This window comes from Toxorhynchites rutilus, chromosome 3 (genome assembly GCF_029784135.1).
Source record: "Toxorhynchites rutilus septentrionalis strain SRP chromosome 3, ASM2978413v1, whole genome shotgun sequence".
NCBI classification, from domain to species: Eukaryota; Metazoa; Arthropoda; class Insecta; order Diptera; family Culicidae; genus Toxorhynchites; species Toxorhynchites rutilus.
Genome location: NC_073746.1, coordinates 51,518,962 through 51,579,909, shown reverse-complemented (window position 1 = coordinate 51,579,909; position 60,948 = coordinate 51,518,962). Strand labels below are relative to the sequence as shown.

At 37.7% G+C, this 60,948-nt stretch overlaps 1 protein-coding gene across 1 annotated transcript; it reads left to right on the top strand.

Annotated features, from left to right (window-relative positions):
• The first annotated feature begins 666 nt into the window (after positions 1-666).
• Positions 667-55,573, top strand: LOC129776918 (arrestin domain-containing protein 3-like). Its single transcript, XM_055782860.1, has 9 exons — positions 667-1,097; positions 21,207-21,492; positions 25,210-25,280; positions 26,134-26,325; positions 32,895-32,990; positions 33,101-33,171; positions 47,220-47,520; positions 54,748-54,862; positions 55,011-55,573. Exons 2-9 carry the CDS (start codon positions 21,381-21,383, stop codon positions 55,244-55,246), a joined length of 1,194 nt encoding a protein of 397 aa, XP_055638835.1. The 5' UTR covers positions 667-1,097; positions 21,207-21,380; the 3' UTR covers positions 55,247-55,573.
• The last annotated feature ends 5,375 nt before the right edge of the window (positions 55,574-60,948 follow it).

The following is a 60,948-nucleotide window of genomic DNA, read 5'->3' as shown; positions in this document are numbered from 1 at the left end:
TTATTGTTGAATGTTTACGAAATATAGTAGCATGTCACTGGTGGATTAGGAAGTACTTCAATCCAACCAATTGCCGCCAAAAATCGCCCAATACACATTCTGTCGAGCATTGAAGACATAAAAGCGGATTCGCTGTGTGAACTAAAGGCAATTCCTGAATACAGCTATGGAAAGGTATTTCGATAACTGGATTGTTTGTTCGAAAAAGTGTATTGCATCAGAAAGGGCCTATTTTGAAGGCGATGATATAAATTTAGATGACAAATAAAGCATTTTCTTTAAAAACACAAATTCCTGGTATATAATTGACAGAATGTATATTGAAAAGTATTAGGTAATTGTCAAGCGGAGCCTGATAAAATGTGTAAAGGTGCCTCGAGATATTGCAGAAATAAAAAGATGGTGGACTCAAACCATAGTACCCAATATATGAATCGAAGTATTTGAGGGAATGTCTACGAATTTAAGAAACCCATATCAGAAATTTGAAAATAGCGCCTATAAACTAAATGTTTCGAAACTGAATAAGAAAAACATTTTTCACACAAATCTGCAAACACTGCTCGTGGGCTGGGAGGCTGGTCTAGTTATGATTGTCTGCGCTCGAGGGTGTGGAACAAATTATCATCATCATCATCACTACCCCAGCGTCAGTTTGCGTACTGCCAGCAATCCGATCGGACGTGTTTTTGGCACATTCTCGAAGAGGCTCTCCATTGCGCGCGTCGTTTGAGTGGTAGCGATTTACATTGTTGTGCTAAGGATAAAAGGAAAATCCACGTGCCATCTTTCAATCTCTCGCCGACAAAAACCTAACCGATCAGCTGCTCTCGAGTGTATTACCACTCAAAGTGGCTCTGTTGCCAATGAGCGTACAGGTGGACAGCAAAATTCAAGATTAAACGATGGTCATCATTTTTGCAACGACCGCAAATGGGTTTCTATTACGTTGGCAAACCACGCGGCATTGAATATTATTTAGCGCTAAGCGTGTTTCGCGACTCTTGGTGATATTTCGAAACAACTGGGAGAACAGGCTGCCTGGTGGTGATAGTTGGATTATGAACCAAAAGAGTGATTCGATTGGAAAAAAATATGTAAGTGGAATCACGGAAGTGGATGTAGATGAATTATTGTTCGAATTGAATGGTTTGTATCGTCACTACCAACTGTGAACAGATTTGCGGCGAATTGGAAAATGAAAATTTGACCATGGGTTTGGAAAACGTGTCACACTAATGGATACTGGGTCATCACGTGGTGTTTGCTCAATTCAAGTACAGAATCATAACCAACACTATTGCTTGCTTCCGGCGAGGATAACGAGTGCAAACTTGATGCAAACGTTTTTAACATATGCAATGGTTTTATGTGCTAGGTATTATCTGCAGTCTATTCTTGGTTGCGTATGTGCCAAAACGAAACAACCACAAAACAACTTTGGGTTACGTGAGTAAAGTATCATAAACATTACAACCTATCACAGCCTATTACACTTGCCGTAAATATAACTGAACATAACGGAGATTAAAGAAAACCGCAAACCACCACTTCAACAGCGTTTGTAAATTATGGCTGACTGAAAATATATTGCTTAAAGTACACCAGTAGATTGCTTGCAATCTTTAAATGAATAATCATTCGTGGTTTTAAATTTTACTTATTAATTTTTAGTAACCTGCCAAGTTAATTTGGCAGGTTGCTAAAAATTAACAATTGGATCATCTCTAAGTATTCTGAATAGGGAATCAAAGGTGCACTTTATATGTTCTCGATTAACCATAACGCGTCTCCATAATCCTTACCAACTGTGAACATCATGCATACCCATGGTTATTTATAAACCAACAAACTCCCTTTTTTATTTTTATGGCTGAATGAATGCATGATTATGATCAATTTAAAAAATTCCCTTTTCCAAGCATCTTACTCGTCGCTATTTGCTTAACCCAAAATTATGTGTAAATAATTGTCGCATGCTAGCTTTGGAGGCATAATTCTCTACTGCGTTGCAACTGTTCTTCAGCCATTCCATGCCAAACCATGCCAAACCGATATTCGCGGCATATGATGAAACCATTAAATGCGAATACAGATCGGACTCGATAATATATAATCGCAATTTCACTTTCAATGTTAATTTTCGAATCCAATACATAATCGAATCACAAAAAAGCTTTTTTTCTATTAATGTTTGACATTCATACATTAATGAAAAAATTGTTTTCTTGAGATTCGATTATGTATAGGATTTGAAAATAATTGTTAAAAGCAAATGGTCGACTAGTATATTTTATAGTCAACTGCGAAACACTTACCAAGCAATCGCAGTAAACTGTTAACGATGATGAGAACTGATAAAACACGGGAGAAGTTTAAATATTGATGAACGGGTAAGTTATACGTGCTCCGTGCTAAAGAAGCAATTGTAATATTAATTTTATAGTTATATCATCAGTGCATCAAGCATTTCAAGATATTAGAAAAAAGTGTCCGAAATATGATTCAGAACGGTATGCAATTTCGCCCCCGGTAGGCGCGTAAAATACTTGATTATTGTACAGGGTCATTCAGATTTAACGCAAACGCAAAATCGAATAGCTCCTTATATTTTTTTTTCGCTCCGTCGATGGTAACACTACATTCCCCACTTCGGAACGAGAATATTCGGCTACTCGTTGAGTCTGATCGGACGGTTTAGTGTTAAGATGTACAATTTACAAGAACGTGTATTTTCAGTGAAATCGTATTACTCGAGCAACCGAGGCCTTAATGAAACTTTGTCCTCTTATGGTAAGAATTCCGGATTCAAGTCCGCTCGATTACTTCCTCTGGGGGTACGTGAAGGACCGTTGCTATGTCAATAAGCCACAAAATTTGGAAGAACTGAAAGGAGAAATAACTCGGATTGTTCACCTTTTAAAACGCGTTATCGAAAAACACATCGAAAATCTCATAAATAAGCGTTATTTTCGTTTTTCAAAAATGAAAAGCGGTTGTAGAAGTTATTAAAATTTGTTGCGTGAACGTTTAATCTGAAAGACCCTGTATCATTCATATAATGTTTGTTCGAGAATAAAAAATAACATGAAATAACTTAAACAATCCCTGTTTGTTCCATTGCTGCAGTGTTGATAAAGCGCTGCCGATTATCTCAAAACAAAGGGCTAAACTGAAGACAAAAGCAGAGTTATTTATTAAAACAAGCAAACAGTGAAACGGAAGAGAGATTCTCCCCGTACTTCAATCCCATTCCATGCGATGTAATTTTCTTTGGGAATCATTGCTGCTGGTGTGAAAGTTAGTTAGCTGTTTGTGACAAGTCACAATTATTCGTCATTCGTCGCATTTTAAACATTTATTCGAGGGAAAAATCATTCTCTCTCTCTCGTCTTCCCCTTATTCTAGAATGCTGTTTTTTTTTCGAAATCAATTGAATTTTCTCTTTAGCGCGTTTCGCTTTGGTACTTCCGAATCAGTTCGTCATCTTTGTCCTCGAGAATGCTTCAGCTGCGCTGTGACACTTCAAAAGACGTCTCGCGGTACAAGGGCATTCAGCTCAGATTATCCAATGATTTCCCTATTATATTCGTGAAGCACGGGAGATGGGAAATGGGGTGTCAATAAGATCACTTTTCGATTATGTCGACTTTAGCAGTTAATGTTTGTATGTCAGTTACTGAGATTTCATCCCGTGATACCTGGCCCATCTTGAATGCATTGATGGGCCTTTGTTCTAGTAAAATGGCAGTGTGAATTTCCGACTGATGTAGGTTTTGTAGGTATATCTTCAGATTATGATATGAAATAAGTTCATCAAGCTAATTTATGTTTTAATAAACTGTTTACAGTAAAAGCTGCTTTAAAAATCCAAAAAAAACTATAAACAGTTTGCTCAACCTACCCAAACTGTTACTGTAAAATATAATCTCAGAGTTTAGAAACATTCGATGGCCAGAATTCGTTGGATTCGACTCGAATATCACAATCTAGAAAGATGAACTCAACACGACAATGCGTCGAGTTAACCCCTTCACGTATAACGTCGAACCACACTCGTGGCGATTAGACTGTGCCAGAACGTACAACATCGAACCTCACTCGTCGTCTATTGATGTGAAATGGATACATGCTTCAGGTGTGCGATGATGCGGGACTGCTACGATCGTAAGTAAGATTCGCGACTACGAAGCTGATATTGACAGCATGTGTGCGTGAATCGAATGTCAGCAAAGAATTGCAAAAAAAATGTGATTTTTAAACGCACCGTTTTTAACGTTTTTTGCAGAAATTTTCGTAATGGTGAGTATGTATCGAAAGAACTATCCTCTAGGATGCTAATTTAGTTAAATCACATAAATTTACTGCAGGGGAAAACGTTTTCTTACCGCATCCGAAGGACACTGTCTTCACTTGTGGAAAAGTAAACACACTTTCAGGATACTAAATATTAATAAAAATTAATAATTGTGTGCAAAATTTATCTTCCAAACGGTTGGAAAATGAGTTTTCCTTATGCAGTGAAGAAAACTTTGCCGTAGCTTTAACTGAATTTAACTTATAAGTGTTTTTCTGTGACCTTGTTTCATGCATTATCAGGAGCCATCAGTCGGAGAAAATGAAACCTGCTACGTGGCTGTGGAGTTTGCGGATGTGTTCGATTACGCTGCGGGTGGAAACCGTTTAGTCGTCGAAGGCGAAATAGTATTCAAAGCTGGACATCTTTTAATAGTTGGTGTTGAAGAAGTTCACGATGATGGCTTCAGTATTTTCTCGTCCTGCCTCCAGTCATCTCCAAGCTCGGAACCCCATACAATAAAAATTCGTACGAAAATCTCCTTCTTCAAATGGTTGTTTTCGTGTTCCTGTAAAGCTGGCAAAGGAAAGTGCAAACACGTCATGGCTGTTTTGTATCATTTGCTTAAGTATGTTTTATTTTATTTCTTTATTATTGCACATTTTGCACCAAGTTGGACTGTTTCACACTTTTTCAAAAGAGCGAAAATGTGAATATGAATACTTGGAGAGTAGAAGTTCGACACGGTGAAATGGAGGCTACAAATACGGGAGGTTTTTGTAGGTTCTATCTTTAGCCGTAGTCGTTGGATCCAGTCTAGATACCGCGATTTGTCCGTTTTCGGAAGGAAGGCATGAAAAGAAATTCCGGGGCGATATCTCTGCTTACATCCGGGGACGACACAAACAATACGGCTTTTGAATTTTGCAGATTGTTCGGAGTCAGCTTCAAGCAAATTTCGTCCGACTTGCATGTTCTACGGGCAATTTGCGCTGTTTTCTATATTTCACACGTTCTAAGGAAAATATTTTGAAAAATATTAGAGCACTGATTGAATAGAAGCCAGATCTTTGTATTTTAGGTATTTTATGAACACTAAGCGGATATTTTTATATCAAATTTCATTAATTCGGTTTACCTCTCTCGCAGGTAGATTGACAGAAGGTGTACTTCAACGGCTTTTTTTCACTACTAAATGACAATAAATTTTGGTTCGGAGCATCGAAACAGCTAAGAAAAACTATTTTTCAACAATTTCCACTAATTGTAAGATAAACACGGTACAAGTTTTCGAGAAATCAGTATATTAATTACAGAGAAAATATGCAACGGTTTGTTTACATATTTTTCACTCACACGCGAAACTTTCATAGGTGGCGACACCGTACCTTCGATGACGCGAATACACACTCAATGTCCTGGAAAAAAGGTAACGAAGATGGTCGAGTTTCGAGCGACATAGCATGCTCTGTCATAACTATTTCGCAAATAGTGACGTCAGTCGTTGTGTTTATCTTTGATTGTCCACCGTATTCATGCAAAAATGCTATTTTCAGGAAGTAATTTATCAATTAAAAACGTACATTTTTGTAGAGCTCCCGCTGAATGTGAAGCTAATGTGACAGCGTGGAGTGAATATTTGTGAAACCCCGTCGAAAAAGACGGATAAAAGTGATATTTCCATGTGGCATTTTCACTCCCCCACGTTCATAGAAACAAACGAAGTTCCATTATTTTACCGTTAATGTTTCGAAGGCTCTCAGTGTCGGTGTGTATGTTGTGAGATAATAATCGCCAATTAATCAAAATTTCACCGAAAATGTTACTGCTTTCAAGAACTAAGCATACGACTGCTCTCTGGACCTTTTTACCCCATGAATATTCGAAATATGCCAAGATACCATTGTCATCTGTTAAAAAACAATTCAATGATTTCTTGAGAATTTTTGCTCAAATAAGCATGCAACCGTGAGTACTCTCAACATTGTTTTGTTTCTTCCATATACATTCCATATTGAATGCAAATAATTACGACACGATATTTTGCTTGCCAATACAGATACACTTCGCCTACTGCTCCACCTCTAAATGTACTCATTGATACACACTCAGCAGAGTATCGAAACGACTCATTGTGCTCATGTTTGGGGACTGTTGTTGGAAATGAAATCGTACGGCAAGGGGTTAAAAATCACGTCAATTCTTGATCCGCCGTTTTCACCTGATTTGACACCCTGTGACTTTTTCTTCTCCAAAAATTGTAGAAAAACTAAAAGGATGAATTTTCACGGTATTAGTACCATGTAAACGGCTTCAACTGAATCGTTGAACACTCAAAACGAGCTGGAGCACTCATTTGAATAACTCTTAAACTGATGTGAACAATGTATTGAAACTAGAGGGATAACTTGGAGTTATCAAATCAACCAATATTAATATAGTTGGTTTGAAAGTTCAGTCCCGGAACTTAATTGAAATACTGTGTACATTTGAAAATATATTTCGTTAACAGAAAACTTCTTCTAAGATTATTCTAGCCCATTTCCCGATCAAAAAAGTGAATGTAATAGAATTACATTTTCAGCACAGAAGAGCTGTCGTTAAGTTTGCCGAGAAGGAAATCCAACACCAATTTCATCTACTTCATTATCGCAACTGTCTTGTTTCCAACCTCAACTTACACCTTCAGCTGTTTGTAACGAAAGAGCGACATCATCACATCGGAAACTGCTAAACGCACAATTTGGATGGGTTTACGACTTCGGTAATTGAGTTTTCTATAAAGTTATTTATTGTTCTGTCAGCACACAAATTTCGCAAAGTACGACGGCTTTCGGCGCCGAACTGAATTGTGGCGGTATCAGCGGGACTTCGCGCAAAACTTCGTACAAACAATGAAAGGTTGCAATGACTGCGTTTTGGCTTCAGTGTGCTCGCTAGCTGGTTAGAAATTTTTGCTATTTCCCCGCTAATAGAATAAATTCCACATCAATGATGATGCCATTGACTCTTCGGGAATTTTTTTCCTTCCCCAATTTGAGTCGTTTCGCTCCGTCGCGAAAAACCGTTCCGCCAACGCCACTCATCTTCCTGTTCTGTTCATTTTTTTGTTTTTGTTCCAAACAATCCTCCGGAGCGTAGGGCTTGGGAACATTGATTCCAATACGAACCGAGCCAAAATATGATGATGATTTATTCCCATCCGAATGAACTTCCGTTATGTTTCTTCTTTATCCAGAAGCGGTAGCGTAAAATTGGAATACGCTTGATGTGCCAAAGAGGTGGCAATTGCTTGCTCTGTCAATTGCAAAATACTCAAAGGAAGTTGGTATACACGGAAATAGAGAGAACGTTAAATCTGAATAGGCAATTTGGTGGACAAGATTTCACATTATAAAAATAAATTTAGGAATGGAGAGGTAGTCGAAAGTTAACATAACATAAAAACTGGGCACTTTATAACAGAATGTATTGGTTACTTTGTAGTTCGTAATACTTGGGAAATATCTATCTGAAATTTCAAATACGCAGTGTGTCTCTCGTGTTCCGGGACTCAAACTATCTATATATATTAGACTGTCAAAAAAGTCCTGCGGTATTTTTTTTGAATTTTCGTTCGTTTATAAAATTAGTTACAATCATCTGTTTTAAGTCAAATATGCGCCGTTTTGTTCGATGACTTGTTCCCAACGAGATGCCAACTTCATAATAACTAAACTTAGTCAAATCCCAGTGGAACTTAGTTCCTTTGAAGGGGTTCAATTAAGATAGGAAACAAAAAAAAATTAAAGATAAAATAAAAACAAAACGGTGATAACATTAATGACTTTGGAGACTATTTTGAATTAATTTAAAACTTTATAACAATAAAAAAAATAAAAAATTTATAAGAAATCAGAATGGTAAAGTCTAAATTCTAAATTGGTTGGCACATTTAAAGAATGTGTTCCTGATTATATGATGTTTCAGCTTACTTTTGAATATATTGTTATTGGTTATTGATTTCAAATCATTGGGAAGTAAATTGAATTTTAATGGACCGTAGCTCATAATGCGCGTGAAACCCAAGTTTGTGTATGCTCTACTTCTTGTTAACTCATTTGCATTTCTCGTATTCGGAAGGTTCACTCGAGTTGAAAAATTTATGTTATGATGGAAATTACGATTATGCAATGTATTATGTACAAACATAATAGTTTGAGTATCACACAATCCTAAAATAGGAATAATTCTGTGGTGTAAACTAGTGTAGATCGAAATTGTCGGATATCGGAACGGTAGATTAAAGATTACTTTCACACATCTGTTCTGAAGTGTTTGGATTTTTTTTAGTTTTGATTTGGCAGCATGACCCCACACAACGATTAAATATTGGAGTATGGAATGAATACATGCGAAATAAAAACGCAGCAGCGCTTCTTTAGGCACAAAACAACGTACTCTTTTCATGAGACCACATAGAGTTGAAACTTTTCTCGATACATGATTTATATGAGTGTCCCATGAAAGACAAGAATCTAAGTGTAGCCCTAAATATTTCAAAGATGTGACCTTCTCAATTGACATGTTCCTGACCACCGGATCGCGATGTTGACAGATTTTCTTGCGTGGCGAATGAAAAACCATATATTTTGTTTTAGTAAGGTTTAGTGTGAGATGATTACCACTAAAATATTCCATGAGAGCCGCTAGATCTGATTCCATACCAGCTACGATGGATTCAACATTAGGACGAGGGTAAAATAAAGCTGAATCATCAGCAAAAAGTCTCGGTATACCATGTAGTTTTAAATTTCCTAAATCATTGATGAACATCAAAAAGAGTAAAGGACCTATGTAACTTCCTTGAGGAACTCCCATGTCAATTGGGCGTAAGTCACTGCGAACACCATTAAACATAACGAATTGTTTTCGATCAGATAGGTAGCTTTTCATCAAATCGTTAGCAACTCCTTTTATACCATATCTTTCAAGTTTTTTAAGCAAAATTTCATGATCTAAAGTGCCAAAAGCTTTTTTAAGATCGATAAATAAGCCACCTACGATCTTTTTTTGATCAATTTCACAAATCAGTTCATCAACGAGCTCGATAATAGCGGTCATTGTTCCACAGCCTTCTCGAAAACCATATTGATATTCGTACATAGCATTGTTTATACGCAAGAAGCTTACAAGCCGTGAAGTTAACAGCTTTTCCAAAATTTTATTGAGAACAGGTAATGTTGAAATCGGTCGATAATTCGAAGGATCGCAGGAGTCGCCGGATTTAAACACTGGTGTAACTTTGGCGATTTTCAAAGCATTTGGATAAATTCCAGTTACGATTATTTTATTAAAATTTTTTGAAATAATCTCAGATCTGGGTTTGCTTTTATCAGTTTACCTGGAAAATTATCATAGCCTTTGCTTTTCTTAACGTCGAGCTGACTTATTAGAATGCTCACTTCGTTCACGCTAGCGGGTCTCAAAAAAATAGAGCTGCTTATACATTTTAAAGGTTTGAGATAGTCAAAATTATTTATTGGTAACTTACTGGCCAAATTATTGCCAATACTGGAAAAATAGCAATTAAGCACTTCAGCAACCTCATTATCAGAAACTATGGTTCTCCCATCAACTTTTAATTTGATTTGTTCTCTAGGTTTAACGCGACCAAAAATTTCGTTCAGTTTTTTCCATACATTGGAATGACTTGAGCCATCAAGTATATTTACATAATATTCTTTTTTACATCGTGTCTTTAGAATTTTAACTTTTTTGGATACGTGAACAAGCATATCCCTAGCGCGTGCATTGTTGGGACTGATTTTCACTTTTTCTAGATACTTGTTTTTTATTTGTATTAACTTCCAAAGGCTAGGGGGTCTCCGTAGCCACATTGGTTGCGCGTTCGCTTAGTAAGCGATCGATCGTGAGTTCAAAACTCAGGGCCCTCATTGACCATCTTTGTGTTGTTACAGAATAACTACGTCCACGCAACCTACATCAGCTATGGAGATCGATCCACGGTCGAAATAAGATCGATTTATCCATACAACTGCTCTGCTCTGCAAGACACATCGGGCTGCTGTTCTATAAATAACTCAACAATGATCAATCAACTGTCTCCGCTGTCCGGTGGTCCCACTGGATAATAGAAGAACAGAAAGAATACTCTTACGCCTAAATGGCTACTGTGTGAATGTACCATATGTAATGGTATAGAAGGAATACTGGCGAATGGCAACTGTGTAATGTGGTAATTATAGATATATGATAACCATGTGACATGTACACGATTAAAAAATTCGGCTCTGTTACAGCTAAAATGCTAATGAGCCTTTAATAAATAATTGGGATAAAAAAAAAAACTTCCAAAGGCTATAAGTCATCCATGGACAGTTCTACCCCTGTTATAGAAGCTCGCTACCTTATTGGTAAAAAACTCGGGTAGCCAATTTTCACAGGCCTCTTTTGTGGCTAACTTCTGACTACCGAGCTCGTTCGCCATGGACAAAAACAGGTGGTAGTCACTTGGTTCACGGTCCGGACTATACGACGGATGCAAAAGAACCTCCCATCCGAGCTCCCGGAGCTTCTGGCGCGTCACCAAAGAAGTGTGTGGCCTGGCGTTGTCCTGATGGAAGACAATGCGGCCTCTGTTTATCAAAGATGGCCTCTTCTTCATGAGTGCTACCTTCAAGCGGTCCAGTTGTTGGCAGTACAGGTCCGAATTGAGCGTTTGGCCATAGGGAAGCAGCTCATAATAGATTATTCCTTGACAATCCCACCAAACAAACAGCAGAACCTTCCTGGCCGTTAATGAGGGCTTGGCCACCGTCTGAGCCGCTTCAGCGGGCTTCGACCACGACCGTTTGCGCTTCACGTTGTCGTAAGTGACCCACTTTTCATCGCCAGTCACCATCCGCTTCAGAAACGGTCGATTTTGTTGCGATTCAGCAGCGATTCACATGCGTCGATACGGTCAAAGATGTTTTTTTGCATCAACGTGTGTGGCACCCATACATCGAGCTTCTTTGTGAATCCAAGCTTCTTCAAATGGTTAATAACGGTTTGATGACTTATCCCCAGCTCTTGGCCGATGCTACGGCTGCTACTATGCCGGTCTTTCTCGGGTAATTCAGCGAACTGAATACAACTAGAACTACGCGCTTACAACGACACCTCGCGGAAATACCGCAGGACTTTCTTGACAGCCTAATATAATATATGCAGTTTATGGACCCGATACAGTTTCCATTTCCACCGCACAACGATGGTTTCAACGTTTTCGTTCTGGTGTAGAGGTCGTCGTAGATGCGCCACGCTCCGGAAGGCCTGTCGTCGAAAATTGCGACAAAATCGGTGAATTAGCCGAGAAAGACCGGCATAGTAGCAGCCGTATCATCGGCCAAGAGCTGGGGATAAGTCATCAAACCGTTATTAACCATTTGAAGAAGCTTGGATTCACAAAGAAGCTGGGTGCCACAAACGTTGCCACACACGTTGACGCAAAAAAACATCTTTGACCGTATCGACGCATGTGAATCGCTGCTGAATCGCAACAAAATCGACCCGTTTCTGAAGCGGATGGTGACTGGCGATGAAAAGTGGGTCACTTACGACAACGTGAAGCGCAAACGGTCGTGGTCGAAGCCCGCTGAAGCGGCTCAGACGGTGGCCAAGCCCTCATTAACGGCCAGGAAGCTTCTGCTGTGTGTTTGGTGGGATTGTCAAGGAATAATCTATTATGAGCTGCTTCCCTATGGCCAAACGCTCAATTCGGACCTGTACTGCCAATAACTGGACCGCTTGAAGGTAGCACTCATGAAGAAGAGGCCATCTTTGATAAACAGAGGCCGCATTGTCTTCCATCAGGAAGCTCCGGGAGCTCGGATGGGAGGTTCTTTTGCCTCCGCCGTATAGTCCGGACCTTGCACCAAGTGACTACCACCTGTTTTTGTCCATGGCGAACGAGCTAGGTAGTCAGAAGTTAGCCACAAAAGAGGCCTGTGAAAATTGGCTATCCGAGTTTTTTGCCAATAAGGAAGCGAGCTTCTATAACAGGGGTATTATGAAGTTGGCATCTCGTTGGGAACAAGTCATCGAACAAAACGGCGCATATTTGACTTAAAACAGATGATTGTAACTAATTTTATGAACAAATGAAAATTCAAAAAAAAATATCGCAGGACTTTTTTGACAGCCTAATATATAAAAATGGATTTCTGTCTGCCTGTCTGTCTGATTCTTATGCACTCGGACACTACTGAACCGATCGACATGAAAATTGGTATGTAGGGGGTTTTGGGGCCGGGAAAGGTTTTCGTGATAGTTTGAGACCCCTCCCCCCTCTCTAAGGGGGGGCTGCCATACAAATGAAACCCAAATTTCTGCATTAATTAATGAAGCAAACGAAACCAAATTAGGTATATGGAGGTTTTAGGGCGCAATAAATGTTTTCACGGTGGTTAGACACTCCACCCCTCTCTCTAAAGGTGGGCTGCCATACAAATGAAACACAAATTTCTGCATTACTCGAGAATTAATCAAGCAAACGAAACCAAATTTGGCATGTGGAGGTTTCAGGGTGCAATAAATTATTCTATGGTGGTTAGATACTTCTCCTCCCTCTCTAAGGGTGGACTGTCATACAAATGAAAAACAAATTTCAGCATAACTCGAAAACTATTCAAGCAAATGCCAAATTTGGCATGTGAAGATTTTAGGGGGCACGAAACGTTTCTATGGTCAATAGACAATCCTCCCCCCTCTCTAAAGGGGAGAAGAGAGAGGGGTCTGTGTCCGAAAATAATCTGATATTATAATGATGAGTTTACAATTTGACAAACAAAAGTTAAACAATTTGTTTCGTTCGAACATTTTCGCACATTTCCGTGTTTGAGAATACAATTACCATTTTTTGCAATCAGCACACAGATAAAGAAATAAAGTCCACAAAATCTTCCTGTTGAGTTAGCACAAAGTTGAGCACATTTCAAAATAAATATTTTTATTTATTTTGGAATTATTTTTCACTTATTTGGTGCACCTCTTTCCACGTGTTGTCTTTGTGCAATCATCCCTTGATAGCGGTTTGCTTTTACTAACAAACTTCCACTCATTTAAAAAAAACCTGTAGCAAGCTTCTGCACGAACAAACAAGTCTACAAAATATCCTCTAAAATAGCTTCAGTCATTAATTCTATAGTTTCACTTTACGCTTCAAAGGCCTCAATTCCATCAGTTTTTAATCCGCATAGTTGCATGTGAGCCGTTGTGTAAACGAAACATTCCATAGTTTGCTCTGTCCCTTCGATAATCTTCAGAATGGTCTGTTAAACGGCCAGCAGGCACGTCCTTTGTTGTTAATGTATTCGTCCTGTGTCCTCCCGATGATGATAACCACTTTCCATACCGCCCGCTACCAGGCTTTAGCGAATGTTATCATGAAATAGTGAGAAAATAGGTTGAACACTCCAAACTCGATGCTTTAAAAAATCCTTTCGTAATATATGATCTACAAAAGTAGGTAAGCAGGTATGGAAAAGTAGATGATTTTTTTTATTTCTGTATTATAGTGACTTTCAACACTTTTGACTGGTTCGTCACTTTTACCTTCCATTTTGGTAGAATGTCGGGAGTGAGAATTGAACTCGTGACCAGTGTTCAAAATCTTTCTCATCCTTGCTTTTTCTTCAAAAAATCTGTACCATCAAAAATATTCGTTGTAGAAAAAATATATTTTATTAGAATGAAAAAAAACAATTATTTACTACATTTACATTTGCAAGTCATTCGAGTGTTTGATGATGCTGATGCTGTTTGATGATGCTGATGCTGTTTGATGATGCTTATACAAAGCTTATACAGCTTGTTTAATCAAATCTCAAAATTGGTCTCAAAATAGTGTTCGTTGTATTGTTGCTGAGCCGATTTCGAATTTTATTTTCGTTCTGATTATATTCAGAATAAAGGCCGAGAAGTGAGGCGTAGTGATAACGATACAAACAAGGCATCAAAGCGCCGAAAATGCGTGTGTTAATTCTATCTAGACATCAAATTTTTGTCCACCGATCCTGCAAAGGTCGTTTTCTGAAACCGTTATTTACTCACGGAGTAATTTCTCTGTACGTGTGGCAACACTGCTCGTGACGTTTAGCGTGAGAGAAAGGAGATGGTGTTTATTTTTGTTTTTGTTGGTTGTTGATATTTGCAGCGTTATGTTCTTTTTCCGAGTCCACCTAACACACAAGTTACTACTTATTGATTGAAAGAGCTGAATAGTTGATTTTGTTTTATTTTTACTTCAATATATATAGTAGGGGGAAAAAATGTTTGGCCGAGAATCTACTTTTTGGGAATGAGTGGCCAAAAAATTAAAACTTTGAGTGCTTTGAGGCACCTCTAAATCATGTCCGATTGAGCTGAAATTTTGCACAGATCACTTTTTCGGGCCAATTAACAAAATATCCATGATGAAATTTCCATTTCAATATTTCAGTGTGAAAAAGTGTTCAGTTTTTGAACGCTAATACCTTCCCAATTAATGAATGGATTTTGGTTCCAAATACACACATTGATAGGAAATATCCTCAACAATACGGTACGGGCGAAACGTATGGACAAGGTGAAGATGGGGGACGAAAAAGAGATTATGAATAAATATAGGCGGTCGCTACAACGTTAACTATATGGCTATATAAAGTGAGCGATGGTGATGCTTGGCCACATTCTACCATCGGACGCCATCATTCGACATCATTCATTTAATGTTTTTCGCCTTTATATCCGCATGCGTGAATCTAGATCTTAACCCCAGCCATAAGGTTCTACGCGACTTATGAAGATGTTCCTTCATAATGGGCAAGTATTTTTCTATTAGGCGCAGTTTCGGAGTGTTTGGGGGGGGGGCGTTTCAGATCTTTCGGCACGAAATCGACATCATTCACCTTATAACGCTCTAGCACGGCCTTCGTGTAGTGGCATGATGCCAAATCCGGTCAGAAGAACGTCGGACCGTCGTGAGCCTTCAAGCAAGGGAGAAGTCGCTTTTGGAGATACTATTACAGATGCATCTGTCCGTTCATGGTGCTTGCGGTAACGAAAGGTGTACTCCGCTTTCCGAAAATACAAATCGCTTGCAACATTGAGAATTTTTTAACGAACTTCGACATCGTCTGTGTCCAGAGATTCTCTTGAACATCCAACTTATCTTTGACATGCAGGTTTTCTGGAATCTGGTTGAAGTACGCCTTCACATATGTCTCGTCATCCATTACGCAGCAGGATGGTTTCGTTAGCTTCTGGTCGAACAACTTCTTGGAACGGCTTTTTGCGACCGTATTCTGTTTCTCGTCACGGTTTGGGGACTTCTGAACCTTAGACGTACGTAATTAAACTTCGATCAACAGTCAGATGTTCTTCGAATCGTTTTATGATTACTACCAGATGCTGAATTCGCGATTCCCAACTTTTTTTCTGATGGCATGATGCGACAGATCCTTATTCTCGAAGTACTTGTACAAAACTTTTTCGCGCAAGCACTGTTCTTTCGTCGGCATTTTGAAAACTTTTGCGCACCTGATGAAATCAACTACCAAAGTGTAAACAATACACATTAAAGTATGTCTACGGAAAATTTCAGTTAACAGATCAAAAGTTAGTACAATTTGAGTATGTGCGAATTTCAAACGGTACACCCTTTAATTCTCGATTTACATGGTAACCGATACTGACGCCGCAAACCCATTTACAGAGTTTTCGTTCCCTTCATCAGATACCTACAAACGACTCAATCCACCCTTTCACCCAGTTTTCCGTCGAAGCTACGGAAGTACTTAAAAATATTGTTACATCTGAAGAAGTCGAAACGGATAGAATATACTGTGGTAGCCAGGATAATCAGCGGACTATGAAGGAATTCCCCTTCGTATTCAATTGGAAATGACTTTTGGCTTCTTCACGCAGTTTCTCCGTCAACATGACTCAATAGCCAGTAGGGCGTTTAGTCGCTATCTCCCCTACGACTCGACTATCTCATTTCATTCTACCCCGTCTAATGGACTTCAATGCATTTTGAAGTAACTCCCCTCAAAATGAATTCGTTGTTCTCTTTCATGTATCCGTAGGCATGTTTCGATGTGTGAGTTTAACATGGTTTGACATGTACTACAGTAAACCGTCCATTAAAGGTTGTAACTACTTTTTTGAAAAGAAATCAAGCTTTCGTTTCACTTTATATGGACGTTACAATAAGATTGTGTACGCGGGTAAAGAGATTCGTGTCACGGGAAATAATCGTGTCAATTAGAATAATCATTGACTAGAATAGTTCATCAGTCATCCTCGCTCTCAACGCTCGTCAATTCGTTTTCTAGTCAAGTCAAATCATGTAGACGGCGAATGCCGAAGAAGTGCTAATCGAAGCGAAGCGACTGAGAGGAGAGTCAGATTTATTTTTCATCTTCGAAGATTTCGGACCCTGATGGTAGCAATAGCCCCAATGACGCCAATCTTCAAAATTGGCCACACTCTATGTTGGTAATTACCGTGTACTACAGATTCTTTGTTCACCAATAAAGGGATTTGGAAAAATTGTCCGATCTATACTACGAAGAACCGCGAGTTACTATTATCTCTAATGCAACTATTCGCAGACAACTTTGAAACTCATTGAGTAACGTATACATTAAGGAAATGAACTGATTTTAGGTGGGTATTCCAGTGTAGAGGCGCGAATTTCGGACGTTTTTTCGAGCTCGGAACAAATAAAACAAAAAATATTTTTACTATCCATTATTTAAAAAAAGTTTTTTTTTTTGTTTTATAACAATACAACAAGAGCAAAACGGAAAAATATTGAAAATTAGAATAGCTACAAGCTGCTGAAGTAAGCGGGTTAAAAAAAATTGTGCCATGACATACACGATTCCAGCCCTCCAGGTGATCCTGAACAAAAAATCGTACAAGTTCTATATCAGTAAAGATGCCGCTATCGAGCAAACCTAGGACAAGTCAAAATTTTTTGCAAAACTTTGCTTTTTTGCACATTTTTTATGACATTTTTTTTATAATAGAGAAATTAAAAATAGTAGTTTTTATTGATTCATACGATAGAAATAGGTACGAAGATTTATTCGCATCAAACTTGGAATGCATCGGTTCAGCAGATCTTGATATATCGTGTATGCCAGTTTGAAAAAAAAAATACTAGATTAGTACTAGATTAGATACCGCATCACTAAATTGGCATGGCTATAACTCGGTAAATAATAGGAATTTTGAAAAGTCCCTTCTAGGGGATGATCTTGAATGTCTAAACTTCAGAAAGATGAAGAAAAAAAAATATTTTTTTCAAACTTCTAGACAACCCTTTTTGCAATTTTTCATCAGAATACTCTGCCATTTGGTGGTGAATCTACCTATGCATCTCCAATCGTAACAAACCTGTTGTGTACAGAAAAAAAATTACGGTTTCATCAGTTGATTTACAGCAGCCATGGCGAAAACAGTCAAACAACTATGCACGGTCTAATTCTTCATGTCGCTTGTATCGAAATCCCTACTCCTGAACCGTCCAAAGGAAGTTCAGATTTTCGTGAAAATGGTAGATCTGTTCTTTATCGCAAAATATCAGACTCGTATTTTTTATTTTTTCTATAGGGTGCCTATTTCCATTTCATTTTTTCCCTTTTTTCCAAAACTACTTCTTTGGAAAATTCTTAACTTTTGAACTACTGAACCGATTCAGATAATCAACCTATCAAATTAGTATTATTTTTTGGAAAAATACTACACTTGCAAAAAAATTTGGATGTTGTTTTCGTAATCAATGTTTTTTTTTCAATGTATTTGTTTTTTGTTGTTTTCATGGCATTGAAGAAGAGGGCGCTTGAAAGCTAAGGTTTTTCTACAAATCAGAGATGTGGTTTTTTTCGTTTTTAAGTTATGATTTTTCAAAGTTAAAGTTCAAAATTTTCCCTTTTTTCCAAAAATAACTCTTTTGAAAGAAACACTTTTGCACATATTTTTTTTTCTTGAAAATTGAGATTCTTTTCCATAACATATCTAAAAATCAGAAGTATTGTTTTTTCGTTTTTAAGTTGTGATTTTTCAAAATTAAGTTGTTTTTAGTCTTTGTTCAATATTCCTATGCAACAAGACTAGATCTATGCGAGTGGAATCCAATTTTTACGAAAATCGGTCCATTAGCTCAAAAGTTACGTATTTTTGAAAAAGTTGTTCTTGGAAGAAAGGGCATAACAATATTTTTGGGCCATCGGTTGACTATGAAAAATATAACGCTCTCTAGTACAGCGAAAACCAATACAATAAATAATTATGAAAACAAAATCCTTTTTTTTTCAAGTGTAATATTTTTATTGAAAAAGTAACTAATTGGATTCAATTTGATATGTCGATTATCTGAATCGGTTCAGTAGTTCAAAAGATGCTTTCGCTTCGTGTCGTGTCTGATGATATAAAACCCCCTGAAACTAGTATTCACAGATTGAAATTTATCGAGAACGGACCTTATGGGTATCACAGGGCATATGAAGGCTTTCGGTTGTTCTTTTCTTCAAATGAAAATAAAGCAACAAAACATCCCGCGAGTGCATCTTTGTGAGCACAAAAGATTATATTTTCGAATCAAAGATAGAAACGTTATTTACAAATTCGAAAAATGATACGCACTGGAAACGAAAGAACTTGAACAACAGTTGTTATACGATATAGTTGGGAACACTGCTTGACGTAACGATGAGTGAGTAATGCCGTTTAGTCGTGCCGGTAGAACAAGAGAGTCATATCGGTATAAGAGAAGGCTTATCGGATCATCTACTCCATGAGCAAAGTAATAGTAGTGAAATACATGATGGCTACCGAATTTTCTTCCGGGTCTATACTGTATTTCTACCATCAAGGATAAGTCAAACACAATTCGGTCAAATCAAAAGTAGAGCTGAACATCAATGCACAATCAATGGTCAGAGAGATTAAGTGTAAATTTTTACGTATTGATTTATTCAATGATTGATTACTCGCCGACTGGAGCGAGTTCGCGAACGATCTATTTTATACTCTCGCTCGATACAAAGGCGGATCATAAATTGCAAATATTTTTCCTCTGCTTTGCTTCTGCGTGTCAGTGCAAGCTTGATCCTCGAAAATCTCCCAAGGAGGGAGCGCATGAAATCGGGATTTTTGAAAAATATATTTTGATGCCATTTACATGAAACGTCTTCACATTACATAAAACTTAGAGATCTGGTGTTATCATGTACATGGTCGGTTCTTTGAATTCGATGATTATTTTGTCCATACTTACATTGCCATTCAGGCTAAGCCCTAAAAGGTCTAATTTTCCTAATTTTCGACCGAAATTTTTTTTCGAGATGACACCAGACGTTTTATGCATTCATGCAAAAATTCGATTTCGTTCTGATCTATAAAAATGATCTAAATGATGATTTTCACTACGAAACATACATAAGCGTATCTTTTATTTTCGAATTTTCCCTTTTTATTTCAAAAAGCCCTGTTTTATATATAAAAATATGCATAGTCATTTTTTTCGAATTTTTATAATCATCTCAAATATTTTGCAAAGTATTCTATTGTTCTAATTTGGGTGAATAAAAAACGATATATAAACGACACAGATCTGATCAGCCGTTCTCTTGGGATGATATTTTACTCGTACGTGAGAAAATCCCTCTTTCATATAGAAAGATATGAGTAGCGTTTCAATAGTTTCTTATATTCATCTATCAGGAAACACTAAATAACGAGACACTATCATGAAAGGCATGTTTGGACTCTACAAAGAATGCGCTTTAAATGTAGGTTTAGCTTGTAGCACATAATACTGATAAATGTTGATTTTCGAACGATGAATGAAAGCTATATGGAACTACGTCCGTTAGATGATTAGACGATTTTGTCCATCTTGTCGCTTACGTCTCCTATACAACCATGAATAAATTCCGAAAACCAAAAATCAAATAACCCCTGCTCATCGGTCAAAAACACCAACCACGTCACAGCAAAGTTCAATTGCTTCCGTAATAAATAAGGACGCTCATTGTATCCGACAGCTGACACCCCCATCTCTCTTATGCTGATAATCCATCCATTTAGTCCTTTAATGGCGTTTTGGCTAAAGTTTGTTTAAATAAATCTGTTGGGAAGGGGTGATGTGGTTGAGAGGAACTCTTTTGGGCCAACACAGAATCGTTGCCATCTAGATATAAGCATATTGTGCCGGGTAGCTTTCAATAGTTCAGCTGTAGTGCATCATGCTCTCCGATGGTAAGTGCAAAGCATCGTTTGTGTCCATCGCGTGGAGAGAGTGTGTGGGATAATTGAAGCTGAAGCAATGAGCCGATCGGCTGCCAGATGTGGCTCGGAACAAAAGCTTCATGATTCAGCTACATTTATTCAACCGTCAGCATTTCATGAGATGCCAAGGTTAACTATTCTGGCGATAATCTGTTCACGTCAAAGGATACATAAATTTAACATTAATGATATCTCATCAAATATTCATAGTATTGAGCGGATTATCCAATGGTTCTATCGTAGATATCAGCTAACAATACGAATATGTCCTATTTTGATTAACAGCGCATCCATGATGAAAACATTGATAGTTGAGCGGGATGACATTAATCAGTCAACTCATTCCATGCTATAATTAATCTCTTGATATTGCTCTCATGCGAAAAGTTATTAGGAATTCAAGAGGCGATCGCAATATCGGAAGAACAAATATCACATTCAATCATTGCACCACCGGATATGACCTACTCTATATTGGTCAAGCTCACTACGATTTATTGAAAATAACAAATGTGAACCCTATATCAAATGTGTCTAGTAGAATATGACAATAACGAATAATCGGTAATCAATCTTCTTGTTCCAGAGAGCGCTCGAGAAGCTCGTTGACGTGCAATAGAGAGTAGATCGTTATCTGAACGGCTGGAACTTCCCCAGCGGTGGGCGAAAATTTTAAAGCCCAAACCTCTTAGAATTCCGAAGAAGCACAGCGTCATCATAACCAGCACTGTGAAAGTCCACTTGAGCAACAGCCCTCGAAATGGATTACATAAAAGAACTGGATATTCGACTTGACAAGGAGTATTACTACGCCGGAGAAGTGCTCTCAGGAAAGGTAATAATGCACACGACCGAGAACTTCAAGCTGAAATGTAAGTATTTCTTTTTCCGAACTTCAGTGTGGTCCATAGGTTTTTATCTGTGCCTTCTCCCACTCAACGAATAGACAATTGCAAAACGCGAACGCAGATTTAGTGGAAACATTTCGTCAGTCGGGGAAATGGACAACGAAAATTTCAATTTTCATCAAAACAAGTGTATTTTCATATTTTTCGTAATGAATAATGCACCTTAGCTTCGCAGCTTTGAAGTGAAATTTTCGCAAAAATTCGCAAAACGGCGCCAGCTTTATTTTGCAATAGAGGCGTGAGCATTCGCCCATCTCTAGTTCAAAGTCAACCGTGTTATCATTTCTTGGAACGTATACCACCTACTCGATTCCGAAAACTTGTGCTATCGTATTTAGTTTCAATTATTTTTCTTAAGACGAATCTAACCATCGAACCAACACAATTAGCAGTGAAACATTGTGAATATAAAGACAAGAATTATTCAAGGCAGTATTCTATTCTAGAAATTAAAAAAAAATCATTCAAGAATACACCATATAAAGGACTTATCGAAAATCCCATTATTTACCGAGTTAGAACCATTTAAGTGATGCAGTATCCTAGTACGGGAATAAAAACGAACCTCAAATGCGTTTTTCTCGAATCTAGTTTACATACACACGATATTCATGTCGAATTAAAATGTATACAATCTACAGGTATTTCTCTATCGCATGAACCTTTAAAAAATGATATTTTTTAAAATTTTACTGTTTTTAAAAAATCGGGAAACGTAAGAAAAAACATTTTAAACCGCATTTTGTTTTTCAAACGGCCGCCATTTTGTCAAAAAAGATGTTTCTGACTTGTCCGAGGTTCATGCGATAGCGGTATCTTTACTGATTCAGAACCTGTTCGATTTTTGTTTCAGATAACCAAAAGGGCTGGAATCGTGTACGCCATGGCACTTTTTTTTGAACCCTCTCACTTCATCAGCTCTTAACCATTCTAGTTATGAATATTTTTTCTCGTTTTAATTTTTGTTTTGTTGTTAAAAGACAGATTAACAAATAATGATGTAATGGATGGTAAAAATATTCTTTGTAAAAATATTATTACGGAACTTCCGAAATTCGTGTATCTTTACTAGAGTACCCCCTTAAACAAATTTGCAATTTGCAATTAATCATAATTTCTTTTAAAGTCAAGATAGCAATATGGTGTATTCGATAAAGTTTTTGATCTAATTGAATTTTTTTTGTGGAAGACGTCGACTTTTTATCATTTTAGTTTCTGGAATATATGGCATTTTTGCATGGAGACTCCTGAAAAGAGTAATGTTTTACTCGTAACATTTTTATGTTTAAATTCTCACGTTTGACATGTTCTTGATGTGTTTCTAAATAGAAATAATTTCGCAGAATATGTCATGAAAAGCTTGTTTTTAGGATAACTCTTTCCCAGTAGCAGCGCACTTCTTCCAATGTATGAGTGACTTATTGGAAATTGTAAAGGCTACTCGTATATTTTTTTAAGAATTAAAAAAAAAATATGTTCTTTGAGAACAACTAATATCAAATTTAAAAAAATAAGTGTTATTTAAAAAAACTAAATGTGATTTAAACAATTTCCTACATTTCATTATTTAATTAATATTTTATATGACACTAGCTGACCCGGCAAACTTCGTCCCGCCCAACATTTATTTTTTGCTATCACATTCTCATTTTCTTACTAAGCGTCCAATCGCAGAACTGTTCATTGATTGATCTTCTGATTGATCCTTTACAATTTCCTTTTACTATAAATTTCCTGGTACTTCTACCAAAATTCGTCATTATAATATCAGATTATTTTCAAACACATTTCTCGTTCAAGATTTTTCAGACATTTCCAATTAACATGTTTCTCCGTTACATGGAATAAATATTTGATACAGAAAGTATGATAGAATGAAGACAGTCCTAAATCTGACAATTCCTCGAGTTTTGCTCTTATCAACACATTCGGCGATCCATTTTATTTATATATGTAGATAGAAGAATATAGGGGTGCGTTTTATCATATTAAAATCCATTTCAACTTTCGAACAAAGATTAATTTCATTAGCGCAAACATAGAATGGATGTAATTGTAGAACACATTCGAATTAAATTTTACGAATTTTCCCATTTCACTTCAGAGAAAAATGTTACGAGTAAAACATGATTTTTTCAAAAGTTTCTATTAAAAAATGCCATATATTCCAGAAATTATAAAAGATAGAAAGTTGACGTCTTCGACAAAAATTCTTATTTTAATAAGATCTAATAATTTTTCGAATACACTATGTCGAATACATAAAATTAGGACTCGTTGTTGAAAATTGTGAGGGCTATTAATATATATATATTTTTTGAGAATTTTTAAAACATACGTTTTTGAGAAAAATTAATTTCAATTTGGATTTTTTTTTCGCTGTGTATTGTTTTTTATTTTAATTTTTTTGATATTTTTTTATAAAAAACTCAAATAATTTCCTACATTTCATCCATTGGCCTGAATTTTGTAGGTATTATAGTTTTTAGTAATAAATTTTTGTAAAAATTCTGTTTTGAAAATTTCAAGTATGCAAAGTTGCTTAAATGACCAATGTCTTCACAGATGCTACTGCCAATGCACAATGATCCAGCAGGTGCATTTAAGTGGAAATTTGCATTTAGAGCTCGACAGTTATTCTCTAGACAAAAACTGTCTTCGACAAAGTTGTTACATATGATAAAGCGCTTATTTTGATGTTGTCAAAAATAGAGTGACCAAAATTTACGCTGAAATAAAAAATCGAACTTTCTTATCTTTATAGATAGAGGTAAACATAATTCGACAATGTTATAGCCCCAGTTATTTAAGAAAACTTTCAAGAACAAATTTTTTTTCAATCTCTTTAAATAACCGATATAGCGATTTTTTCTATATTGCGTTAACATCATCATAAAAAACCGCTTTTTTGCTCTAAATTTTATGTTTCAAATTTTAAATGCAAACAGTCTTCAGAATACTTTTAGAGTTTACTAATACAAATATTTTGCGATGCGAAACTTGTGAACAATTGTACTCAAAGTTATTGATTTTTTTTTTCAAAAAATACGCTCTCTTCACTGTCTTAGTAAGCTCTAAAAGTGTTCTGAAGACAGTTTGCATTTAAAATTTGAAATATAAAAATGAGAGCAAAAAACCGTTATTTTCATGGTGACCCTAACGTAACTTAGAAAAAAGCGCTATAACGGTTATTTCAAGAGATAGAAAAAAACTTTGTTCTACAAATTTGCCAAAAATAACTGGGGCTAAAACATTCTCGAACCATATTTATCTCTATCTGTAAAGATAAGAAAGTTAGATTTTTTATTTCATCGACAATTTTGGTAACCCTATTTTTGACAACATCAAAATGAGCGCTTAGTCATATGTAACAACTTTATCGAAGACAGTTTTTGTCTAGAGAAAAACTGTCGAGCTCTAAATATACTTCCTGGACCATTGTGCCAAGTCAAGTTGGCAGGAATTTCGTCTTAAGCTTAACGTTCCTAGCTATGTGCGTGTGAAACGACGATTTTATCAAATAATAGACGATGAAAAATAAGCAATCACTCACATCAACAACGACGTAAAAATATTAAGCAATATCGATGAAAATTTATCCATATCCTTGCACACCACATATATCGCCCTTTAATGCAACAAAGTTTCACTCTAACTGTGCACCGAAACTTTCTTTTCCAGCCATCCGCCTGCTCCTGCGAGGAAAAGCCCACGTCGAGTGGAAAGTGTTCGTGTCCGGAGATAAGCGAACGGTAATTATATATTATGGTGGTACAAGAAAGACAGGGAACAGAAAGGCCCACATGTTAACGTCAATGTTGGCAGCTCATTGACTGTGGCGAAAGCTTCATCGGTTACAGAGCGACACGACAGGCCGCGTATTTGAATAAAAAATAAATATTCACATCGCCACAAATCCTCTTGCTAGAACCATTAATCATATCATGAGCACAATGAACGTCAATAAAAAATAATACTCTGCCTTTTGAAGGCATTGTAGATTTAGGGTAACACTGAAAAACATTCAACATGAAAATAATGGCAACATGAAAAATGTGTCTATTTAGCATTGACAAATCAATATCTGTTATTTATTTTAAAAATTTTGATACATCGCAATGACTGACGAAAATCCGCCGAGTACCCGAAACTTTTGCTCCCGTTTCTCGGAGAATCTCTCTGCTTTTGCGTATGATCCTTCGTCAAACTCACCCTCGATAACTTTTCGGCGAAATGATTATGCGATTTGGAAGGAAGTTTATTTGTGCCGCCAGCTAGCTAATCCTCCATCGACTAATTCCGTTCAAATTTAAGCAGACACTTCTCTGACATCAGTGCAAACAGAGCAACTGTTTCGCGCGCCCGAAAGCTCATTCTTTTAATCCCGCTGGTCATTATCCCTGTCAGTGATTTTGGAAACCATCCTAGGGAGCACCATCTGCATAACGACACTCAAGACCACCCCTATGCATGCACACCCCATATGTCCGCCTCGTACACATGCAATAGCTGCTGTTCAACATGAAGGAACTTTTCCTCTCATAAAGTTTTTATATTCTCCCACATCTTTTTGTTTTTTTTGTTTCATCTCTTTGTCCAAACTAGGTGAAGGACGACCAGTTGTATATCGAGGAACGGGCCGTGATATGGGGCGAACGCACCAGCGAGGGAATGGACGTCAGCACCCCCGTGCTAATCCGTGGTCAGCATCAGTTCTCATTCCGATTTAACATACCGGAGACCAATCTGCCCTGTAGTTTCGAGTCACGCGTCTGCTACATTCGCTATTTCGTTAAGGTGAGGCTACCTGCTTGAGTGACCGTGTGGCCTGAGAACTAGTGCCATCGTGAAATTTTGTTAGAATTGATGGTAATGGCATGGAGGGGAATATTTAACTATAATGTAGAGCTCACGGTTGTGTACAACGTATTTTTATTCTTGGAAAACATAGTTCAATATACATTCTGTAATTTTATATTATCGCCTTCAAATTAGGCTCCTTCTGAAATAATACACTTTTTCGAACGAAACTTTTTTTATATTTTTATTGGGGAATTGCCTTCAGTTCATGCAACAAATTCTTTTCTATGTCTTCAATGTTATCAAAATGGATCCCATGAAGCGGTAATTTGAGTTTCGGAAACCGGAAAAATTCAGTAATTATGCGTTGGATGAACAGAATTTGATCGTTCAAGCATGTCTTCAGTCACTTGATTGCGATGACATTTTTGAAGTAATTTGAATTCTTTTGGCACTAGTCGTGCTGCGACTTCTCTCTTGCCCAAAACATAACGAACGGTCTCGTGAGCTATATTTAATACACGGACTAGCTCTCTAAAACTTAAATGAATATTTCCGAGCACCATCGCTTTTAGTTCGTCGATGTTTTCATCAGTTGAAGAGGTCGTCCTCGACGTGGCAAATCGTTCATCTCTTCTCGGCCATCTTTGGATGCCTTATACCATTCATACACCCGTGTTTTCGAATTAATTGAGTCACCAAATGTATTCTGCAACATTTTCAACGTTTCGGTACAAGAAATTTTGTTTGCAACACTAAATTTTACACAGTACTTCTGACCAATAGAATTATGCATAACAACAATCACCGAGCAAAGAAAAGCAACCTGTTATTAATGACGCTGTAAACAACTAAATGACAGATCACGCTCAAAATTGGCATTAGGACCACTGATAGTAGTACCAACCAAAAAAATGAAAAATGTTCAGCGGGAAGATATGAAATTACAATTTCCCAGATATGAAGATATGAAATTACAGTTTCCCATATATTTGAAAGAATGTACATATGTCATTGCGTTGAAAATAAGAGAAAATCTCACAATTACGAGCATATAAAAGTTTTCATGTTAAAAAACAGTTGTTTATGCTCTCCGTTTTACTCTCAGCAAAAAAGCTCTCTTCCCTGTATACTTATAAAATCCAATTTCATTTTATAATGTGATGCACTATTCTCGTGCTCGCTGTGCTCCTGGTCGTCTTGTACCTACCGGATTTGAGGCAAACACCATCTTCACAGGGTAGTTGTCCGGCACTCTTGTAACATGCTCTACCCACCGTATCCGTCTAGCTTTAACCACCATTGCACAATGATCCAGGAGATGCAGTTATTCTCTAGACAAAAACTGTCTTAGACAAAGTTGTTACATATGATAGAGCGCTCATTTTTAAGTTATGAAAAATAGGGTGACCGAAATTGTCGATGAAATAAAAAATATAACTTTCTTATCTTTAGAGATAGAGGTAAACATAGTTCGAGTCCCAGTTATTTGAGACATCTTTGTGGAACAAAGTTTATCTCTATCTCTTAAATTAATCATTATAGCGCCTTTTTTCTAAGTTACGTTAGGGTCACTATGAAAAAAAATATTTTTTCGCTCTAATTTTTATATTTCAAATTCAACATGCAAACTGTCTTCGAAAGACTTTTAGAGTTTACTGAAACAAACATTATTCGATGCAGAACTTGTCGATATCTCAACTTCACTCAAAGTTATTGATATTGCTTCCCAAAAAATACGCTCTCTTCAATTGTTTGTCATTCTTTCTTGGGCAAACTTAAACAAAGTTTATTGGCGGCATTTGAAAGAGCATATTTCACTCTACATGATGTGTGATTTTCAAAACTATGTAATTTTTCGTGTTTGAGTAAATTAAAACTGAAATCATGAGTTTTTGGGTAAAAAACCATCAATAACATTGAGTAGGATTAAGACATAGACAAGTTCTGCATCGCAAAATGTTGGTATCGGTAAGCTCTAAAAGTCGTACGAAGACAGTTTTAATGTAGAATTTGAAATATGTTTGTATTAGTAAACTCTAAAAGTCTTTCGAAGACAGTTTGCATGTAAAATTTGAAATACAAAAGTTAGAGCAAAAAAACAGTTTTTTTCATGGTGACCCTAACGTAACTTAGAAAAAGGCGCTATATCGGTTATTTCAAGAGATAGAGAAAAACTTTGTTCTACAAAGATGTCTCAAATAATTGGAGTTACAACATTATCGAACCATGTTTACCTCTATCTCTAAAGATAAGAAAGTTAGATTTTTCATTTCATCGACAATTTTGGTCACACTATTTTTGACAACATAAAAACGAGCGCTCTATCATGAGTAACAACTTTGTCTGAGACGGTTTTTATCTAGAGAATAACTGTCAGGCTCTAAATGCTAATTTCCACTTAAATGCATCTCCTGGATCATTGTGCATTGGTATGATCCGTCAGTGGTTGTGTGGAATAGTCTAACACCCCAGCCGAACTGGGTTCAATTCCAATTTTCGCTGCTTCTTTTCTGAGTACAATCTCATGCTGACATTCAGTCTGAGAGAATGCGAAGTCTGCTCCATACATACAAATGAATTATTTGTGCATTTGCCGCTCTTACACAATAAAAAGCATCTTTTCTGCCTGCCAACGCATTTTATTTGAGATTGTACCAAAAAAAAGAGTCCATGCAATGTCAATGGGGATCGAACCAAGGCCGGCTGGAATGCAGAGCTGTTTCACACGACCACGCTATCCGTATAGCTACTAGTGCTGTTGTATAAAAGCGAGATAATATTACACCTCATTATGAAATGAAGTAGGAAAGTGTTTTCTAAGAGTGAAAAGGAGAACATGAACTGAATATATAGCTTTCTCGGTCTAGGCCGTTTATGTGGCAAAGTTCGCGAAAAGTTTCATTTTGCGAGCTTATTTGCAATGTGTATCTTGTTTCGCTCGCTCTTATTATCTTATATTGTCATATCATATATATATATATTATAAATTCTGTACAAGTATTTGGGAGTAGTACTTTTTCTTTTATTTTTAAGCTCATTTAATGTAATAAATCGAGATGCCAAAACATGTGCTTAAAATTAATTTTGGGTGTAGTAAAACTGACATTCTGTAACTTTTCCAATTGGAAGCATTTTTTTTTTTTTGCAAATTTTCCGATGTCTTTCGTACACACATTTTTTACGTTTCGAGTCATCATACAGCTGCTGAAGTCGCGTTTTTGTCAAAACAAACAGCAAAACAAAACCGATCAGCCAACTGGAAACAGTCCGTGTATAATTTTGCTAGTGAAATTGAAGAGTTTTAGACGGAAAATTCTGTAAAACTCCATACTTTTTGTGAGTCTAAAAAATGTGATACAGTGGGTGGCGCTGTTGCCTCTAGATGCTCAAAAGTTTCGCTTGGAAATTTCAAGTCCATTTGAGGTTAAGCTGACACCTTATGTTAGGGTTAAACCGACACTCGGTTTTTGTCTCTCTGACAGGAAAATGCGTCCTTATTGTTTGGGAATTCCCTGTTTTTTTTGTCAAAAAAACGAAATCGATCAAAAACACAAAACGATAGATCCGAACTGATATTCAGATAAAAACAGCCAAATTCAATGTTGAGTAGAGCATGTCAACAAAAAAAAACTGGTAGACATCATGGTATCTCCTGATCAACGCTCATCGGCCACATCTCTCGAGAATACTCACCCAAGCAGGGCTCAAAACTCCCGTGTTTAATCCAGACCAGGAGCCGGAGTTTATCCTTCACAAACGGCTATTGTAATTGACGTGACAAATGAATACGAATCTGCCTCTTCATTCAACCTGACTTCAATCCACCACTCCATCCTGACATGTACATCGTTACCCGATCGATCGTTTGCAACTATTCTATATGGACACTTCAAAAAGGGGCTCTTGAAGTGTCCATATAGTATATGGATATCATCTTAATGCTTTGAAATTATTGTATCATGTTTTAATTAGTTCTTCTGAAAGTTTTACCCTGACAGGATGTGTCCATATAGTATATGGATATCATCTTAATGCTTTGAAATTATTGTATCATGTTTTAATTAGTTCTTCTGAAAGTTTTACCCTGACAGGATGTCGATTTTACCCACACTCATTTATTTCACCTAAATATATCAATGTTTGTATTCTATCAAAATTGGAGTTCTATTCAATGAATGATCAACAGATTCTGTTCATGACGAGTTTAAAAGATGTTCTATAGCGATTTGAAGACAAAGAAACACGGGAGGTCTTGAAAATATGTGGAAAGCATTAGAGTATCAGTGTTATCCTGATTTCCCCTTTTCTGTTCTATAGTTGGAAAGGAAGGGAGAATGGGCAAATTGATTTGGGTAAATGTAGTAGACTTAATAATACTAATGTTTCATTCTATGAGATTATGCAGTTTTAGGAAAAAGAAAATTATACCATTATTCTATCAATCGTCAGCGTTGTGACAACTTTCATTTGACACTACGTTCCTGAATATACTGAAATCTACGTTCATTTTCAGTTGACAAATCATAGAACGAAGTTCATTTGTACAGTGACTCACAACGAAAAAATCCACACGAATTCATAAACTTTTTCATAGCTGAATGATTAGAAATATGTGGATGATAATTCAAGTAACCTCCTCAATGGAAGTTCATATCAACCGTTATTAAATAACATTGTATAATTCCAATTTAATTCACAATTTTTCAAGTTCTATGCAAATTTTGAAATTTTTGATTAAAACAAGTATGACATGGAAAAAAAATCATTAGAAATTTTCACAATATCTTGTAACAAAATATTGGGGCACCCCTTATTATTGATGTTGCCTTATGTCAAAACTATTTTTCGCGACATTTACGTTTGATTCAAGCTGTGCTTCAGTTGCTTATCGTTGAGAAAGTGTTGGAACTTGAAGAAATCATGGCTGGTTAACAAATTTCAATTCCCATCCGAAATTTGGTTATAGAAGACTGTAAGAACAATCTATCACAACGGAAAATTGCTGCAAAGGATAGAAGTCGTGGTGCTATACAGTAGATTTGAGATTTGAGCCAGAAGATCGGAGGAGGTGTATGTGAAACAGACCGTCGCACTGATTCCATGATCATCCGAGAAATCATGAAAAATTCATCGGTAACTACAACCTTTAGCTTCAGTATCCGACCAAATAATTAACCGCAGGACCAGGGAACCTTGATTGCGGAGCAAGTTCGCTCGTATACTACCATACAACAGCCCAAAAATAAAAAAGCACAGTTCGCAAAAAAATATCTCAACAAGCGGTATCTTTTTGGAACGTGTTTTATGGACTGACGAATCAAAATTTGAGATCTTCAATCAAAAACGACGAGTGAGAGTTTGGAGAAAATGAAGCGGTACAAAATCATCATCTACAACCTATTTACAATAAAGCACGATGGCGAAACATCATGATATTTTTTCTTGTCTTTTTCTTTCTCGTTTTATGGATACATTTCAGTGTTTTCGAAGCTCTGATTTAAGAATAAATTGACTACATTGTTGTTTTAATCTATCTTATTAACTGTTATAATACAAAAATATTTGCAACAAGCGAATTCAACTATAAAATATTCTCCGACTAATGTTTTTTGTAGGATTTTTTTTTCAATTTTACTTTGACACCGTTTGCTTTTTGGAAATCGTGTAATTTATAGATGAAAACGAGTGGTCAGTGGATCAGAACGTTGTCACGTCACGCTGGAATGAGGAGTTGTTAGAAAGACATTTATGGGGAACATAAGATTAAATATTCTGGTTGGTTCCATTGTCTGAAAATATATTTTGCCAATACAATTACAATGTTGGATTTGGATCGATCCGCGTGACATTTTGTGGTATCGACTATGACGAAAAGGCATGTTCGATTTCATTATTACAAAAGCATCAAACAGTGAAAACAAAAACGAAAAAATAAAAAAAGCCTTATGATTTCTCACAAGTACGTATACAAACAGCCCCAATTTAATATTTTCAATTAATTTCTTTCTATCGAATTGCCAAAGGGAAACGTTGTTTTCACAACCATAAAAACAAAATCGTTTTATGCATAAAAAAGGCAAAACAACATTAATGCGTGAGAGCAATAGATATCAGTCTCTTATGAAGAAAATTTCATCAGTGCTTTTGATGTTTCGAAGGTACGATGACTTCTTGTTACGTTCCTTTACATTGTGCACTGCCTTTTAAACAAAGAAATGTGGAATCTTTCTTCAGCATACGAACATTATGGAAGTAAAAAAAACTCCTATTAGCGCCAGCTTTGGCGATAACAATTGTTCATTCAATTTACCAATGTTCTAATCAACTTTCGATTCAGCGGGACGTGAGCTTGCCATCGAGACACATTCAATCAATAGTTTCAGAAACATTGGATATGAAAATCTTCGCTTCCTCCCATTGACTCTTGAGTGGCTAACTCAATAAACGGCGTCCGATGAGAAAAGTCTGGAGTATCAACTTATACGATGTGCCTTTCTCATCATTTGTTTTCTTCTCATCTTTTTTTTCTCGTTTCTCTACGAATGTCAATTACCTTACTAAAGGTTACGATTGATATTCCCTACGCTTCACCGCCGCAAGGAATCAAATATTTCACCATCGTGGGACCACATATCGACTGCATGGACGAGCAATATCTGGTATGTCCTCTCTGCGACACTTTTGGCAGTTTGTGATATGTGCAACGTCAAGCAGATGGAATTATATGGCTTCCGTTTGATCCCGGATTTGTTTCTTTCTGTCTTTTCAGAAGCCAATTTCGGTTCAGGACAAAAAGGTGCGATGCTGCCTGTGCTGTGCCAAAGGGCCCGTTACCCTCAGGTGAGTATTTCGGTTTGCAATGTTTATGAGCTCATAAACAGCTGCCTTGGTCTGAGTCAGTTGAGATGATAACCAACGGATGTTTATGGGATTTGTACCCAAATTTTTCTATTACAAGCTCCGTCTTAAAAAATAATATCAACGAGCCGGCGTGGCTCCTCAAAATGGCACACAAGGGTAATCAAAACAGTTAGAGATAAATAAAACAAAGCAAGATCCCATCTGAAATTCCAACCTACGTTCTGTTTCACTTTTCGGTGGAACTGTTAGGGCGGGGGTTGAGTCCTTCCTCGATGTTTATGGCATTCCACCTCAATAATATGCTACTCTGCATTATCTTGCGGGTTCACTCAAAACGTTGACGTGGGAAAGAAATCTGGGCCAAGATACACGCACGCAATCATGAATATTCTACTCACATGATTTTGCAGTATACATACAATGGCATTCAGGTACGATAGATCAGGGAATAAGCTCGCAGTGTTGTTTTATGAAATATCACCCGTTCCGTATACCGTACGAAATTGTGTTACTTCAAACCATTCACTCTTTCTAAACCAATTATTGCCTCATTACTAAATGTAATATGGCCTGGCAATTTACACCATAATCAAAGTGGTTCGACAAGAAAACGAAATATTCTCCATGAACCGTTTGTCATTTACAAGGTAATCCAATTATTCTCTATAAAAATTTCAAAAAAGTGTGGCCATATCTGCGATAAAATCTCCACTGAAATCACTGAAAATGAAATTGTACTGAAATTGTAGGAAGAAATGAATAATTTCGAATGCTTTAACTCGAGCATTTCTTCATTCTTTCTTTCTTTCTTTGTTTTTAAGAGGCTTTAAACTTTTAAGTTCATTCGCCTCTAAGAGCATTTCTTCATAGATCGCAAAGATGTTTGCATCAATTTATAGGAAATATTTCTACGCATCTATCACAATAAATGAAATTTTATTTTTCTTGAGATAAACTATTGAATAATTGTAGAATGTTCATCATTATCTAAACGTGATTAATCCCAATTTGTACCGAACAAAAGGAGCAACCTGAGTAACATCGGAATACGGTTTCCCTAACACAGAATTGAAAACCGAGGAGAGTGGGGAAATCGGCATTGCAAATACATGCAATTCGGGTCACTTCTGTTCCCACATGCATATATGCAGACCGGAAGGTGCTTTCCTAACACGTGCTTCCAAACCAAGGAGCCTGGGGAAATCGGCATTAAAAATACAATACAAGAAATTGTTTAATTCAATCAATGATTTAATCAATACAAACAAATGATGATTAAGCCAACAGTAGTCCTACGTCAACCTTGCGATCACATTATAGATATAAGGCTCGACATGTTTATTTATATACTAGCTGACCCGGCAAACTTCGTCCCGCCCAAAATTTGTTTTTCGTTATTAATACCTTCAAGCATTCACGTTTTCTTACTAAGGGCAAGTTCATGCGTCCAATCGCAGAACTGTTCATTGATTGATCTTCTAATCGACCCCGTTGAATTTACCTTTTACTAAAAAATTCCTAGTACTGCTACCAATACTCATCATTATAATATCAGATTATTTTCAGACACAATTCTCGTTCAAGATTTTTCAACCACTTGCAAATAACATGTTGTGCTCCCTTGGCCGAGTGGTTAGCGTCATAACTAACATGCCGGGTGTTCGGGTTCGATTCCCATTCTGGTCGGGGGAATTTTTCGTCAAAGAAATTTCCTCCGACTTGCACTGTGATCACGCGTATTCTAGAGCTTGCCACTCAGAATGCATTCAAGGCGTGTTATTTGGCATAGAAATCTCAACTAAGTACTAATAAAAATGACGCAAGTAATACTACGTTGAGACGGCGAAGTTCCTCTAGGAACGTTAGTGCCATTGAAGAAGAAGAAGAAGAAATAACATGTTCTCCGTTACATGGAATAAATGTTTGATACAGAAAATATGATAGAATAAAGACAAACCCCTCCCCTCTTCTCCCCTTAGAGAGGGGTAGAAGTGTCTATTCACAATAGAAACGTTTCGTGCCCCCTAAAATCTTCACATGCCAAATTTGGCTCCATTTGCTTCATTAGTTTTCGAGTTATGCAGAAACTTATTTTTCATTTGGGAGAGGGGAGTGGAGTGTCTAACCACCATAGAAACATTTGTTGAATCCTAAAACCTCCACATGCCAAATTTCGTTTCATTTTCTTGATTAATTCTCGAGTAATGCAGAAATTTGTGTTTCATTTGTATGGCAGCGGCACCACTTCACATGCCAAATTTGGCTCCATTTGCTTCATTAGTTTTCGAGTTATGCAGAAACTTATTTTTCATTTGGGAGAGGGGAGTGGAGTGTCTAACCACCATAGAAACATTTGTTGAATCCTAAAACCTCCACATGCCAAATTTCGTTTCATTTTCTTGATTAATCCTCGAGTAATGCAGAAACTTGTGTTTCATTTGTATGGCAGCCCCCACCTTCTCCGGCCCCAAAAAACCCCTACATACCAATTTTCATGTCGATCGGTTCAGTAATTTCCGAGTCCAAAAGAATCAGACAGACAGACAGACAGAAATCCATTTTAATATATTTTTTTTTTTTTATTTAAATCGTTTATTTTTACAGGCTCAGTTACATAGGTTTAAAGGAGCCGAACTCCTTACTGTATTGTTACTAGTATATATACATTTTTCCTTAATTCTAATGTTAATAATATAGGAAACCGATTACTCGCGGTCAACTCGAGTTTAGAAGGGTGACATATTTTCTTCAGGAAAAGGAGGGGATATGAGGATATGTTGACAATGATCACACTCACACTCTCAATCACACTCATCACACTCAATTCTTAAACCTATCTTATAACTAATATGTATTTACATTTCATCTTATTCTTAAGAAGGGATCCGATCTCTCACAAAGGAAAAGGAAAAGGAAAAACTAAGGGTATAAGGACAATCACACACGAAGATCGATAGCTTTAAGGAATACATATATTTGGGACATGTAATCAAGGTCTAACCGAGCCAACACGTCTCTCACCGGCATCATGGGCTGCCTTCCTCGGGCCCGAAGGGTGACTACTAAATTCGATCTGGCGACAAGATACAGCTCGCACGACCAAACAACGTGCTCGATGTCGTGGTAACCTTGGCCACAAACACAAAGATTGTTGTCGGCAAGATTAATACGAAAGAGAAGGTGCGAATAAAGTCCCGACTCGAGTCCAGACTTTTGAACCATGGTTTGAGGCTAACCTTAGGGATAATCGAGTGGAGCCACCGGCCCAATTCATCTTCGTTCCATTTGCGTTGCCAGTTAACTATGGTATTTTTGCCGACTAAAGAATAAAATCGCCTTCAATTGCACCTACCTTTGCCAATGAGTCAGCCCTCTCGTTACCCGGAATTGAGCAATGTGAAGGGACCCAGACAAAGGTAATGACATAACAGCGTCTGGATAAAGCACTCAAAATTTCTCGTATTCTCTCAAGGAAGTACGGCGAGTGCTTTTCCGGCCTCACTGAACGGATAGCTTCGACAGAGCTAAGACTATCCGTTACAATGTAATAGTGTTCAACAGGTCGTGAGGCGACGCTGTCCAGCGCCCAGTGTATCGCTGCCAATTCAGCAATATACACTGAGCAAGGATTCTGAAGACTGTGTGAGGTGCTAAAAAATTCGTTGAACACTCCAAATCCTGTGGACTCATTCATAGAGGACCCATCAGTAAAGTACATATTATCACAATTGATATCCCCATACTTTGCATCGAAGATCGTTGGAACGATCCTCGATCGAAGATAGTCTGATGTTCCATGGATATCCTGCTTCATGGACAGATCAAAATGCACAGAGGAATTGATGTAGTCAGGAAAACAAACACGGTTGGGAATATACGAAGAAGGATTAACCTGCATGGAGACGAATTCATGATATGAGCTCATGAATCCAGAATGAAAATTTAGCTCGATCAGCTGCTCAAAATTTCCGATCACCAATGGGTTCATAACCTTACACCGGATGAGGAACCGAAGAGATAATAAATTGAAGCGATCTTTTAGTGGGAGTACGCCTGCCAAAACCTCGAGACTCATGGTATGCGTTGAGGGCATACATCCCAACGCAATACGGAGACAAAAATACTGAATTCGCTCGAGTTTAATGAGATGTGTTTTGGCAGCTGATTGAAAACAGAAACTGCCATACTCCATCACTGAGAGAATAGTTGTTCGATACAACATTATAAGATCTTCGGGATGGGCTCCCCACCATGTGCCGGTAATTGTACGGAGAAAGTTTATTCTTTGTTGGCATTTTTTACTCAGATACCTAATATGGGCCCCCCAAGTACATTTGGAGTCGAACCAGACCCCAAGATACTTGAATGACATAGCATGAGTGATCGGTTTACCCAAAAGTTGAAGCTTTGGTTTTGCTGGTCTATGCTTCCTAGAAAAAACCACCATCTCTGTTTTCTCCGTGGAGAATTCGATCCCTAGCCCAATGGCCCAGGTTGAAAAATTGTTCAAAGTATCTTGTAAGGATTCTTGCAGGTCGGATTCGTTTGATCCTACGACAGACACCACTCCATCATCTGCAAGTTGTCTTAGGCTGCAATTTTGTGTAAGGCAATTGTCAATGTCGCTTACGTAGAAGTTGTACAAAAGGGGGCTTAAACATGAGCCCTGGGGGAGTCCCATGTAAGAGACCCGACTTACTGCCGAATCTCCGTGAGAAAAGTTCAAATGTTTCTCACAAAGCAAGTTATATAACATATTATTCAATAGAGGCGGCAGACCCCGAGAGTGTAATTTGTCCGACAAAACCTCTATTGAAACAGAATCGAAGGCCCCCTTTATGTCCAAGAATACTGAAGCCATTTGTTTTTTTTCGGCGTAAGCCATTTGAATTTCTGAAGAAAGCAACGCAAGACAATCATTCGTCCCCTTGCCCCTGCGGAACCCATATTGTGTATCTGAGAGTAGGCCATTCGTTTCAACCCAACGATCAAGGCGAAACAAGATCATTTTCTCCAACAATTTCCGTATACAAGACAGCATTGCTATTGGGCGGTACGAATTGAAGTCGGACGCGGGTTTTCCGGGTTTTTGAATAGCTATAACTCGTACTTGTCTCCAATCATCTGGAACAATATTATGCTCCAGAAACCGATTGAATAAGTTCAACAAGCGATGTTTCGCCACATCAGGGAGATTTTTCAGCAAGTTGAACTTAATTCTATCCGATCCCGGAGCAGAATTGTTACATGAAAGGAGAGCAAGAGAGAATTCTACCATCGAAAACTCGGAATCAAGATCGCACCTATCTTGTGGTATATCTCGAATAATTCTTTGCACTGGAGCGGAATCGGGACAAACCTTTCGTGCAAAATTAAAAATCCATCGATGTGAATATTCCTCGCTTTCATTGGATGAAGAGCGATTTCTCATGTTTCGAGCCACTTTCCATAATTTTTTTATTGACGTTTCTCGTGATAAATATTTTTTCCAGTCAAATATTTTTTCCAGTCAATGTGTCTTGTGAGATCGTATGCCATGTTTATTGATTCAGAAGAATTCAACCCATTGGTGATAGAAATTTTGATTGGCAAGTGGTCACTACCGTTGGGATCCTGGATTACATTCCACTTGCAATCTAACGATAGTGAATTCGAGCAAAGCGAGAGGTCAAGAGCACTTGGGTTAGCAGGAGGTTTAGGTACACGTGTTGTTTCCCCAGTGTTCAAAACGGTCATATTGAAGCTGTTACAAAGGTCATATATCAACGATGAACGATTATCGTCGTACGGTTCCCCCCAGGCAGTTCCGTGAGAGTTGAAGTCTCCCAAGATTAATCGTGGCTCAGGAGGGAGTGAGCACATGTCAACAAGTTGCTTGCGGCTAACCGCAGCTCTCGGAGGCCAATACAAGCTGACTATACAGAGGTCTTTGCCGATCCCTCCGATCCCTCCAATAGGTGGAAGGTCAATTCTAAAAAATGAGTGACACTTATTGATCCCCAATAGTACCCCTCCGTATCTGTCATCGCGGTCCAAGCGTATTATATTAAAATCGTGGAAAGAGAGATCATTTTGAGAAGAGAGCCAGGTTTCGGATAGAGCAAAAACATCACAATTGAGTTTATGAATTAAAAATTTGAATGTATCCAATTTAGGCATAAGACTACGACAATTCCACTGTAAAACAGTGATATCCCCGACCTCTCTATTTAAATTAGACATCAAGAGAGATAATCATTGCAAGGAGGGGCCATGTTTGCATCAATTGCTGCAAAATTGTCTTTAGTACTGGAAGCATTGCGGTGACAATGGTTCTGATGGAGTCGGAAACATTAAAACACGTGAAGATTTGATCCACAAGGTCAGACAACTTTAGAAATCCCGATTGGGAAGTTGAACTTGACGGAAAAACAGGGACAGTTGGGGTTTTTGATGTCCCCTCGAGTGCTGGGTCGTTCGAAGGTGAACTATTACCACGGAGGCCAGGAGGGACCTGATTTTGCTTATCCGCTGCACTCGATTTTTTGGGCAAGCTAACAGGGGGTATCACCGGAGGGACTTGTCCTTGAACTTTGGGAGTGGTCACATTTTTGCGCCGGGGATTCCCTTGAGAAATAAACGGCGTGCCCCCGTTAGCTGTATCCGCTTCCATTTCGTCAACTGGCAACGTAGCGAAGACATTGTGTGTATTGATTGGTTGTTGTTCTTGAGCCAGTGGAGAAGCGCCCTTCAAAATTTCTGCGAAAGTGCGTTTAGAGCGTTCCCTCAAAGAGCGCTTCTGTTTCTCCCAGCGAGCCTTGTATGTTTCACAAGCTGAGAGCACGTGTGGGGATCCCCCGCAATATGGACACTTATGCTCAGTCGCACTGCAGGATTTCCCCTCATGTTGTTCTCCGCAAGTGGCACATCGTTCTTTATTGGCACAATAAGCAGCCGTGTGACCAACTGACTTGCACTTTAGACAAGTCATTGGCTTTGGAATAAAAAGTCGCACGGCTAACCTCAATTTATCTACCATCACGTAGTCAGGGAGAGCTGAACCAGTGAAGGTGACTCGAAACGAGTTGGACGGCGTAAATTTCTTTTCTTCTCCTTCATGGGAGACTGTTCCGAGCTGGCGGCAACCCAAGATCTTAACAGTCGTCGAGTGCAGTTTTTTAAAACGGCCGGTACCTTCACTCGTAATGTATTCGCACGTCAAGCCCGTTTCGGTTATCACACCCTCAATTTCGACTATGTGAGAGGGAATGTAGACCCGATACTCAATTGTAAAATGCTGATCGACAACAATCTTGTTTGCGTCTTTTCGATCATTCACGACAACTCGCAATTTGTTTGGTCTAACCTTCGAAATTTCCGAAACGGAGGTATACCTTGCCAGATCTTTCGCGATCTGCATGACTCTCAACGCCTTTCCATTTGGCTTAGGCCTGAAGAAAACAACCCAGGGACCAGTTCCGGGCGCATCTTCTGGATAGACCTTTACACGGGGAGTGGGAATAACAGGGGGGGGAAGGCGAGGACGGGGATTGAGAGTGGGAAGGCGAAGGTTGAGAAGGAGCGGGAAGAACAGAGGGAGAAGACGAGGTTCAAGGTAGAGTGGGATCGTTAAGGGCAGATGGGAGATTTGCTAGTTTTTTGGAGGGAGGCTTGGTAGGGTTATCTGACTCGTCCCCAGAAGAAGTATCTTCCGTATTTGGAACACGTTTGAGTGACTTTTTTTATCCGTTAGGAGGGAACTAGAGTCAGAGACCTCCATATCCGAAGGTCCCCCACTCTCTGCCATTGTAAATTTTCACTTATATTCTAAGTATTTTTTAAACAATATTTCACAATAAAATAATTCACAAATATTTTCTCTCAGTATATTTAATGTTATTCACCTATGAACGCACTCCAGTGCAGATGAACGGGAGCGTGCTGAAAGCTCGTTGGTGGTGGGAATGTTCCTACGACACCACTACACACAGTCGTCGGTGAAAGCTTACCCGCACTGTCACTGTTGGCACGATGACTCGGCGAAATCTCCAATGTCGGTGAAGCTGCGACAAAACAAAAACCAATACTTGGCTTTCCGAGGATGAAAGCCTCTATCCACTTGCAGGCAGGGCACTTCACTCACTATCCAGATAGCGAAATGAACTCTTCAGCGGCAAAAAAAAACAACAATCACGCGGTAACCGATAACGGAACTTGGACGCGACTTTCCTTCGTCTGGTTACTTCGGGCAATCGGCGAAGAATGCATTTTAATATATATTCAGATTAGAATAGGAGACCCGGCGAATTTTGTCCCGCTTAAAATTGTACTTTAGCTTTCTCCTAAAATTTGTTTTTTTTCTCGTACATTCGCGATTGATAACAGACGAACGATGTCTCTCAAATTGTAATCAGTCAATGAATGAAACGCTGTTCGAACACTTGTCTCAACACATTTTATTCATCTCACGGTTGGTTTTAAAATGTTGATCTATTTCGGTTTCCAACTTGCCCACGAAATAAATTTGAAGATATTTGTGTATTCTACGCGATCAACAACAATTCAACTCGATGGTGAGTTTGCCTTTAAATCTGTAGAGTTGTTAGTAATCTCATTTTTTATTGATGGGTAAATAGTATAGACTTATTTTAGAAGATATAGCCCTCAATGTTGGATTAAACCCACTTTCTCCATAAAATATTTGCACGGCATGACATCATTTTAAAGCAACTAATGGGCATTCATCAAGAAATGTCTTGATTTTGATTAGATTACTAGTCTTGATTGATTATATTAGTAGTAAAACAAAAAGCGCAAGAGTTCTGATCGTTTTTTTGGTAATTAGACTTTCCACCTGCACAACACAATCCTAGTGTCTCTAAATGAAACTTTATCGTATCGTATTGGAAACAATCTTGCAATCATATTGGAATGCGGTGGGCCTTTTATCTTCAATACATTCACGACTTCTTCTTACCCGACAGATTCAGTTAGAACCTGCAGGTCATGATTATGCTGCTGTCTCAATCGTTCAGCAGCTACAAGTGCTTCTCGTTCCTACTGCGTTGCCCTGCACTAATTCGCGACAAATGTTCCTGTAGCTGTTCATTCGCTACGGTGCGATGCTCAGCAACTGATTGATTTGTACGGTAAATCGTCAATCGTCGTGCTTTGTGACTTCGTGAACAAAATTTCTACATTCTAATTGTCGGCATAATGATTTTCGAATACTTAATGTCCAATAACAAAGAGTTTAATTTATATATCAAGTACCAGTTGACCCGTCAAACGTTGTGCTACCATATAGATTATTTCTAGTAAATATTTTAGTTGTTACATAGAAATAACTAATATATTATAAGTGTGTTTGAATGTTTAAACAATCTCTGAAATTAATTGGGCTGTACGGAAGATAAATATAAATGTGTAGACCACAAAACGTTTTCCTAATGCGGAGTAAACCGACTTTCTAGTCTGTATTAAGGAAGGCATTTTAGGTGGTTTACACAAATATATGGGACGCCAGAAACTACATTTTCAACGCTCTTCTAACATATTAGCTACTGACAATTGTATAAATATTTTTTTAATAATTATTGCAACAGATTGTACCCAAATCGATTGGTGCAAAAATGTCATTGACATCAAGCTATAAATAATATTGGATCGTTATTTAAAAAAAAGTAAATTCTGTATAAAATCTAAAAATTTATAACCTGTAACTATAGATTCTTGGTACCAAAATGTCAGAAAAATCTGTATAAATACAGATTATTCTGTAGATATGGTAACCCTGGCGAGTAGTTGATAAGTAGACGAATATGGAATTACCAAGGAAATTACACTATCGCTTTCCTCAGGGCGAATTTTGTCGACTATGTGGACTAAAAATGTGTATATGATCCTTGCTTTCGCCATTCAATCTAACACATACGGTAATGTGTGGGACCGAAAAAGTGTAATGTTATAAAGAAGCACATTAAAGACTTGTTTTTTGCTTGAACATACGAGCTATAGTATCATGACAATGCATTGCGTTTTGACCTGACAAAAGCAAAGACTGGGTCGGCGTTACTCATGATAGCGTCTCGCAAGTGAATGAATTCTTCCTCAAGCCGATTCCGTTGATTGTGTTGTAGGATCGCAGTCGCTCTCTACCTTCACGTACATGTCACCCATGAATTATTGGCAGAGCGACATATTAGAATGATGTTGTCCTTCATCCTCCATTTCCAATCCATCGAGCGCACTCTTTTTCGAATGTTTTATCTACATGTTCAGAAATACAAATTCAAAATGAGTAATAATTTTCATAATTTCATAATAAATTTCCACAAATAAGGTACTTGTAGTTTAATATTTATGCAATATCCATCTTGTCCCTTTGGAATGATCGGGAGATATTTCGTCAAAAAAATCTGCTGGCTTGCACTGTGATTACACGAACAGTACTGGCCAAAATTTATTTGCTCCGACTTGCACTGTGATCACGCGTATTCTAGAACTTGCCACTCAGAATGCATTCAAGGCGTGTTATTTGGCATAGAAATCTCAACTAAGTACTAATAAAAATGACGCAAGTAATACTACGTTGAGACGGCGAAGTTCCTCTAGGAACGTTAGTGCCATTGAAGAAGAAGAAGAACTGGCCAAAATTATAGAGAGTGAGAATGATATTATGGGAAATCTTCTTCCAGTTTAAGTTCAATGAGAAGTCGAAAAATCAATGCATAAAGATGAGAGATACATAGTTTGAAAACTTCAACTTTCATGTTTTAGAATATTCAACAAACACATTTTTATCTTGGTACCACTGCATTGGACAATAACGTTGGAAAAAAAAAGATTTATTCCTGTTCAACTAGTTTTTATTTGATTCCTAGAACTTTCCTATAGGATCTTTAATAAAACGATTTTCCTGTGTGCATGAAAAATCACCTCTTCGTCTGATAAATAATTCAATAAACATTGATCACACCGCAAACCAAATGGTAGTTTCAAAAACTCCAATAAATTCTGTACAAGTTTAATTTGTTGCTTCGATAAAAAAAAACTATTACATCGATTTTAAAAGTGGGCCTCAACCCCTTGAACGACAATTTATTTTCAATCAGCACTGCTCTGGTAGACGATTGATTTTTTTTTTAGTTTTAAGATTAGTGATTGATGTGATTGATATAGAAACATACGGTTTGGTTGGTCAAATAATTTCCCCCATTCTTTTAGTCATATCTGGTAATATTTCGACACGTTATATATATTTATTATATTCGCCTCAGAAAAAATATAATAACTCCTACAAACGGATATCACTAGTAACATAACTGCTATTGCACTTCACGTTGTGTCGTTGATTTACTTCACGCGATAATGGCTGCAAAGATTTATGCAAATTACATTTTAACGGTAACTAGAAGCATGCACACAAGTATATCAAAGCAATAAAGTCTAACCCCTCGACTCTATAACAAAGTTTTTGTAGTGTTTTAGAAAATATTCTTTAATTATGCAAATATTGTACAATTGATAATATGCAATATTTAATTTTAATATTTAGCAAATAATATTAAATATAATTTTAGCAAGGAAGTTTTTAGCCTAGTGTATCTCAAAATCCCTGTGAATGTTTCATATTGACACGTTCAGCGGGTTTTTTTAGACAATCAATGATCAAAGTTTGTGGTAAATTAGAGGACTTCATGACAAATTGTACCAAAAGTATAAAGTTCAATACGTACCCTCAGAATGAACGATTCTTAACTTTCGTTTTCATGCGTTTGTACACCCAAAATTGATTTTTAGCGCATGTTTTGTCATCCCGATTTATGACATTAAATGAGACATAACATAACAAAAAAAAGTCATGACTCACAAATACTGGTAATCATTTGTATAATATACATGGTACAGCAATATAAGATTGATACGAGTGAGCGAAACAAAAGACAAATAAGCTTTCCGCATACTTTGCTACATACACGACCCAGACCGAGATAGATATTGTTCTCCTTTATGCGCTCCTTTTTTACTCTTAGAAAACACTTCCCAACTTCATTTTATAATCAGGTGCAATATTATCGCGTGTTTGCTGAACAACTGCTGAAACATCATTAGCCATGTGGATAGTGTGGTTGTTTAAAATAGCTTTGCATTCCAGCCGGCCTCGGTTCGTTCCCCATTGACGTCGTATGGACTTTTTTTTTTGGCACAATCCCAAATGAAATGAGGAAAGAAAACAGAAAGAGATGTCTGCACGCATACCGTTCCGAATCATATTTCGGACGCTTAAGGCACAGGTATTATTTGGTAGATATTTTTAATAAATTAGCTCAATATGCTTTTAAGCTTTTTACTTTGGTACCTATTTGATTGAAAACATAAGAAAATCATCGAATAAAATGCTTTTCATATGAAGGGAATAAGAATCAATCTTCGGACACTAAATAAAATTTCGGACAGATTGAATTCAAATTTCAGACACTTTGTTTTGTAATTTTATGGACGAAAATTCCATTACACTTGATTATATTTTATAGTCAACTGCGAAACACTTACCAAGCAATCACAGTAAACTGTGAACGAAGATGAGAACTGTTGAAACACGGAAGAAATTTAAATATTTATGAACGGGTAAATTCTACGTGCTCACGCTAAACAAACGTCAAACACAAACGATAATAAGTGGTGCTGTTGATTATTTTCCTACTATGTAATAATTCAAATGTTATTCTCAAATGAAGTGATAGTGAAACCAAGGGATCACTCTAAAGAAGCAATTGTGATATTAAAATTATGGTTATATCGTCAGTGCAGGGCATTTCAAGATATTAGAACAAAGTGTCCGAAATATGATTCAGAACGGTACATACAAACCATTTTTAAGCTTTTAAAACAGCTCATTATTTGCGCATTTGACTCTCCAGCACACTAAATGGCATCATTTCTGCCAAAGATGAAATGTTTTTTGCCAATGCTCGTTTGGGTGTAGGTACGAGGATTCTAATGAGTGATGATACCCACACATACACATACGCATTTCCACATATACAAACACTCTTGAAAGTTACGACTCGTTCATTAAAGGGTACGCATTTTGTATCGACATTAAAAAAAATTCGAATATATATTTTTTTTTCAAAGCAACAAATTAAGCTTGTACGGGATTTATTTAAAATTTGTTTTTTGAATAATTCATCATCAAAGATTGAGGAGTAATTTTTCATTCAAACAAAAATATTTTTGTATGGGAAGGTCCTACAGGAAGGTTCTAGGAATCAAATGAAAGGTGGTTGATAAGGTTAATTGGATTTGCTATTGAGATGGATGGCAAAAAATTGTGTTAGTCTACAAAATCTTTTTTCTCAAAATCTTCTCAGAAGAGTTCAGAAGAAAATCTTCTTCTTTCTCAGAAGAAGCTTCAAAAAATCTTCCATTTTTTGTCAATAGGAAAGAGGATTTCTATAAGAGTGGTCGAAATGACAACTCTATTCCATATTATCTCTTGAAGTTTACGTTAGAGTAGGGGTTTTCTTCCCAACATAATATTGGGACCACATAAAGCTACACACAGTCAAGATGTTGATATCATCCAAACAATAAAATATTTATTTTCGCGCTCCAAAATGTAGTATCAATTAATCTATCTATGCTTTTCTTTGTCCTCCGGAGAGCCATTTAATATATCCTATTTTATGCGCTGCTAAATAATGAGAATGGTCGTAGAAAATATATACCATCGTGAAAGAAACATGGGTCTTGACACGCCGATCAAAAGGTAATAAACGTTGAAAATGGGAATATTGTGTTTTTCATTGTTAATTTTTTGAAGGATTCTCGCAGTTGAAAATCGATTATTCTTTCACCATGAGTACCCATTATGCGGTAAATGGTGGGGGCGCTTGGTGCTAGCTACTTTCGCTTTAATGTTAATCAATGGATTAGTTCTTAACTTTATTTGATTGCTCATAGGTAAACTTTCAAAACTGATGTATAAAAGCAAGAATCATACAGCAACCACCGAGTTTACATAATTTCTGTCTATCTCCCAGTTGCTCAATGGATCGAACTGCGTTTTGCTGCGGGGAAACACTCAAGCTCAAGTCCACCATCGACAACCAGGGCGAGGAAAGCGTCAAGCTGAAGGTACGCTTGGTACAGTTCTGCGAGTTTTTCGTCGAACGAGGAGTACTCGGAGTGACGAAGGAAGTACAACATCTGGTGCTTGAGCATATCGGGGAGCTTGTTACACCAAAGAACCACCACGATACCTGTGCCAACGTGCGAATACCGACGGTGCCTACGACGCTAATGGGTGTCTGCCGTCTGGTGCAAATCTACTACACTCTAACGGTAAGTCTAGACACGGAAACCCCTTTGGCAAGCCACAAGTCTCGATGAACACAATTATGCAAAACAATGCTCATCCCATGCAAGAAGCGAGAGAAGTCTGTGGAAACAAATTATTTGAACTCTGACTTGTCACGTTCTGTGGCTACCGTTTCGCCGCAGCGAATAACGTGGACAAACGAGAGTTGATTACTATGAAAATGATAGCATCTGATCTATTCCTTATGTAGTTTAATAAATGTTTAATTCAATCCCCATTATCAGGTACCACAAAGGAAATTTTCCATCAATTATCAGCAATTGGTTTCGATAATTGGCGCGAGGTGTATTCGACATATGAGAAACAAGTGTTTGCTGGACAATTTTATACTGTCAATGAACGGAACATTCCACATTACATGTAGCCTGTCTTTGTGTCAAACCAGAAGTGGCTTAATAATGATAGTAATCAAGTTATGATTAACCTAGTGGAATTGCGTATTCATCACCTTCAAACTCGATTTTATACACCGTGCCCAATATATTCCCGTAGAAATTCAAACTTCGATCATTTAACATTAGATACTCAGATTTTATTGGTTATTGATTTGATTGGTTTACAGCATGTGTTTCGGAATAACACAGCCTTCAACCTTGTTAGCCAGCTTCAAACGTTTTTCAAACCCGTCGCAGGCGGATCGCACGATTTCCATCGGTATTTTGTTCCAAATTCCTTACGATAAACTTCGTCATTCGTATTCCCGAGAGTGAAAGAAGGAGATGATTTTATACCATATTAGCAAATTTCTTGCCAAACCAGTACTTTCTTCCCGATATTTACACAAAAAATTGACTTCGCGTCCGGGACTTCTGTTCCTTGCATTACAGTGTAAAAGGAACAGTTTTGTAGTCCAGTTTTAAGTAGGTTTCATCATCCATGATGCTGAGCATTTCACACATGATTGTATAGCAAATAAGATTTATTTTAAGGTGAAATTTGACTCTGTAAACGCAAGTAATTGAGTCTGATAGATAAACGTTTTTGGAAAAAAAACTCTGTCATTGTTGAAATTCGAACATATGCGTAGTAGAATGTTCATCAAATATGATCTTCTATCGCCTCCTGAGCGAATTAGATTTTTTCTATGTTAGAAAGGTATTTTCTGACTTTAAGGGGATGAATCAAACATTTGATTCTTCCTTGATATTCAAAAAAACAAATAATATACGTATATTACATTGTGTCACATTTACCCAAACAACAACCACTCGAAAGACATTCATCCGAGTGTGACAAATACCCGAATGCAACAGGTACCCGAAAGTAGGGGAAGGGTGGTAAAGACGGACACCCTGAGTAAAAGCTGATTTTTCCGTGAATTTCACAAAAAAATATATAGCTATCTTACCACAAATTGATAGTCTAGGTCTCTTTTTATAATAAAATTTGTCTATGAAGCACAAATTTTAAAAAATGAATGTGTCCGGCATTTTTGAAAAAATAATATTAAGTCGGGAACAACGGACACTTGGCGGGAAAGATGGACACTAACTGAAAATTCACGTTTATGTACTCGATAAGTTTTGAAGGTCTTCAAATATGCCTTAAAATGGAACATTGTGTTAAACAAAACAAAACAAAATTTACAGTTTATAGAAACATAAACATATGTACATGTACACGATTAAAACCCGGCTCTGTTACAGCTAAAATGCTAATGAGCCTAATAAATAAATAAATGGGATAAAAAAAAACAAAACAAACAGCAATTACATCCAACAGTTTTTCCACTTGTTCAGGTGTTATTCTCAACACTGCTCTGTAATCTCGGGGATCCTCATCGTAGAGTTCCTTCAATATTGTATTTGTTGCTCCTTTTTTTTGCATCCAATTCCTGGCCCGAATCCTTTTTTTCTTTCTGCTTTTTTGGATAGTACCTTCAGTTCAAAGAAATTCAGCACAAAATATGTATTTTTAAACACGATCAGTGTGTGTTACGCTATAAAATTGTGTGATGATACATTCAACTGAAAACCTAAGATGAAAACTGCCAATAAGGAAGTCGATTTCGGACAAATGATTGACAAATTCGGACCTGATTGCTGTTTCTGACTATTTGATGGACATTTGAAAAATCGCCTGACTTCCCTGGTAAACCCGTGCCGTACTATCTAGTTTCTCGACAGCAGCTCACACTGTGTGAACGGACAAGGCGAGTCAACCAATTGTCAAGCGAGTCCACCGGGTCAGTAGCTGCTCATTGTCAAGTCAGCTACTAGCAACGTATAAATGGGTCTTTACTTTGTGCACCTAGCTGGCTTTCTGTTAAACTTGTAAATAGAAACAAAAAAGTAATCTACAAATAGCAGCTCGATGTAAATTTCCGTCTGCAGAAAATAAGATTCTCATTGTTATCGAGTAATTTTTTGGGGTATTTTTCGTTACGTGGATATTTTACTATCTCTTCTCTTCCAGTTTATCGAATCAGCGGTGGAAATTTCTCATTTTTACTCCGACGAAAATAAAATACTAATCATGTCGGGTAAGACGGACACTCCACCGACAAAAAACAAACATTTTGTTTTGAAAGCAATTTGATTATCTACTCCTTCTTTTATTAACAGATGCCCACCAACTACGCTTGCAAGTGCAACCAGATATCATTAACGAATCAGCAGAGCAGTTTTGAAAACATAACCCGAATTTGTCATTCAGAATGTCGGAAGCTATTTTACACATAAAAAAATGAGAAAAATTTCAAAAATTTCAGTTTTGAAAACATAACCCGAATTTGTCATTCAGAATGTCGGAAGCTATTTTAGACATAAAAAAATGAGAAAAATTTCAAAAATTTCAAGATGGAAACTAACTGAAAATTCATTAAGAATTTTAGTTTAGCTTTTTTGTTAGACAAAAAATCGTGTTTAAAAATACATACTTTGTGCTGAATTTCTTTGAACTGAAGGTACTATCCGAAAAAGCAGAAAGAAAAAAGGATTCGGGCCAGGAATTGGATGCAAAAAAAAGGAGCAACAAATACAATATTGAAGGAACTCTACGATGAGGATCCCCGAGATTACAGAGCAGTGTTGAGAATAACACCTGAACAAGTGGAAAAACTGTTAGATATAATTGCTCCACAAATACAACGCCAAGATACACTCATGAGGGATGCTGTACCTGAAAGAGTGAAATTAGAAATGACATTGATGTGCCTTTCTTCTGGAATATCGTTCAGATTGTTGTCGATATTTTTTAGAATCTCGAAAGCATCCATAGCTAAGATAATTCTGGAAGTATGTGATGCTATAAATGATAGCCTAAAAGATTTTTTTAAATTTTATTTATTTCGTGAAATGAAAATGATAATCGATTTGCAGGTGGAATAAATACGCTTCAAAAATTAAAATAATGAATGAAAATGTACTTTTTTAAATCGAATATGTATTCTGTTTCTTAGAACAATACTTTTTTTGCAAGTTGTGAGTGAATTTTGAATGAAAATTGTGCCTGATAATGATTCTATATTAGAGATTCTCAAGAAAACTATCACCGGATCACACATGAACATAACAGGCATGATGTGTTCACACGGTGTGAGTAGCTGCACTGCAGTAACTGACTAGACCGACTCGTATGCTTACTCGCACCATCTGAACTCGGCTTAAGTGTCAAAGGTATTGATACACTGTACTGGCTGGCTGGTTCGCCACTTTAGTGTAGAAAATTATGAAGCGAAAAATCGTGGGTTTTTGCAATAAATATAATGTGAATCATTTTCATAATGTTCTATTTTCTCAATCGTTCGTAAAAATCATTAATTAGTTGATTTAGCTACACACTGAAATGCGATATTGTTGGTCTTTAATTGAAAAAAAAACCTAATATATGTTTCTTTTTGCAAAATGTGAACACATAAAATGTTGTTATTCGTTTCCGAAAAAGAATGTGCAATCATATACCGTTCTGAATTATATTGCGGACAGCTTCATATTTCGGACACTTTGTAATTATATCTTGAAATGCTTAATACCCTGATGATATAACTATAGAATTAACATCTCACTAAATGAAAATAACATTTGAATTATAACATAGTAGGTAAAAAACTAACAGCGCTACTCATTATCGATTGCGTTTGACGTTCGCTTAGCGTGAGCATGTAGAATTGAACCGTTCATCATATTTAAATTTCTCTCGTGTTTCATCAGTTCTCATCATGGTTATCAATTTACTGATATTGCTTGGTAAGTGTTTCGCAGTTGATTATTAAAACTAATCAAGCATAATGAAAGTTTTCTTCAAAAAATTACAAAATAAAATGTCCGCAATTTGAATCGAACTTTTTCCCTACGATTCATATTTCGGACACTTGAAATTGGTGATACTACAATGTGAGTTTTCAGGCTTATTATGGATTCAAAGTGTAGATTCATATAATGCACCAACATATTTTGAAATCTTGTGTAAATAATACACATGTCTTCAACTACAGATCAGTAGATAGATATGAGCGACTCTGGATAATTAGTGGACAATATGCAACTAAAGGGTGTGTCACATCAAATTGCATCACGGAAAAAACGCTGTAGAAATTCGTCCAGTAGACCGATCCTTTTGAAAATTTTAGACAGTAAAATAAAAACTATTAAACAACTTTTGGCATTTTCTTTTTATTCATACTTCGAGCCCAAGCCCATATGCTCGCACCTTCCTCTTTACCCCGTCCATAAGGTTCTGTACAACGTCAGGTTGTAGTTTTTTTTTGAACAGAAATCCATTTTCTCTTGAAGTCCGCCTCCGATTTGACAACTTTTGAGTTCTTCCGGAGGGCCTGCTTCATAATCGCCCAATATTTCTCTATTGGGCGAATCTCCGGCGCGTTGGGCGGGTTAATTTCCTTTGGCACGAAGGTGATCCCGTTGGCTTCGTACCACGTGAGCAACACGTGAGCAACACGTCCTTTGAATAGTGGCACGAAGCGAGATCCGGCCAGAAAATGGTCGGGCCCTCGTGCTGCTTCAATAGTGGTAGTAAGCGCTTCTGAAGGCACTCCTTAAGGTAAACCTGCCCGTTTACCGTGCCGGTCATCACGGCGCTCCGCTTTCCGCAAGAGCAGATCGCTTGCCACACCATGTACTTTTTGGCAAACTTGGATAGTTTCTGCTTGCAAATCTTCTCCGGAACGCTGAATTTGTCCTCTGCGGAGAAGAACAACAGGCCCGGCAGCTGACGAAAGTCCGCTTTGACGTAGGTTTCGTCGTCCATTATCAGGCAATGCGGCTTCGTCAGCATTTCGGTGTACAGCTTCCGGGCTCGCGTCTTCCCCACCATGTTTTGCCTTTCGTCGCGGTTAGGAGCCTTCTGAACCTTGTATGTACGCCGGCCCTCCCGCTGCTTGGTCCGCTGGACGAATGAACTTGACAAATTCAGCTTATTGGCGACATCCCGGACCGAACTTCTCGGATCACGTCTAAACTGCTTAACTACGCGCTTGTGATCTTTTTCACTGACGGAGCATCCATTTTTGCCGTTCTTCACCTTCCGGTCGATGGTTAGGTTCTCGAAGTCACGTTTTAGTACTCTGCTGACCGTGGATTGGACGATTCCCAGCATCTTACCGATGTCCCGATGTGACAACTCCGGATTCTCGAAATGAGTGCGCAGGATTAATTCACGACGCTCTTTTTCGTTCGACGACATTTTTCCAAATTTACGAAAAATTGACAGTGAAGCATGGCCAACGTGATCTATACACTCTTATCTGATTATAAGCGAAAGCTTTATAATTCCTAAAAATTAAATTTCTACAGCGTTTTTTCCGTGATACAATTTGATGTGACACACCCTTTAGATGAACTTCTAACAGAAGAAACGTTGAATCTTCCCTATGCTGCCGTGTATTCTGGAAGCTCATTAACTCCAGTCACGGTGGCCACAAGCGAGTCCTGGGATATGTTGAATAAAGACGCAGAACCTGTGAAAAAGTTGATTGAAATAACGAAGCGCCAAAAACTTGAGGTATTCCCCTTCATTCCGCGCGGAATGAGGTGAGATGGCTCAAGTCACTGCATTCCCGTAGGCGAATGGCGTGACATTAGTTTATTAGTAGGTAAGATTTGAAGTCGTGTCCTCATATGTTATCGACTCGGGTATCAAAAAGAAGTTGAAAAGTAAGATAGCTTCCACATTAAAGCGAGAAATTTTGCTATCTCACGTCACTCGCCGTCTGGAATAAGGGGGATTTTAAACCATGAAGCTACAACATTGAGAAACACCAATAAACGACAGGCATTTTGGAGGAAAACAGAAGAAGGGGTCAATGGTTGCAATTATCACAAAAGAGGTTTTTGAACATTATTTCAATTCGGAGTGGTAAAGTGGTAAAAGTTTTAGTACAAGTTTACAAGCCATCAATGTTTGAATACAATTTCAAGACATTTGTGTGTGCATGGAAGGTTGCAGTACATTTTTAAACAGAACAAGTCGTTGTTATGTGCTCCCTTGGCCGAGTGGTTAGCGTCATAACTAACATGCCGGGTGTTCGGGTTCGATTCCCGTTCTGGTCGGGGGAATTTTTCGTCAAAGAAATTTCCTCCGACTTGCACTGTGATCACGCGTATTCTAGAGCTTGCCACTCAGAATGCATTCAAGGCGTGTTATTTGGCATAGAAATCTCAACTAAGTACTAATAAAAATGACGCAAGTAATACTACGTTGAGACGGCGAAGTTCCTCTAGGAACGTTAGTGCCATTGAAGAAGAAGAAGAAGTCGTTGTTATTTTTGCATTTTTTATGATTTTATTGCAATAACAATTGTACAGGAAAATAAATTGAGCTTAAAACGATAACAAACGTTATGGAAATAGAGTGTCCGAAATTTGATTTTTTTCATAAATAGTTTCCGAAGTTTGATTCGAATTCGCTCCAATTGAGAAACATTTCTATTCGATAATCTTTTATGTTTTCAATCAAATAGGTACCACAATAGAATGCTTGAAAGTATATTGAACTAATTTGATGAAATTATCAATACCTGTCATCAGATTATCAGATAATACCTGTGCATAAAGCGTCCGAAATGTGATTCAGAAAGGTAGAAATGCAATATTATGGATCAATATTCCCATTCCTTTCAAGGATTTACCTCTGGAAATAGATTGCATTCTTGATTCTATGCAAACCATGTCGAATATTTCTCCTGAAATTGATGTGTCTGACCTGGGGCAACACATGTTTTATCGTTGCAGGCATGTTTGGAGTTTGAAAAATCTGGAGACGATTTGCACATCAATTTTCCCATTACAATCGGTACCGTGCCGTTTCGAATTCCAAATAGCAACCTGCAACCGCACATCGGATACGGTAAGATATGTAAATATTCAAATTACTCAAGAGTCATCTCATGTTGAAGTCTTTTGTACAACCAAAATTGATTTTATCACGCAAATGGGTTGCGAGCGAGTACTGTATTGTTTGCGCTGGCTAATATCTTACACTATCTTTCTTTTAGACGTCGCGATCGATCATGTGGAGGGCGGCATTTATATCGGGCCGGAATTCCTGCTCGGAGAAGTATATGATGGATGTAACGTGAGCGACAACGAATACCGTGATCTTGGGCCTGTATTTCGACCGGTGTACCTCACTGTGATCCGTAGCTCCCAGCAAATATCTGCTCGTGCGGCAGGGCGTACCAATCGCAAAAAATCTTGCGATGTCGAAATCGCAGAGATACACAGGAAATAATCGACCTAGTCGGGTGACGATAAGTCGTGTGGAGGAAACTGTCGAACGGAAATCATCAAATCAAGTGTCCAACACCTCTGGCATATTGGCCAAGAGAGCAGTTACTGAAACGTTAACTTCACCGAATTTGTTTCACACACATTGCATTGTCTTGTTCCAAATAGAGTGTACCTTTTCTTACAAAAAGTTCAAACCTAGTGAACTAAATCAACAAATTACTTCCCCATTGTGTCTTTGTAATTTTAAAAACTTGTTTGTATGAAAAGATCAGTAAACCGTATTGAATCTGCCCAGAATGTTTCATCGTGCGATATTAACAGAGAATTTGGAGCAATAATAAATAAAACAAAAACTTAATCACCTATTTCCATTTATGAAAGAATGTTTCCCCTTTCTAAATCCAGACCTATTTTTTCTACAAATTGTTTATTTGTAAAGCTCAATCGCAGGACCTTTGCGGAGTCGTTAGTTTAATGTTTGTTTAAATAATTTAATAAGAATCAAACTTCGGACACTAAATCAAATTTCGGACAGACTGAATTCAAATTTCGGACATTTTATTTTGTAATTTTTTGGACACTTGATTATATTTTATAGTCAACTGCGAAACACTTACCAAGCAATCACAGTAAACTGTTAACTGTTAACTGTAAACTGTTAACGATGATGAGAACTGATGGAACACGGGAGAAATTTAAATATTTATGAACGAGTAAATTCTATGTGCTCACGCTAGGCAAACATCAAACACAAACGATAATGAGTAGTGTTGTCAGACTTTTGCCGATTATGTTATAATTAAAATGTAGTTCTCATATGAAATGATAGTGAAACCAAGGGATGACTCTAATGAAGCAATTGTGATATTAATTTTATAGTTATATCATCTGTGCATTAAGCAATTCAAGATATTAGAACAAAGTGTGTCCGAAATATGATTCAGAACGGTAACTCCGAATGGAAAAATCTTATTTATACCAACATGACTTTCAGATTAATCGACTTCATGTAGGAGACATCGCGAATTTCCAACAAGTAACTGATAGGAACAGATAGTTGTCTTCCTTAGGCTTCAGGGGTATTCGGAAGATGCTCTCTGACTGCGTAATTATCCGTACGTTATAAAACTGCGAGATCGATGTCATCGTAACCGTTTTCACACCGACAGAAATTGCATTGAACATGATTTATTCCGTGGAAATGCATTGAACATGATTTATTCTGTGGAAAACCACGAGTAGTGGTTGAACATAAGTCTATTCATTACATGAATAAAGTCACGACTTACATCCGCTCTCGTGGTTCAAACCACATTCGGTATACAGGTCGGACTCGATTATCCGGAGTATTGATTTTTTTTTCACTCCGGATAATCGAATCATAAAAAATGAAATTTAAGAAATTTAAAAAAAAGGAAAACAACTATGATTTATTTGTATATTGCAGTGTCGTAGCCATAAATTGTCTGGCGCGTCCTGGGAAAAGGAGTTATGTTTTGAAAATCGAAAACAAGTGTTCATCGCCTTGTTACAACCCATGGATCAAAATATCATTCAAATGGTCATGTCCAGCTACAAGCAAAAGCTCATGCGTGAGCTTTTTGGAGGCCAAGGAGAGTTAGAAGACGTGTGTAAGGCGAATCAACATTAAGGATGCTATGTTTTGGGTGGTCGAGGCTTGGGACGAGATGCCGGCTGATTCCATTGTCAAGTCATAGAAAATGCCGATATCCGCCGTGCGCGGTCGTTCCGATCCGCAAATATTTTTACTTACATTTTTACACCACACGGTTATCCCGATCTGCATTTATTTCCATTTTCTTTTGTACTGAGCCGTCCTGAACCGTACCCGTTTGTGCGATCGTCTCGATCCATGCTTATCCATTTTACTCCACAGTTTCATCGTAAGGTCGTCCCGATCCGTACTTATTATAAAAGATTTATCTATTTTTACCTTGCTGTATTTAAAAAAAGTGAAACATATCGGTGTTAATAATTTGTTCGTTTCCCTTGTGCATCTTTAGAGTAACGCTCATTATTAATATATGACCCGTAGTCTTGAGTTTCAATGCGTTACTGCGAAGTAATATGTAATAATGCAATGGATTTACAAGACTGATGTGCATCAGAATTTATTTTTCAATATCACCCACTAAACATAGAAACATAATTTTAAAAAATTATAGGAGGTTATGTCCAAGACACGACCACATTGGTGACGTAGAACTACGCTGTTATTTTGTTCAAGTTGTTTATTAATAACTTCCGATATTATTTTAGAATGCTGTGAAATTTCAGAAATAACTGTTTGGTAGAATGGTTTGATCGTCCTGAAATGTTTTTTTTATTATACAATCAGTTAACGATGACATCTTATGTAGTATTGTCTCAGTCGAATCGCACCTCTAGACATCGCTCGCACAACGAAAACGAACCAGTACCAAACAAGCATTCAACATAGCATGCATACAGATGGTGGCTTGAAGCGACTAAAAATATAAACAATTCACATCATTCTGCGCTATTCTCAAAAGAAACGCTTTTGTAATTATTACTGGTCGCGAAAAAAGTTGCATTACTTTCTCATACTTGAGATAAGCGCAGCTATTATCCTTAGTGGAGAAAGTTTGCTACTGACAAGCGAAACCCAATCATATACAAAATTCTAGAACCACATTCACTTTCTTGGTGACTAAATAAACATAAAAATTCTGTGTGTTAATCTCAACAACCTCGAAAAGAGTTGCGTTGCTTTAATATGATCAAAATTAGCGCAAATGCCATCCTTGTTGGAGGCAGTTTTGCGATTGGTACGCGAACTCGAATAACTCACAACATTCCAGCACGACATTCACTATGGTTTAGCTTGATATTCCTCAAATAATTATGTGGCGCACAACCTGACCGCCTGCTTCGCCATAGCTTCAATTCGATGCGTTGATGAAATGTCAAAGACACCAACGAAGCCCTTATGATGACGGAAAACAAGCGATTCTAACTGCTTCGAATAAAGAAAAGTCTGAGTATTTGCCTCAGCAGAGATCCATTATTCATACCCTAGCACAAATATTCCTCTTACGTTTCCTCCCTCTTTGTTTATATTTATTATCGTGGCTGCATTATTTGCACAACCAAACAATCTTCCATCATAGCATCAAAATATTAGGTGATTGTTGCATCGCAACAGGGCCAATGGACATAGGGGAATTTCAGCGTAGCGAAAATGTTCTATTTGTACATACGGGTTATGGATCACGCACGTACGTACATCAAACCATATATCGATGGCTTGAAGCAACTAGATATACACACTTATCTCCGCTTTGCGGTCTCAACATAAGACCTTTCTATTATTATTTCCGGTATCGATTAGCTTAGCTGTCATCCTTGGTGGAGATAGTTTTGCTACTGTCATGCGAAACCAAATTACACACAAAATTCCTAAACAATTATTTTCTTGGTGAGCCGACGATAGTCTAGTTCCCACACATTATACCGAATGATGCCGATCGGCCTGTACCAGGCGGCATATTCGGTTCGTTATGTAATGTGGACGCCACATCGGGTGCACGAAGCCGAAGCCCCACCGGATGTACGAAGCCGTCACGAACACACGAAGCACAATGTCGTCAACGCTAATTTACTTCGTTTTGTTTTGGTTCGACTTTCTCGAACCGGACCCACTTGTTTCGGGTTGGGTTCGGTTAGTTTCGAGTTGGTTTTTGGCACGTCGGCAAGCCCGAGCGGTACGTCCACATTTAGTCGGCTTTACCGGGCGGCCAAGGCCGCTCGACGTCATGTGGACGCGTCTTTAGACATATGTGCGGATGTGGCACCTATGATTCGTTTTGGCAACCACCAACCAGCCCGGAAAGAGTTTATTGCTTAAGATAAGTCTTTGAAGATGGAAGCAAGGCAGAAATCAAGCTTCTAAGAGATTCTTGGACATTGAACATGTTTAATATGAAGTCCACAATGTCAGAAAAAGCAACCAATCCTCGATTAGATGCGTTTTTTCACGAGAAAATCGAGGAGCAGCGTTTTTATTTCTCTCTCCTCTGAGTAATGGCGTGAAATCCTTATTGCAACAAGGAACTGGCTTCAGATTGATTTTTTACTATTACCCTTGAAATTAGACAATCTTCTGAGGGTTATTTTAGCATTCTTACGGTGCACCTTTGGTGAAGAGTTTTTTGTTTTGGTGGTTAATCTTTTATCGAAGATTCTGGTACAGCCGTAATGTGACCCTTGGTTTCATCATGAGCGGCTGATGCGACCTTCAGCATTTCAGCATAAATCCGCTTTGAACGCTTCCAGGCCCCGGCCAAGAGGACATGATCCGCGATTCAAGATGTGTTGCAAATCATTGCCAAACTATCAAACTATACGGTGAGCTCAAGGCAGATCTATGGAACAAGGTGCGCCCATTCGCTAATCATATTTACTCGAAACAACCGTCAAATTTATCGGAGTTTTCCAGTTTTTTTGTATGATGTGTGTTGTAAACCGCGGGTTTACAATTGATGCAATCGTAAACCCGCGGTACAAACAAGCGCACCGTAAAATTAATTCTATCTTCTTTAACATAATAGAAGTAACGGTAAGTTTGTTCGTTTTTTTCAAAAATTAATGCTTTATTCTGCAAAAATGGTTACAAATTTAGTATTTAAAATATTGCCCATCGCTAGTCGCGACTTTTTCCCATATTTCTGGCAATTCACGGATCCCTTTGCGGGAATAATCGGCCGGTTGGTCGGCTATCCACGAATCGATCCAATTTTTGACTTCATCATAATTGGAGAAAGACTGGTCAACCAGGCCATGTTGCATCGATCGAAAAAGGTAGTAATCGGACGGAGCAAGGTCTGGAGAATACGGCGGGTGGGATAGGAACTCCCATTTCAGCGTTTCCAAGTATGTTTTGACCGCTTTCGCGACATGCGGTCGAGCATTGTCGTGCTGCAAAATAACTTTATCGTGTCTTTGCTCGTATTATGGCCGTTTTTCCTTCAGTGCACGGCTCAAACGCATCAATTGTCATCGGTAGTGGTCCCCCGTAATGGTTCCATTCGGTTTAGCACCACACCCAGCTGGTCCCACCAAATAGACAGCATAACCTTCTTGGCCGGGGTATCCATACATTGCCCGACGTTTAGGATTGTCGTAATGGACCCACTTTTCATCGCCAGTAACGATTCATTGCAAAAAAAACCTTTCTTTTATGCCGTTGGAGCAACTGTTCGCACGTGGAAAAACGGCGTTCAACGTCTCGTGGCTTCAATTCATACGGCACCCAATGTCCTATCCTTCGGATCAGAACCATTGCTTTTAAACGATCGGATATGGTTTGCTGAGTGTATCTGCAAGTTCTTGTTGCGTTTGTGATCGAACCTTGATCGTGTAAAGCTTCCAATTCTTCATCTTCAAACATTTTTAGCGATCCGGAACGTTCTTCGTCGTCCATGTCAAAATTACCACTTTTAAACCGTTCAAACCACGTCTGACACGTTCACTCAGTTGGAGCATAGTCACCATCAACTTTCGCCAAAATGCGATGACTTTCCACAGCTTTTTTCTTCATATTGAAGTAATAAAGTAACACTCCCCCACAAAAACACTCTGGTTGGTACGAAATTCGACATATTCCAAGTAGCAAAAAACTATGTTGTTTACGCTTCAACTTTCTGCCATATACTGAAAAAG

What these genes read in the sequence shown, in the direction of transcription:
- LOC129776918 (XM_055782860.1), top strand. Translation starts at nt 21,381, where the DNA reads ATGGATTACATAAAAGAACTGGATATTCGACTTGACAAGGAGTATTAC. An exon ending in TGTCCGGAGATAAGCGAACG is followed by an intron (nt 25,281 to 26,133) that starts GTAATTATATAT and finishes TGTCCAAACTAG; the next exon opens with GTGAAGGACGACCAGTTGTA. An exon ending in ACATTCGCTATTTCGTTAAG is followed by an intron (nt 26,326 to 32,894) that starts GTGAGGCTACCT and finishes ACCTTACTAAAG; the next exon opens with GTTACGATTGATATTCCCTA.